General features: G+C 41.8%; 2 protein-coding genes across 5 annotated transcripts in view; one reads left to right on the top strand and one right to left on the bottom strand.

Annotated features, from left to right (window-relative positions):
• The window catches only part of lef1 (lymphoid enhancer-binding factor 1), a 66534-nt gene extending 56038 nt beyond the window's left edge, over nt 1–10496 (top strand). For all 3 annotated transcript variants that reach the window (XM_060926479.1, XM_060926477.1, XM_060926478.1), the window contains one exon: nt 9161–10496. In XM_060926479.1, the coding sequence (XP_060782462.1) occupies nt 9161–9243 (83 nt within the window). In that variant the 3' untranslated portion in view covers nt 9244–10496. The remainder of the gene's footprint in view (nt 1–9160) is intronic.
• Nucleotides 10497–26468: 15972 nt separating this feature from the next.
• On the bottom strand, nt 26469–65972 carry hadh (hydroxyacyl-CoA dehydrogenase). 2 transcript variants are annotated; one of them, XM_060926476.1, is made up of 8 exons: nt 65892–65972; nt 52218–52346; nt 51943–52100; nt 51707–51833; nt 29213–29302; nt 26904–26976; nt 26700–26816; nt 26469–26603 (listed from the first exon to the last, which is right to left on the bottom strand). In XM_060926476.1, the coding sequence occupies exons 2-8, from the start codon at nt 52305–52307 to the stop codon at nt 26485–26487; spliced, it is 774 nt and encodes a 257-aa protein (XP_060782459.1). In that variant the 5' UTR covers nt 52308–52346; nt 65892–65972; the 3' UTR covers nt 26469–26484. The 2 variants fall into 2 exon arrangements, with proteins under 2 accessions (XP_060782459.1, XP_060782457.1); XM_060926474.1 differs by having other exon boundaries at nt 65754–65963.
• Nucleotides 65973–72089: the final 6117 nt, after the last annotated feature.

Below are 72089 nucleotides of genomic sequence, written 5' to 3'. Positions count from 1 at the left end.
TGCGAACGAGACGAAAGCCACCAGACAAAGGTTTTATGGTCGATCGATTCTCGGCCCTGTGGCTCGCTCTGAACCCAAATCGGAACGCTTTTCTCCTCGGCTTTTCTTCTTTGCGGGCTCAGGGGCCGCCGGCGAGAAAGCCGTCTATCCCTGATCCAATAATTAGCAGTGCCGAGCAGACGGGGGATGGACACCCTCGCTGATTCATTGTGACAGCCTTAAACTAATATGCATAATACCAAGAATACTGCTGCTACCCTGAAAGCCCTCAATTTATGCAGATCTCAAGAGCTGGATTGAGGTTAGCTTAGCGTCGGCTCCCAAAAACATTTTATAAATTAACTTTATTTGTCTTTTTTTTTCTGCCATCTGCCTTCCTGTTGTCTTTCAAGGAAGTAACATTACTGTTTATAACAGTGTTTATCAAGTTGCATCTTATGTAAACTTTTTTTTTTTTTTTTTTTAAAGCTTTTTACATAGACTAGAAGTGAATGACTGACTAGTTTTAGAGAAACATTGCTGTTATTGTTTTTGGACCTATTGTGAATCAAAAGTTTCTGCATAATCCTTTGAAGCTGGATACAAAGCATTTTGTTGCGGTTTTATTTATTTTTCCATCATGACCCAAAAATGATAGGCTAAGGTGTGTGTGTGTGTGTGTAAACTCTTATTAGGCTGGTCGAGAGTAATAATTTTGTTTTGCCTTTATCAATTATCCATCTTCCTCAGCCTGTCTTTGACCAGGCTGCTTTTAGGAGCCTCCAGGCTCTTACTTTTTCCCCAATGTGTGATTTTAGAGGGGTGAGGGAATGCGGTGTAAGGAATAAAAGACAACAGGACATAGTGTTATAGGAAGATAATCAATGACAGTGTGCTGGGATGTGGTCAGACACAAAGCTGATTACTTGCATACGACAGCATGTCCCGAAGTGTGCTTTATTCCTTTTATACCACAGCAGTTTGCCAGCTATTAAAAGTATACAGCCTTTCGATTTCATAAAATCGGTGAAATTTAGTTCCCTCTGAAATTTGGTCATTGTGATGTATGTTTATTTCTGTAATATCTTTAAAAAAAACATTTTTTTTTTTTTTAAATTGGCCATTCTGTGGCTGGGAAGTTTATTAATTTGAGGGGATTCCCTAGCGAATAATGTGCATGAAATCATTCGCTTCATGCAGTCAAGCAGACAGAGGAAATCTGTGTGCGCATGCACACGCTTACCTTCGTCGTCTTCTTTTTCTTCATCTTTTGGGTTTTACGGCAGCTGGCATCCAGTGTTGCATTACTGCCATCTACAGGTTTACCTTTGACCGTGCACTAACTGTTCCATCATTCTGTCCCTAAACAAACAGCTGATCACACCGAGGTGCTCGCTGACCGCCGATATTTATTAGTTTGGTCCTGCGTTTCCTTTCCTTCACAACATAATGTCTTTTCTTCTCGCGTTCACGTTTCATTTGCATCGTCCATTGTTCTCTCCTGTTTCAAATTTGTATCCCATAATGCCTTGCGTGAACGGGGAAAGCCCACCACGTGATGCATCATGTAGTATCTTGTATTGCGTCATGGTGAAGCAGGAAAAAATAATGGAGAATTCATTAATTGTTCTATTTTTTTTTTAAGTTAATAACATTTGTAAGTCTGTGATTCAAATTCAGTAGCTTTTGGTCCACTGAATAAAAATAATTTGGTGTCGGGGAAAATTCTTTTTAAGTCAAGTTTATTTGTATAGCGCTTTTAACAATAAACTTTGTCGCAAAGCAGCTTTACGGAATTTGATTGACTTAAAACATGAGCTAATTTTATCCCTAATCTATCCCCAATGAGCAAGCCTGTGGCGACGGTGGCAAGGAAAAACTCCCTCAGACGACATGAGGAAGAAACCTTGAGAGGAACCAGACTCAAAAGGGAACACATCCCCATCCGGGCAACAACAGGCAACATGACTATAACATTAACAGTCCTAACATAAAGTCTGCTTCGTTGATGCTATAAACCCCCCACCGACGGAAACCCGAGCGCAAAACTGTTCATGACAACCGTAGTCCCAAAGTCAGCAACTCAACTGCAGTCCCCAGCCACAAAAGCACCACTGCAAGAGTCCAGAGCGTCCTCCAGGCGCGACCCCCAACTGTCTACATGGAGCTGCCCTCCACAGGAGCGATGATGAGACTCCAACCAGACACAGGGCACCAGGATGGATCAGGCAGGTCCGAGGAGCAGAAGAGGTCAGCATCTCAATCCCAGGACCGACATTTTATGACCTACACTTGAAAAATCTGAAAGGCAGTCTACGTTTAAGTAAAAACGGTTATGTTTTACTTTTATCCATCTTATATTTGGGAAGGCAAAAAGTGCAGATACCAAGAAACTGCAAAGCTCTTTCTCATGGTGGAAAGCTTGGTTAAATAGTGCTGACACTGGAGACTCCTTCAATAAATGCCCCCATATCAACCATGACAGATTTTCAACCACCAGCACGTTTTTAATCCATTTATTATGAGTCATGGATTACATTACGAGGTACGGCCATAGAAGTCCCTGTGAAATTAGCCGTTACCGTAGAAGCAATTGCATATTAAAACAAGTACATTAATACAAACCTGTGATTTTGCCAGAGCTGCTGTTCTAGAAAGTTATTCAGCATCTACCGACCAATCAGGTTTGAGAATTCAGCAGTGCTGTGATGATGGTATTAATGAGCAGTTTACTGGGGCTGTGCTTCAAGGCATTAATACGAGTCCCCAAAAGTCGTACTTTTTGTAGCCACCTGGAATCTCATCCCAGGTCTTGGTTGTAGTACCAGAATCAGTACATGGAGTCATTTTATGGAGCTGCAAGGGGGGGGAAGCATAGCTCCAGAGTAGTTTGTTGCTGCTGGCAGACTGCTGGGTAAGGTTTGCCCTGAATCTGGGTATGGCTGTTGAGGGATTTCAAAGGTGTGTGTGTGTGTGTGTGTGTCTGGGGGAAGTGTGGGAAAATTATAGAGGTAGGGGTGCTATGGAGTACAGGGTGGCTCTGAGAAATGAAAAGAAGAGCTGTTTCAGTGCGAGCCTCAGCCTCTCTCTCTCTCACCACCGTCTGATGTGAGGGCAGGAGTCAGCTGTCAGTCTTTGATGAGGGAGAGAGAGCGAGGGGGTGTGTGGTGGGGGGTTGCTCTGTGTCTGACAGTCTCCTTCTTTCTTTCTCTCTCTAGCTCATATATCGTTGTCATTCTCCCCATCACCTCAGTGCCAAAAGGTGTTTAGCTCTCTCTCTCTCTCGGAGCTGTACATAATTCAGCGGTACCTCTTTCTCGTTCCCTGTCCTGGTTATGAAGGACTTTGCTCAGGCAGTCCTGACTTTACAAACCATTTTCTCCACCCAAGTCTTCACCATAACCACTAAGTAAAAATGGGAGCTCTGAGAATTCAGCAGTACCGTTCCCGGTTCTAATACTGCCCATGTTACTGTTAGGGACGCACCAATTGCATTTTGTTCAGACTTGATCATATGAGGTATTGGATGATGCTGACAGTTAAAAATTGTGCTGTTGTGAGAACATGCAGTTTTCCATTTATGTTACTCATCTCATCTCATTATCTCTAGCCGCTTTATCCTGTTCTACAGGGTCGCAGGCAAGCTGGAGCCTATCCCAGCTGACTACGGGCGAAAGGCGGGGTACACCCTGGACAAGTCGCCAGGTCATCACAGGGCTGACACATAGACACAGACAACCATTCACACTCACATTCACACCTACGCTCAATTTATATCAGACCTGGGCATTTTCCGGCCCGCGGGCCGCATCCGGCCCTTTGGTTCATTCTGACCGGCCCGCGTAAGGTTAATTAGAAATTACAAAATAAACGTATTTTCTAATTTTACCTCATGCATGGACTGAATGTGCATTGCTTTTTATATTGAAGTTGTGTTCAGCAAAAACGCAATGCGTGCGACATGAACATGACATGAAATCCCACGAAACCTAATCCCGCGATAACTACTTCCGTAATTTGTCCAGACCAACCACAAACTTGTACGTCATCCTTCAAACGGTCCAGCCAATCACATAGTGTGACGTCACCAGCAGGCGCCGGAGCCCGAGCCGATCTGTAGATCTGATTCCTACACCGAATCGACTGATGATCATCTGTCAGCTGTGCTTCGCATCTCCACCTCAGACATTCAACCTGACTCTGATGCACTCGTTAAAGACCAACAGAGACTAGATTTCTCTCACTGAACAAATAAAAAACACCAAATGAGGTGATTAGACTACAAATGTGGGCATCATTATTATAATATGATGTATCTTGCTTGATATTTGGAGTAGAAAGACAATACTGTGATGTCTTTATTGTGTTTTGGGGTGAATGTGACTGAAAAAAAAGGTACAAACGTTCACATTTTGTTAACCATTGTTTTGGGAAATTTGACTGAATAAATGACTTTTTTTTTTTTTTTTTTTTTGTAAGGCAACCTCGTTTTTTCCATACTCTTACCAGTCTTAGCAGCTTGTAAAAACAATGTTATTTACTGCTTTATATAAAGAAATACAATTAATATTATGCAGAATTTAGTTCAGCCTTTTGGTCCGGCCCTCCACAAAATTTTCTGTTTCTCATGTGGCCCCATGGAAAAAATAATTGCCCACCCCTGTTTTAGAGTCACCAGTTAACCTAACCTGCATGTCTTTGGACTGTGGGGGAAACCAGAGCACCCGGAGGAAACCCACGGGGAGAACATGCAAACTCCACACAGAAAGGCCCTCGCCGGCCACGGGGCTCGAACCCGGACCTTCTTGCTGTGAGGCGACAGCGCTAACCACTACACCACCGTGCCACCCCTACACAAACTATTTAAAACAAAAAAAAAAAACACTATATGTTTAAAATTTGCATAATGATTTCAAGACTGCATGCAAAGAGCAACATTGCCAGTCAAATAACACGCATATAAAATCAGATTTCTCAAATCCAATTCAGTCACGATTCACTCTGATGATTGGTCCTGTGTAAGTACATGACTCAAGAACAGCTGCACCGTAAACAGAGGTGGAGGCCAGAGACTTTTCTTCAGACGCTGAGTCTGCTATCGGCACATCAGAGGAGTCGAGACATCCCGGTGTGTTGTGATGTCTTCTCCATTTCCTCTTTCTCTCATTGTTTCTCTCTCGCTTGCTCACTCACTCTCGCGAGCGCGCGCACACGTGCACGCAGATCAGCGATGGAGTTTCTCTAAATCTGGCTCCTATTGTGAATGCAGGCGGAACCTCCCCCCTCCCCCCCTTTTCCTCCCCCCTATGAGCAGCTCTTTGAAGCTTGCCGCTGGTGGAGGCAAGCAGTCACTGTGCCGCTCTTTGATAGTGCCGCTCTGGCCCTCAGTTCTGACAGCGCAGGGCCACGTCGGCCCCAGGGCCCCCAGCCACCACAACCTCAGATGTGGGTAGATACTCTATACCACGCACCCCCTCACACCCATCCTCCTTATTTCTGCTGACCTCCATCCTCCCCCACCAGCACATGCTTGAGGTTTGGGGAAGCGGCCGTCTTCCTGCCTCACTCCAGTGCATGCAGGCTCTACCTTCATTCACAGGCTTCTTATTCTTTCCCTTTCAACTGAATCCTCATTGCAAATGTGTAAAGAGGGAGACCCCTGCCTCACGTGTGTACACACATGCATACACATTTCTAGTTTTGGTGGTTGCAGTGGAGTTATAAAGGGGTAATTGTGCCGGGGCTTTTCCTTTTAATGTTACTGTCTCTGTGCCAGATGAACTGCTGACAGAACAAAGTACTTTGTTCAAAATCTCGTTTTCTTCCAGGTGCTGTTTTATTACTGGGCCCCAGTGTTTTGCGGCTTCCCCCGAGCGCTGGCCCACTCGTAGCGGCCGTTTGATTTTATGGACTCGCTGCTTTACAGGGCATTGCCAAACCAAATGCCTAGCTGAGCATTGCAAGGCCAGGCTGTTGGCACAGCGTCAGGAGAGAAGGAGAGAGACAGGAAGCGGGAGGGAAGAAGGGGGTGGGGGAGGGGGCTTTCCATTTGGCTGGACTTAACACAACCCAGATTATGCTCACACACACACACACACTCATACGCTCAGCCTGTAGTACTTTATTCAGGCCGCTGCTGCCTGCCTGCCTGCCTGCCTGCCAGAGTTGAACCAAAGTGTGATGTCATGCACACTTTGATCTGTTTTATTTCCTCTCGTTGTTTCGGTGATTTTTATCTTTTATTATTTTGTGCGTGAGTATGTAAGTAGTGCTTGAGCAGGTATTCTGCTCTGCTGTGGCCTCGTAAGCTCATGGGATCTTCTCTTTCCAAAAAGCCCGCACGCTGCATGTGGGATTCTTTTGGTCAGCTTATTTTCAGAGTCGCCTTTTTTTTTTCGGAAAGAAACCCAAACCCACAGTGTGGGAGAGCAGAGCAGAGAGGGAGGTGTGTCGGCTCCAGCTGCAGGCTCTTTGATTTGGCCCGGGAGGTGAACGGGCCGATTGAGGGACCCAAGGCCGTGCCAGTTATCTTAACCTCCCACACTTCAAAGCCTACCTCGGTTTGCCTTGCCTTTCCTCACTGCCAAGAAAAGAAAGAGCAGATGAGTGAGTGAGTGAGAGAGAGAGAGTGTGTGAGAGGTGGCTGGCTCTCAAACAGAGGAGCATTTCATTTCCTGCGACTTGGTATTGGGTATTCTGCTGCGCTAAAGCTTGAATCCTAGCACTTGTATTGAGGTGGGCTGTACGAAGCCGTCTCAACCGCCCTCCTTCCCTCCCTTGCTCCCTCTACCCCAGGCAGGAAGGGCAGCCAGACCTTTTCATGTGTGGCCTGGAAGGAAAGTGCGCTCCAGGAAGGGGGCATGGGCTGCTTGGGAGCTTTGAGGTGCAGGGATGAAAAGAGGGGACGGAGGAGGTAAATAGAAGCACCAGGAAGCTTTGGTCTCTGCCGCCCATCTCTCTCTCTCGCGCGCGCTCTCTCTCTCTCTCTCTCCGAAAAGAGCCTGCCCATCTTCCATACGCAGTAAAGAACTGTGTGCATGCGTGACACTTTCAAACAACAGACTTGTATCTGTTACTCTTACCTTAGCTCATGGGAGCGCTGCTCCTCCATTATCTTCCTTTGATCAGGAATTCCGTTTGATGCAATTCTCAAATAGTCCAAAAAGCCTGTCGATATGTGCAGTTGAGTCCATGGGTCCCATTGAATTCTTTTCTTTACAGTGCATGGGAGTCCAATCTGGCTAATGCTCCACTGATTTTTTTTTTTTTTTTTTTTTTCAGCATGACAAACGATTTTTCTGATGCTTTTCAAGGTTCGAGGACATCAATAGGAGTGCTGGATACTCTTTCCCCACCTGTCCATAAATATGTAAACATGAATATTTGAAGCAGTATTGAATTGGTTGAAAAATTATATTTTAATTAACCTGGAAAAAAAACTTTTGCAGTCCTTTTGATTCGACTTGTACATCACAGTTGGGAGCATTGTCTATAAATAAGGCATCACTGGACGTCTCTCTGCTGATTTATTGAAGATCATAATCGATCACACACTCGGAGTTTGATTTCCTTCATGCTTCACATGGTCAGTCCCAGCTGCTGTGCAATGCATATGAATTAAATGATTTAAAGATGCAAAGGTTTGCATAATCTTTGAGCAAAACTGTAGTGGTGACTTGAGTTGCAATTTCATTTGATTCACAGATTTATCCGTTTCAAAGGCTTTTATTTTATAAAAAGAGAAAAGTCTTGCTTTTTGCTGCCTTTTTTTTTTTTTAAAAGATTGTATCTGTAGCCCAGGAGTAATAGGGTTATACCCGGAACAAATTAGTAACAAGCTGAAAATTTCAGAATATGTTCAGAATACCTTTAGGAATAACATACTAAAAGTCCCCGGAAATCCCCCTTGTGCCCGCTGAGAAATTCAAGATGGCGTCCAAAATGGCCGCCAAATGGAGATCTGCTCATATCTCAGGCCCAAAACAAAATATTAATGCAATTAAAAGGTCAGAATATATGTTTTGTAGGGTAGGAGAGTAAATTCCAACATGTGTGTATTAATTACATTGTGTATTAACATTATATAATAATGTACACATTATTATAACAGTATATTTGTGTATAGTGTGGATCCATTGGTTACTCGTTCACTCTGTATCATCCTATTCTGTTCACAAAACAACAAACACAATTACTAGGGGTTGGAGCACTTATTTTCATTAATATTAATTAAAGTAAATTGAGGGTGTAAAATGAAAAATGGCATGTTAAAAGGGCATGCCGAGTTCAGAAATTTTTAAAAGGTCATGCTGAGTTCAGTCATTTTTAAAAGGTCATGCTGAGTTTAGTCATTTTTTGTCCGAACACACTGGCATTGCTAGTAGTAAAGACTGGCGCTAGAAACTCAAAGATTCATTTTTTTCCACCCTTAAACAAGCTTGAATAAATTCCCGACTTCATTGATGGTACAACAAAGGTCCAAGCATTCCAACTGAGGCACTGAGAAGTGTTTAAGTCTACTCATTGTTTATAAGCAAGAGCTTTTATCGAGGCAGACCTTTTTGTCATGAAAGTCGCCGGAATGTTGAAGAAGTGTACTGAAACAGCTTGCCATTGTAGTTTTAGAAGATAGAGTTCTCAAATTTAATTTCCCTTTAATATTTTATCAAAGCTTAAAGATGCATTAAATATTAAGGAAATTGATGTCTAATTGTTGTCTTACATTATGTTCATGTATGTAGGTAGCCTACTAAGCTAATCTGTCAATCATGTCAACCATCAAATTCCATGTAATTTCCACATTAATGACCTTGTAATCTTGGTTAATTTTAATTTTAACAGTGTGACAATGGTGAATTTGCATTGCTTGTATGAGAGAACATATAATTTAACATTTTAATTGCATTTATATTATGTTTTATCCCTGGCCGAGATATTGAAAAATCTCCAATCGGTGGCCATTTTGGACGCCATCTTGAATTTCTCAGAGAGCACAAGGTGGATTCCCGGGGACTTTTAGTATGTTATTCCTAAGGGTATTCTGAACATATTCTGAAAAATTCAGCTCGTTACTAATTTGTCCCGGGTCGGACTCAATTTTGAGCTAATGCTCTCGGGCTACCGTCTGACATTTGCGACGCTCGCAACGAATTCATTCAGTGCATGTTTTTGTGTCAAACAGGAGGAAAACGAACTGCTTTCTCCTCTACATGCAAAGCGAAGCCAGCAGCTGCGGGGGCCCTTTTGGAGATGGAAGCCTGTTAGATGACCTCTGACCCCTTCTGCGACCTCTTGACTCCCCCCGCTGACCTCTTGGAGGGTTCCAGCTCTCGAGTGCACTCCTCTGCTGTAGAGACACTGAACTGAAACCACAGACAATCGCTTCCTGCCTAGTCCCGCTACTATACATACACACAGATACACACTTAGCCCTTCATAGATATGTACACACACACACACAGTTTGTTTGGGGTTTACATTCATTTTTAGCTTGTTGTCCCCAAAGTCAATTTATTGCACTGATCATGATGTCTTTTATCCAGAAGCACAAAATCCCCCCCCCCACACACACACACGTACGCGTGCAGAGATGGAAGAAATCAATCACACACCTTTTCACAAGCGTCCCTAAGTTATTTTAAGTTATTTGGCGCCCCTGTTTTCTGTATGTACAGTTCATCTCGAGCACCGTCTCACTTTACACCTGATGTAGAATTTCAGGGTCCAGTTTTCAGGAGCATTGACGTCAGACGGATCGTTTTTCAACTTGCAAACATTCTCTCAAGACTTTTTCATATTTCAACCAGTGGGTGCAAAAAAAAAAAAAAGGATCAAAGTTTTGACTTTTATGGGTTCATGTTAAATTTTGAATGCTTTCTTTTCTTTTTAAATTTAAAATATTCATTGCATCTCTCGGTGTATATTTTAAGTCTTTTTTTTCTTTTTTTTTTATATATATATACTGGTATATGTATACAAGAATAAGCTTTGCGACAGGAAAGCTGTTCTGTTTTTCTTGCAGAAATGACCTACCTTTCATTTGAGAACTGTAACTAATGACCTCCCAGTGCTCGGATGTAAAATAATGCTCAGTACGTGTACTTTTTAATGAAAAATGTCTGTCTCTTTTCTTGGTATTTTTGCAGGCAGCGTTAGGACATGTGTTTGAGCGGGTACGCGGAGGCCTATATTTTATTGTTCTAAACAGACAAATGAAGCAGATATATTATATATATTTACCCCAGCACTTGCCGGTCTCTCTTATTGCAATGTTCCTCTGTTTCCGCTCTATCTGCTAGATAAATAGGATGGTCTTTTTGCCATGTTTATTACATGCAAGCATTTCTGTAACATTTTGATTTTACATTCTATTTTTTAGTATTATTGTTTTTGTTTTTTTTTTTGTCATTTTGAATCACTGTCATCTTGGTTTAGCACGTCGCTTCCAAGTGGTCACATTTGAACTGTTTCTCTACATGCCTTTTTTTTAAAAAAGACAAAAAAAGACAAAAAAATAAATCAGCATATTTGACTGACCCTTTTTTCTACATTCATGATCCTCACACCTGCAAACCACTATGGCTACTCGAAAATTCAGTATTTTCAGTCTTGAATATGACTGAGAATGAAGTCTTTAAAGGAGATGAGGAACTGCAAAGGTGCATTATGATGTCTCATCTCATCTCATTATCTCTAGCCGCTTTATCCTGTTCTACAGGGTCACAGGCAAGCTGGAGCCTATCCCAGCTGACTACGGGCGAAAGGCGGGGTACACCCTGGACAAGTCGCCAGGTCATCGCAGGGCTGACACATAGACACAGACAACCATTCACACTCTCATTCACACCTACGCTCAATTTAGAGTCACCAGTTAACCTAACCTGCATGTCTTTGGACTGTGGGGGAAACCAGAGCACCCGGAGGAAACCCACGCGGACACGGGGAGAACATGCAAACTCCGTACAGAAAGGCCCTCGCCGGCCACGGGGCTCGAACCCAGACCTTCTTGCTGTGAGGCGACAGTGCTAACCACTACACCACCGTGCCGCCCTGCATTATGATGTGCTGGTTGAAATATTTCTGAAGATTAACTGACGGTTATTAAAACCAGCTCATGTCACACTGTTAGTACAGGATGAATAAAAAGGAAATAGTTTGCCCTGTGATAACCCAACCTTAAATCATGCTTAATGAGTGATCCTTTTATTTTACTTCATGATGGCACTGAAGTTAAGCATCCCGTCATATAACTGCAAGTAGTTTTGTACAATGACGTTTATTTGTAGTGCAGTGTCTTTATATTTCATTACTTCTCACTAAAATAGGCTAGTATTTTAGGAATTATACGATGGGGCTGTTATTTGTGTTCCATTAATATTATATTTGTGCGTGTGTAAAGTAAAAAGGCATTTTAAACTCTAGTGAAGTATTCTTGGCAGCAAAAACAACAAATGCGTATGTTTCAGATTTATAAAAATCTATAGCGCTTGGGAAGCAGCATTTTGCTCCCCAGCCCATTATAACGACGCTTTAGCCTGAAATATAATCAATAAAATTCCCAAATCTAATTTATTTTTTGCATTAATGTGCAAATCCAACTCTCATCTCATGCTTAAAACATGCTTTTTCCACAAGTTATCCATTATAGATGAAAACATTTACATATTAAGTTCACGTCCTACAACATTCACTCAACCCTGTTACCTGAACATGTGTTCAACAGGAAGTTGCATCATCTGAATTTCATCAAGATCATGGGAAGAAGAGAAGTCTTCCCATTCTTTCGTTCTTGTTTCTTTATTTTAATGATATTTTTCAAAGATACTTTGAAAGTACAACCCACTTACCCGTATTCCCTGAAGATTATGGGATGATGAAAAGTACATTTTCTCTCTGTTTTTTTTCCCCTTTATTTTCACTGATCTTGAGACACTGACTGATGAGGTCACTTTCGAAAATTTGGATGCTTTTACCCAATTTTGACCCTGTTACCCGAATTATAGATTAAAAGTAAAGATAAAATTTTAAGTAAACAAATATATGAAAGCCCTTCTAATGTCATGATGCTATTACTAAGGATGCTAGTTAAACTTTTTTTGTGTATTTGCTAATTCTATACCAAAACCATGTGGTTTTCAACTTTTGGTACTCATTTAAGTACGTTTTCTTACACTACCGTTCAAAAGTTTGGGGTCACTTTGAAATGTCCTTATTTTTGAAAGAAAAGCACTGTTCTTTTCAATGAAGATCACTTTAAACTAATCAGAAATCCACTCTATACATTGCTAATGTGGTAAATGACTATTCTAGCTGCAAATGTCTGGTTTTTGGTGCAATATCTCCATAGGTGTATAGAGGCCCATTTCCAGCAACTCTCACTCCAGTGTTCTAATGGTACAATGTGTTTGCTCATTGCCTCAGAAGGCTAATGGATGATTAGAAAACCCTTGTACAATCATGTTAGCACAGCTGAAAACAGTTGAGCTCTTTAGAGAAGCTATAAAACTGACCTTCCTTTGAGCAGATTGAGTTTCTGGAGCATCACATTTGTGGGGTCGATTAAATGCTCAAAATGGCCAGAAAAATGTCTTGACTATATTTTCTATTCATTTTACAACTTATGGTGGGAAATAAAAGTGTGACTTTTCATGGAAAACACAAAATTGTCTGGGTGACCCCGAACTTTTGAACGGTAGTGTATGCGTTTTCCTCCATAAATGGCACCACGATGTTGGATTAATCCACATGCGTTAATTCCAAAAACTCTAAGGAGGAAATAAAATCAGTGATTTGTAGTGTAGCTCCATCTTGTGTTTCTAGTCATGAATCCATGTCTCCAGCCCTGCACTGGGAAACAGGAACATTTCATAAAGTAAATATCCTATTTGCAGATGCACAAGTTTATTTTACTTCAGATTTATTTATTATTAAAGCATTTATGATTTTTGACCCTCTGTTATGGTAATATGGGAAAAAGTAAACTCCAGCTAAATTCAGTCTTCAGCCCAAACACTAATAAACTTTACCCAGGAGGAAATCAGTTCACTGAAGGGAAAAGGACGTGGGACGTGAAGGACGTGCGTTGGTTTCTGGTAGCAGTTCCTTTCGCCTCACACTGACTTTATCGAGGTGAACTTTGACCTGTGAATTTACGAACCCTGGTTTTGGGAGCCAACAGAAAACAAATATGTGGAACTGTGGTCTCTTTGGTCAGGGAAAAAAGAGAGAAGCTGCTTATTATTAAGAAGAATTCACACCAGACTTTTGCCTCGCTGTTTTCATACTATTGCTTGGCACACATTTAGTAGGGGGACAGGGACTTTTCTTTCTGTCTGCCTGCTAGGACTTTCTTATTAATTGTTGGCGCCTCTGTGTTTTGTATATTAAAATTATCTATTTCTCATTTGGGTGCAGTGTTTCGTATTAGCCTCTGGCCACATTTACATGATTTAGGATTATATTTCTGCTTAAAACTGTACCAGTCATGTTTGTTTTTCATTACTATTTAAATTAATAAGCTTTAATTGCTGAAGACTTTCCAAGACGGATGACCTTTCATGGAAGTGAAATAAATCCGTCAACGAGATCAGACTTGGCACATGAGCCATTTGGATGTGCTTTATAAATGGGGAGGAAAAAAAAAAGAGGACTTTGGTAATGAGGACTGTCATGCATCCGTTTTATTTAAGCTGGAGTGAAATGTTGCAGATGGATAGAGACACTTGCATGTAGGATGATGATTACTCTAAACTGACATCCTGTCAGAAACCGTACTGTTCATTTTTATCACCAGTCTTGTCAGCTGCCAAGAGTTTTGATTATTCAGTTTGCCAACAAGCAAATTTTTGTGCTCGCTTAACAAATCAACTTACTTGTGTGGCATATGTTTGGCTTAAGCTAGTTGGGCGATTACAAATTTGGGGCGCCATTTGTGTCCAAAAGTATGTGGACACCTAAACGCCACACATGAGGTTCTTCCCCAAACTGTTGCCACAAAGCGAGAAACACAAAGTGAGCTCCGGAAAGACGCGGTTTGCCAAGGCTGGAGTGGAAAAACTTTAATCTCAAAAAAGAACCCTGACCTCAACCCCAATGAACACCTTTGGGATGAATTGGAGTGGTCAGCACTGTTGCCTCACAGCAAGAAGGTCCGGGTTCGAGCCCAGCGGCTGACGAGGGCCTTTCTATGCGGAGTTTGCATGTTCTCCCCGTGGGTTTTCTCCGGGTGCTCCGGTTTCCCCCACAGTCCAAAGACATGCAGGTTAGGTTAACTGGTGACTCTAAATTGACCGTAGGTGTGAATGTGAGTGTGAATGGTTGTCTGTGTCTATGTGTCAGCCCTGTGATGACCTGGCGACTTGTCCAGGGTGTACCCCGCCTTTCGCCCGTAGTCAGCTGGGATAGGCTCCAGCTTGCCTGCAACCCTGGAGAACAGGATAAAGTGGCTACAGCTAATGGATGGATGGAGCGCCGACGACACCACAGACCTCCTCACTTGACCTGATCTCACAAATGCTATTGTAGCGGAATGAACACAAATCCACACAGCCACGCTCCAAATCTAATGGAAAGCCTTCCCAGAAGAGTGCAGCAAAGGGAACTTGATCTGGAACGGGTGTGTGGTGGTGGTCAGGTATCCGCAAACCTTTGGCCAAAAAAAATTAAACATAGGCAAAGTGTCCTTCACAACAACCTAGGTGACATATCTTCAAAAATAAAAATAAAAAAACTCTACTATAGGATCTTTGCCTATCTGAGGTCCCTATATCTTGAACTATAATTGTTAAAATACGTCAAAAATCATATTTTTGCATTAATGTGTGACTCTTTTTGAAAGGTTCTGACTGCAAGTTGAATTCTGGCTAAAATGTTCTATTTCTGTTGGAGTTTTGAGATGTTTCGCTGCTGCACGCACCGTGTACCCCGTGTGTAAATGTTTTGCCGAGATAAAAAGCGTCCTGCAGTTTACGATTCCGGAGATCGTGAAGCAAGTGAGCAACAATATCACGTGACCTCCGTGGGGCGTACTTGACCTACTTTTAACCAGAACAAGTCAGTGTGGGCAAACATGGAGGACTCTGCTCTCTCGCCAGCGGAAAAGAAAAGGAAAGCCTGCCTAGTGAGTGCAACTGCAAGATAGAGCAAGGTTCGAGAGATGACATCATTTTTCTGGACGGATAACAATCATTCTAGCTAGCGCTTAGCTATCTTAGCCTTAGAATGCATGGGCTCGACTCCACGGTAGCGAGTATGGAGTTACACACAATGTTTTGATCTTACAGAGAAAGAAACGAGAACACAAAAGCAGCAACAGAGAAAAAAAATCTATTCGCAAACGTCAACCACAAATTACATCCCTGCGACTCTGAGGTCGATGCAGAGTCACGATGTTTTCCGCACATCGCCATCTTGGTGCGACGCAGTTCCATGATTATGCTAATGAGTTAAAGCTCCTCACGTTCGGCTGTTTCCTGTTTCCGTAGGGCCGTACTGTTTACCTCAAGAGGGAGGAAAACGATCCCAAAAACAGAGGAAAGCAACCCTCAGGACATCAAAATGATCAGATCTCGTCCACATGATATTGTTCTTGTGAGACAGAGGAAAACGCCAAACACAATAAAAAATAAATAAAACTTGAGATGACTTTGCAGTCAGTACCTTTAACATCTCATGCTTGTACACTGCACATTTTATTTCAGTTCACTCAACCCTGTTGCCTGAACGCATTCACTCCGAAGAAAGGGTTGCAAATACTCCCAAAGAATCACATGTTCAACAGGAAGTTGCAGCGCACACATTCCCAAATCATCATGGGAAAAAGAAAAATAAGTTCTCATTCTTTTCTCCTTTATTTTCAATGATAGTGTGATCCTGAATGATGATAGAAAGTAAATGATGCATTAAGCGTGATAGATTTTTACAAATACTATAAAACAAAAACTAATAAATAAATAATTGAACAAACGAACAAAAAAACACCCCTCAACCCTGTTACTTATCCATCCATCCATTATCTCTAGCCGCTTTATCCTTCTACAGGGTCGCAGGCAAGCTGGAGCCTATCCCAGCTGACTACGGGCGAAAGGCGGGGTACACCCTGGACAAGTCGCCAGATCATCACAGGGCTGACACATAGACACAGACAACCATTCACACTCACATTCACACCTACGCTCAATTTAGAGTCACCAGTTAACCTAACCTGCATGTCTTTGGACTGTGGGGGAAACTGGGTTCGAGCCCCGTGGCCGACGAGGGCCTTTCTGTGCGGAGTTTGCATGTTCTCCCCGTGCCCGCGTGGGTTTCCTCCAGGCGCTCCGGTTTCCCCCACAGTCCAAAGACATGCAGGTTAGGTTAACTGGTGACTCTAAATTGACCGTAGGTGTGAATGTGAGTGTGAATGGTTGTCTGTGTCTATGTGTCAGCCCTGTGATGACCTGGCGACTTGTCCAGGGTGTACCCCGCCTTTCGCCCGTAGTCAGCTGGGATAGGCTCCAGCTTGCCTGCGACCCTGTAGAACAGGATAAAGCGGCTACAGATAATGAGATGAGACGGGGCTGAAGTCTTCAGTTTTGTAACTGAGGCTCGACGCTAATGTGGCTAATTCGCTGTATGTTTAACCCTTGTAAGGTCTTCGGGTCGGTGTTGACCCGTTTTCAGTTTTCATCTTAAGAAAATGATACAAATAAATATTTTTTCAAACTGAGATTCATTGGCCTTGGCTCATTTTCTGTGAGGAACATAAATCAGGAAAAAAAATAATTGACCCCCCCCCCACATCCCCCCCTACACATTTGTATTACATACAGGGTCTTCGGGTCCACTGGACCCAGGGCTAGTTAAAGTGTGGAAATCATAGGTCCTGTGTACCCTCATTTCCCCTACCTCCTTTCTGGGCCTTTCTGTGTGTGTGTGTGTGTGTGTGTGTGTGTGTGAGAGAGAGTGTGTGTGAGAGAGGGGGAGGGAGAGAGTGTGTGTGAGAGAGGGGGAGGGAGAGAGTAAAGCAGGTGAATGATGAGCTTAGTGTGAGCCACCAGTGCTGTTCCCACACTAGGTTGCAACATTTCTTGCAACATTTCACCCTCTGCCCTGCGGGAAAGAATCTTGGGGAGACAGTATAAATATCTCGGTCAGTGTGGTTCCATACCACACAAGATGGCAAAGCGATTTTCAGTTCAAACTGCTTTGGAATTGATACTGGAAGAGACAGAAGGATTTGAAGATGATGCAGAGGAAGAAGTTTCAGAAAATGAGGATCATATTTCTGAAAATTCAGAGTCTGACACTGAGTTTGAAGAAGAGGATGAGCATCAGCCAGGTCCAAAAAGTAAAATAGCCTCAGGACCAGACCTTCAGCAGCCTGGACGATATGAGCGGCGAGGACAAGCCTCTGAACAGTTGGCGCCAGGACCAGCCTGTGTGGAGCCAGCCGTAGGACCAGCCCGTCAGCCTGCATCAAAACGAAAGAGAACTTCAGGACCAGCCCGCCAGCAGGAAGTCACAAGATCAGCCACTGAGCAGCCAGGCATAGGATCAGACTGTCAGCAGCTTGAAAATGACAACATATGGATGTCAAAATATGCACACAGTGAAACTCTGCTCCTCATGTGTGGTATAGCCTGGCATGAAAATGGCCGTGTTCAAAGGGCCTAGCAGTCCCAGCATTTTTCTGTCTACCTAGAAGACCCACATAGGGGCCATTTGGCCCGACCGCTTTTCCCCAATAGACTAATCACTCATTTTGTTATGGTAATGAGGCTGTTAGTGGCAGTGTGTGGGGTGAGGGGGTCACATTTCACACACTTCACACTTCAGTGGTGAAGTCATGTTGGCTACTTCTGTGTGAATGTGAGAATGAGGAATAAAAACGCATTCTATTCTAAAATGTGAACATGTGAATGTCCCATGTGACCATAACGACTCATGTGACTGCAACCAGACAATTGTTTGATGGATAAATACCTCAGTGCACATGGACTATCGCTTCAGTTCCCTCAAGAATTTTGTGGTGAAAGAAGCTCCTCTCCAAGGAACGAAGATGCAGAGATTCAACATTCAACAGGCATTGTAAGATTTCATTTCTAAGCTGTAAGGTAACTAACAGCCACATTTCCAAAACAAAATGAATGTCTACAGGGAGGACTTGGGGCCAATTGGCCCTCTTGTGGGTTTTCTAGGTAAAAAGGCCAAATGGCCCCTCTCTGGGACTTCTAGTGTTAAATGTTGTTCAGGCAGATATAGTGTAAACTGACCTGATAAGGTTAAATTTCTGATGAAATAGTTCTGGGCAAACTTGCTTAATTTGTCAATTTGTTGATAATTGTCAGTTGTGGCTGTTTTATGATGCAATTCCTTATGTTTTTACATTTTAATAAAAAAATAAACAAAAACGAGTAGCATTTCTATTCATAATCATATGATTTAACACAGGTGAAGGGAACAAATGTAACAAGTTTTGTTTATATTACTTGCAAATGGGATGAAGTAAACATCTGCTGAGTATTTTAACAAAAAAAGGTTTCAATAGGTTGAATTAAGGACCCAAAAATGCCATGGGTCAACCCGACCCAGCAGCTACCCCTGTGTAACACAAAAACGAAGACCCTACAAGGGTTAATCTACTTTTTTTTAATCAAAATGAGCAGAGCTGAAAGCTCTTTAGAAACTAAACATACAAGAAAAGTGAAATATATCATCAGAAATGCTTTCACTGTCCAACTACAAGGGAAAAACTGTGGAAATTTGATTTTCACTTTAGATATCGTGTCAGTGCTAGTTTTTAGCGGCCTACCGTTGCTACTAAATGAAGGCCGATGACTGAGGGAATCTTTCATGTCGGCATCGTTATACTGTTTCAAACGACTCCGATGCTGCTAAAAGTCATTTAATGCACTGTGTGCGCGATTAACGTTTTTAGTGAATCTTAAAAATACTGCTGAATGTTCAGAAAAGGGATAGAACCCCTTTGTAGATTTACAAATTTGCTTTTATAACCTCCACTTAAAGGAGTCGGTTCAAAGAATCGATTGTGGAACTGGAAGTTGGTGTTCAAATGCAATGAACTAATTTAATAGGATTATTAATATTAATGTGTTCACAGGATTTCATTCTCTGACAGGAAACACGAGTGTAAATGTATGTGGTTAAAAACTTATCAGGAAAAATAATCAAGACATAAGAAGTGTCCAAGTGTAAAAGAGCATCTCTGAGAGGATATTCATCATCAGATATTGATATTTTAAGACGTCTAACACCATCAGTGTCCAGATCATTAACACAATGTAGGTGTTATTGAACGGAAATAACTTCTTGTGGTCGTGTGGCATCTTTTAAAGGAAATGTCATGCTGCCATCTAGTGGAGACGGTAGGTCAGTACTCCTGTAAATGTTCCGATGATGGAAAATAAACTGCACAAAATCAAATCCATCCATTATCTCTAGCCGCTTTATCCTGTTCTACAGGGTCGCAGGCAAGCTGGAGCCTATCCCAGCTGACTACGGGCGAAAGGCGGGGTACACCCTGGACAAGTCGCCAGGTCATCACAGGGCTGACACATAGACAACCATTCACAACTACGGTCAATTTAGAGTCACCAGTTAACCTAACCTGCATGTCTTTGGACTGTGGGGGAAACCGGAGCACCCGGAGGAAACCCACGCGGACACGGGGAGAACATGCAAACTCCGCACAGAAAGGCCCTCGCTGGCCGCTGGGCTCGAACCCAGGACCTTCTTGCTGTGAGGCGACAGTGCTAATCACTACATCACTGTGCCGCCCCAAATCAAATCCAGTCAGGTGTAATAGCTGCATTTCACAGGAGCTTGTGGCAAGTAGAATTAAATATACATTACCAAAACTTAAAGCAGAATATGCACAACATGACCTAAAGTTTGAGGACCAGACCGTCACACCAACATGTAGGATTTCCCCAAACTGTTACCACAAACCTGGAAATGTAAAGTGAGCTCCATGAAAACATGGTTTGCCAAGTTTGGAGTGGAAGAACTCATGACCTGCGCAGAACCCTAACCTCAAGTCAAAGTCCTTCCCGCACCATTCATGGTGCATTTGGCGGCACTGAGCTCCGTTTCATAGCCCTCGGCCTCTCACCTATATTACATAGCTGGGGTTACAGTGGGGGGCTAGTCCTCTGGTAACCACGAGAGTTTGACTCCCCACTCACATCTGTATTGCAGCGTGCCTTGCCAGATGGCAGTAGGCACCATTTTTATGATGGTCTTTGGTATGACCCGACTGTGAGTAGAACTCACGATCTCACAATTGAGAGGCAGACACGCTAACCACTAGGCCACTTGCTCTAATCTCAACCCCAGTGATAAACTGGGACGTAAACTACACCACAGACTTCCTCATCTGACCTCACTAACACTCTCCTAGCTGATTGAACACAAATCCCCAGAGCCACATTCCAAAATCTAGTGGAAAGCCTTCTCAGAAGAGTCATATCCTTCACCCATCCAGTGTGTTACATCCCTTTTCTAGGGTTTCTTGGCTAAGCAAATACAGCCAGCTAGCCACTCCTCTGCTGCATTGCTTTGGGTTATGAACAATTTAAAGTAGCCAGTTATCTTAACTGCATGTTACATCCATGCACCCACGGGAAAGGGTATTGGAGGCGAGATTGAGAAGAGAGGTAGCAATCTGTGAACAGCAGTACGGGTTTATGCCAAGGAAGAGCACGTCGGATGCAATTTTTGCTTTAAGAATGTTAATGGAGAAGTACAGAGAAGGCCAGAGAAAGCTACATTGTGTGTTTGTAGACCTGGAGAAGGCATACGATAGAGTGCCGAGAGATGAGTTATGGTATTGTATGAGAAACAGTGGAGTGAATGAGAAGTAGATCAGAGTGGTGCAAGACATGTATGAGAACAGTGAAACAGCAGTGAGGTGTGCAGTCGGAACAACTGAATGGTTCAAGGTGAAGGTGGGACTCCATCAAGGATCTGCTTTGAGTCCTTTTTCGTTTGCCATAGTGATGGATAGCTTGATGGACGAAGTGAAGCAAGAGTCACCATGGAACATGATGTTTGCGGATGATATTGCGATATGTGGTGAAAGTAGAAAGGAGGTTGAGCTGGGTTTGGAGAGATGGAGGTATGCATTGGAACGAAGAGGAATGAAGGTGAACAGGAGCAAAACAGAATACATGTGCATCAATGAGAATGGGGATGATGAGAGTGTACCGTAGTGAAGATGCAAGGAGTAGACGTAAAGAAAGTTGGTGAATTCAAGTACCTGGGGTCAACTGTGCAGGAAAATGGGGGCTGCGATAGTGAGGTGAGAAAGAGAGTGCAGGCAGGGTGGAGCAGTTGAAGGATTTCGGGAGTCATTTGTGATCGGAAAGTCCCAGCAAAAGTGAAAGGTAAGATGTATAAGACAGTAGTGAGACCAGCTGTGATGTACGGATGGGAGACCGTACCCTTAACGAAGAGACAGGAGGCAGAGTTGGAGGTGGCGGAGTTGAGGATGTTAAGGTTGGACAGGATAAGGAACGAGCACATCAGAGGGACAGCACATGTAGAGAGCTTGGGAATGAAGCTAAGAGAGATGAGACTGAGATGGTACGGGCACATCCTGAGAAGAGATGCAGAGCATGTTGGAAGGAGAATGTTGAGGATGGAGCTGCCAGGCAAACGAAAACGAGGAAGGCCAAAGAGGAGACACATGGATGTGGTGAGAGAGGACATGAAAGTGGCAGGTGTGGTAGAGAAGGATGCGGAAGACGGGGAGCAATGGAAACGAAAGATCCGCTGTGGCGACCCCTAATCGGGAGCAGCCAGAAGAAGATATCTTAACTACATGTCTTTGGACATGCTGTGGGGGAAACCGGAGCACTGAGAAGAAACCCACGCAGACAACATGCAAACTCTACACAGAAAGGCCCCTATCGGACACTGGGTTCGAACCCGGAACCTTCTTGCTGTGAGGTGACAGTGCTAACCACTACACCACCATGCTGATTTACAACAGTAAAGGGAATTAAATCTGGAATGGGATGTTCAACAAGTGTCCACAAACTATTGGCCATATTTTGTGTGAGAGAGATATTTAGAAATTTGTTTCTAATATACAGTGGTGTGAAAAAGTGTTTGCCCCCTTCCGGATTTGATTTTTTTTTTTTTTTTGCACGTTAGATAAACACAAGATAACACAAGTAAACATAAAATGCAGTTTTTAAATGTTTTTTATTATTAAGGCAAAACAAATCCAAACCTACATGACCCTGTGTGAAAAAGTGATTGCCCCCTAAACCTAATAACTGGTTGGGCCACCCTTAGCAGCAATAACCATAATCAAGCATTTGCGATAACCGGCAATGAGTCTTTTACAGCGCTGTGGAGGAATTTTGGCCTGCTCATCTTTGCAGAATTGTTGTAATTCAGCCACATTGAAGGGTTTTCGAGCATGAACCGCCTTTTTAAGGTCATGCCACAGCATCTCAATCGGATTCAGGTCAGGACTTTGACTAGGCCACTCCAAAGTCTTCATTTTGTTTTTCTTAAGTCATTCAGAGGTGGACTTGCTGGTGTGTTCTGGATCTTTGTCCTGCTGCAGAACCCAAGTGCGCTTCAGCTTGAGGTCACGAACAGATGGCCGGACATTCTCCTTTAGGATTTTTTGGTAGACGGCAAGAATTCTTGGTTCCATTTACCACAGCAAGTCTTCCAGGTCCTGAAGCAGCAAAACAGCCCCAGCCCATCACACTATCACCACCATATTTTACTGTTGGTATGATGTTCCTTTTCTGAAATGCTGTTACTTTTACGCCAGATGTAATGGGACATACACCTTCCAAAAAGTTCAACTTTTGTCTCGTCAGTCCACAGGAGTATTTTCCCAAAAGTCTTGGGGATCCATCAAGATGTTTTCTGGCAAAACAGAGACGAGCCTTTATGTTCTTTTTGCTCAGCAGTGGTTTTCATCTTGGAACTCTGCCATGCAGGCCATTTTTGCCCAGTCTCTTTCTTATGATGGAGTCATGAACACGGACCTTAACTGAGGCAAGTGAGGCCTGCAGTTCTTTGGATGATGTTGTGGGATCTTTTGTAACTTCTTGGATGAGTCATCACTGCGCTCTTGGGGTAATTTTGGTCGGCCTGCCACTCCTGGGAAGGTTCACCACTGTTCCATGTTGTCGCCATTAGTGGATAATGGCTCTCACTGTGGTTCACTGGAGTCCCAAAGCTTTAGAAATGGCTTTATAACCTTTTCCAGACTGATGGATCTCAATTACTTTGTTTCTCATTTGTTCCTGAATTTCTTTGGATCGCAGCGGAATGTCTAGCTTTTGAGGATCTTTTGGTCTACTTCACTTTGTCAGGCAGGTCCTATTTAAGTGATTTCTTGATTGAGAACAGGTGTGGCAGTAATCAGGCCTGGGTGTGGCTAGAGAAATTGAACTCAGCTTTCCAAAGATGTAATAAACCACAGTTAATTTATGTTTGGGGGGGGGGGCAATCACTTTTTCACACAGGGTCATGTAGGTTTGGATTTTTTTCCCCCCTTAATAATAATAACCTTCATTTAAAAACTGCATTTTGCGTTTACTTGTTATCTTTGTCTAATATTTAAATTTGTTTGATCTGAAACGTTTAAGTGTGACAAACATGCAAAAAAAAAAAAATCAGGAAGGGGGCAAACACTTTCAGGCCACTGTAAATGTATAAAAAGTGCCATTTTGGGGTCTAAACATTTTATTTTAAAGTAGTTTTTTTTTTTTTAAACTTAAAGTCGAAATTTCAACTTTAGGAAAAGCAGTGAGGAGCTCTGCGTAACTGGGAAATTTAAGATCTATTTTTGATGGAGACTCGAAAACAAGGTGTCCGACAAATGCTATAAATATCAAATCTCAATCAGAGGACTTAGGACTTGAACTTTTAAACTCAGTCTAACCTAAGGCCAAGTTTACATTAGACCGTATCTGTCTCGTTTTCTTCGCGGATGCACTGTCCGTTTACATTAAAACGCCTGGAAACGCCGGGAAACGGGAATCTGCCAGGGTCCACGTATTCAATCCAGATCGTGTCTGGTCCGGTGCTGTGTAAACACTGAGAATACGCGGATACGCTGTGCTGAGCTCTAGCTGGCGTCGTCATTGGACAACGTCACTGTGACATCCTTCCTGATTCGCTGGCGTTGGTCATGTGACGCGACTGCTGAAAAACGGCGCGGACTTCCGCCTTGTATCACCTTTCATTAAAGAGTATAAAAGTATGAAAATACTGCAAATACTGATGCAAATACTGCCCATTGTGTAGTTATGATGGTCTTTAGGCTTGCCATCCTTCCACTTGCAAGTGGTAAGTGACTTGCGCACAGCGGCTCAGTCCCGAATTACTGCTCGTGCACTATACTCGCGTGCTCTGTGAGCTGCGCAGGGCCGGAGTGCGCACCCTCCAGAGGGCACTCGCTGTTCAGGGCGGAGTGATTTGGAGCGCAGCCGCTGAGGAGGAAGCGATGAGCCGCACTGACATTTCAACTTACGTGCCGAATTAGTCATGTGATTAGCGTATCCGTGTATTGGCGTTGCTGTGTGCACGCTAATCGTTTTTAAAAACGTTAATCTGATGATCGGCTGATACGGTCTAATGTAAACCCCACCTCAAGCACTCGTGGCAACAGTTGCTACTGGACAACTTACTGGGTGCTTGTCAGACCATCACAGAGCTTCAACGAGTCTAAATCAAGCAGAACGTGACATCCTGCAGATATCAGACACGCCTCGGTCCCTGGTGATCATCGGCCCAGCATTGCTTATTTTGGGTGCATTTTAAATGATTAACCAGGATCAGGCGGGTATGTTTTAGGTCGTTGTCCTCATGCGGGGTTTCCTCTGAAGGGTTTGCTTGTATTGCAGAGATCAGCATTAGGAACCATGTAAGGTGCCAAGAGAAATAAATCACACAGCATGCTCACATTCAGTATCTACAGAGGATCTTGCAGGACACTCACCAGTGTTTTATTTCTTCCAAATGACACGAGTGTCTTAATGGATGTGTAATGCAGATTAATGTATAAAAAGATACACAAGCTGCTGTCTGTGAGTACTTTTTTTTTCTTTAAGTGACATTTTCAAACGAATCACTTTTTAAAAATTTTAAAACCCTGGCATACAAACGTGAAAGAACAAAGTGCAGAAATCAGATTAATCCGCTTTCAGCACGTCATTACAGCAAGGCACTAGTGTTTGTTTTCTTTAATTATTACACTGCTGTTTAATGATCCAACAGCACTCTGGACTTTCTACAACCCCGATTCCAAAAAAGTTGGGACAAAGTACAAATTGTAAATAAAAACGGAATGCAATGATGTGGAAGTTTCAAAATTCCATATTTTATTCAGAATAGAACATAGATGACATATCAAATGTTTAAACTGAGAAAATGTATCATTTAAAGAGAAAAATTAGGTGATTTTTAAATTTCATCTCAAAAAAGTTGGGACAAGGCCATGTTTACCACTGTGAGACATCCCCTTTTCTCTTTACAACAGTCTGTAAACGTCTGGGGACTGAGGAGACAAGTTGCTCAAGTTTAGGGATAGGAATGTTAACCCATTCTTGTCTAATGTAGGATTCTAGTTGCTCAACTGTCTTAGGTCTTTTTTGTCGTATCTTCCGTTTTACGATGCGCCAAATGTTTTCTATGGGTGAAAGATCTGGACTGCAGGCTGGCCAGTTCAGTACCCGGACCCTTCTTCTACGCAGCCATGACGCTGTAATTGATGCAGTATGTGGTTTGGCATTGTCATGTTGGAAAATGCAAGGTCTTCCCTGAAAGAGACGTCGTCTGGATGGGAGCATATGTTGCTCTAGAACCTGGATATACCTTTCAGCATTGATGGTGTCTTTCCAGATGTGTAAGCTGCCCATGCCACACGCACTAATGCGACCCCATACCATCAGAGATGCAGGCTTCTGAACTGAGCGCTGATAACAACTTGGGTCGTCCTTCTCCTCTTTAGTCCGAATGACACGGCGTCCCTGATTTCCATAAAGAACTTCACATTTTGATTCGTCTGACCACAGAACAGTTTTCCACTTTGCCACAGTCCATTTTAAATGAGCCTTGGCCCAGAGAAGACGTCTGCGCTTCTGGATCATGTTTAGATACGGCTTCTTCTTTGAACTATAGAGTTTTAGCTGGCAACGGCGGATGGCACGGTGAATTGTGTTCACAGATAATGTTCTCTGGAAATATTCCTGAGCCCATTTTGTGATTTCCAATACAGAAGCATGCCTGTATGTGATGCAGTGCCGTCTAAGGGCCCGAAGAAATCTGAAATTTCAAAATGTCTCACTTTCGACATTTGATATGTTGTCTATGTTCTAGCGTGAATACAGTATCAGTTTTTGAGATATTGTAAATAAAAATGGAATACAATTTGTACTTTGTCCCAACTTTTTTGGAATCGGGGTTGTATATGCGTTCATGATTTGTATTCTCTAACCACACATTCAAAGTTCAGGTTCAGCCCAGTTCTGTTTATTTGTACTTGTAGAAACCCTCTCCGGTTTTCTTGCCCAGTTTGCCCTCAGACACTAGCTTGTTGAGAAGCGGACTTGGAGAAAACAGTGGGTTTTCTGGTTCCATCTCACTCCAACCTAAAAACAATGCGATCAAAATGAATTAAGACATGACAGTTAAGACACGATTAAGTTAAAGGATTAAATCAACAACTCAATCGTGTGAATCCTGACCGTCGATGATAAATTTGACTGTGTCCAATCCTACGTAGTCTAAAAGCTCAAAAGGACCCAAGGGATAACCGGCTCCGAGTTTCATGGCCAAGTCGATGTCCTCTTTGGAACCGTGACCTGAAGAGACAAAAATGAACGCAACCATTTTTAACTAATACTCACAGGTTTAAGTGTAAACTGGAACATGGGCAGCGGCAAGTGTACCTCGTTCATGTAGTCGCACAGCCTCCGTGAGGTAAGGGACGAGCAGCCGGTTTACAATAAAGCCTGGCGCGTCCTTACACAAGAACAACACTGCGTTAAAGAGTCATCACCGCTAGCAATACTTACAGCGTCTCTGATTTCAAACTGACTCCATACACAAAATGTCTGGATTCGCATGCAAGATATCCTCAGAGTACATTTATTTTCCTCAGAACTATGTTTCTCTCTCTCACACACTTTTTCTTTCTCCCACTCCCTCTCACTTTCCCTCTCTCTTGCTCACACACTGTCGCTTTCTCTCTCCCTCTTGCTTTCTCTTCCTTCCTCTCACCTACTCTTGCTCTCCCTCTCTCATACCTTCAGTCGCTTTCTCTCTCACACTTGCTCAGCCTCACATACACACAGTCTCACACTCTTGCGCTCACTCCCTCTGACTTTCTCTCTTGCTCTCCCACTTTCTCTCCCCCCTCACTTGCTTTCTCTTCCTTTCTCTCTCGCTCTTCCTCTCACACTGTCACTTTCTCTCTCACTTTCTCTTATACGCTCACACTTTCTCTTTCTCCGTCACCTTCTCTTCATCTCTCCCTTCCTCTCTTTCTTTCTCTTCGTTCCTCTCACTTTCTCTCTTGCTCTCGCACTCTACTTTCTCTCTCGCTTGCTTGCTTTCTCTTCCTTCCCCTCACTTTCTCTCTCGCTCTTCCTCTCGCACTGTCACTTCCCATCTCGCTCTCACACTCTTGTACTCTCACACTATCTCGCTCACACTTTCTCTGTCGCCTTCTCTTCATCTCTCCCTTTCTTTCTCTTCCTTCCTCTCACTTTCTCTCTTCCTCTCTCACTTTCTGTCGCTCTCACACTTTGTCGCCTTCTCTTCATCTCTCCCTTCCTTACTCTCACTTTCTCTCTCGCACTTCCTCACACTTTCTCTGTCGCTTTCTCACTTTCTCTTGTACGCTCACACTTTGTCGCCTTCTCTTCATCTCTCCCTTTCTCTCTTCCTTCCTCTCACCTTTCTCTCTTGCTTGCTTTCTCTTCCTTCCCCTCACTTTCTCTCTCTCGCTCTTCCTCTTGCACTTTGTCACTTCCTCTCTCGCTCTCACACTCTTGTACTCTCACACTATCCCGCTCACACTTTGTCGCCTTCTCTTCATCTCTCCCTTTCTTACTCTTCCTTCCTCTCACTTTCTCTCTCGCTCTTCCTCTCACACTTTGTCGCTTTCTCTCACTTTCTCTTGTACGCTCACACTTTCTTTGTCACCTTCTCTTCATCTCTCCCTTCCTTTCTCCCTTTCTTTCTCTTCCTTCCTCTCACTTTCTCTCTTCCTCTCACATTTTCTCTGTCGCTTTCTCTCTTGCTCTCACACACTTTCTCTGTCGCCTTCTCTTCATCTCTCCCTTCCTCTCACACTCTGCTTTCTCTTCCTTCCTCTCACTTTCTCTCTTCCTCTCGCTTCCTCTCTCGCTCTCACACTCTTGTACTCAAACTTTCTCGCTCACACTCTGTTGCCTTCTCTTCATCTCTCCCTTACTCTTCCTTCCTCTCACTTTCTCTCTCGCGCTTCCTCTCACACTTTCTCTGTTGCTTTCTCTCTCTCACTTTCTCTTGTATGCTCACACTTTGTCGCCTTCTCTTCATCTCTCCCTTTCTTTCTCTTCCTTCCTCTCACTTTCTCTCTTGCACTTTCTCTGTCGCTTCCTCTCTCGCTCTCACACTCTTGTACTCACACTTTCTCGCTCACACTCTGTCGCCTTCTCTTCATCTCTCCCTTTCTTACTCTTCCTTCCTCTCACTTTCTCTCACTTTCTCTTGTATGCTCACACTTTCTCTTTGTCGCCTTCTCTTCATCTCTCCCTTTCTTTCTCTTCCTTCCTCTCACTTTCTCTCTTGCTCTCGCACTCTCAACTTTCTCTCTCGCTTGCTTGCTTTCTCTTCCTTCCTCTCACTTTCTCTGTCGCTCTTCCTCTCGCATTTTGTCGCTTCCTCTCTCGCTCTCACACTATCTCGCTCACACTCTCTCTGTCGCCTTCTCTTCATCTCTCCCTTACTCTTCCTTCCTCTCATTTTCTCCCTCACTCTTCGTCGCTTTCTCTCTTGCTCTCACACTGTGACCTTCTCTTCATCTCTCCCTTCCTCCCTCTCTGTTGCTTTCTCATTCTCACACTTCTGTCGCTTTCTCTCCCCCCTTCCTCTAACTCTTTCTCTGTCGCTTTCTCTCGCTCGCTCACACTTTCTCCTTCCCTCCCAGTGGAAAAACCACAATATATTGCACCATATTAAACTGCTTCATAAATGTTGTTTTCAAACTTACTATGCATGACACTGGATGCTTTCCTAATGCTTTGCTGAACTCGAGGAGTGTGTTAAATGTTTCTTGGCTTGTTCCTTGAGCCTGGATGACCTAAAAGTAGAAAACACATTCAGTGAACTCGAAGAGTAAAGTTCTTTCACGCGTCCTACTCCTTCAGAGTTTCATGTCTAATCTAACATACTGCATGTTTCAGATAATCAGAGACCTGCACACGAATCAGTAAAGCCCGACTGTATGAAACCTCGTTTCTTTGAAATTAAGAGTTCCATGTTGTATGTAAACAGTGTGGCAAGTTTCAAATTTGTTTTCTCCTAAGAACAGAAAGTCCATGCATCTTAGCATTATGCAGACATTCCTGAAATTTCCAGTCCAATCTGTTCAGTTCAGATTGCTTTGTGAACGAGACGTGATACAGTGCTGGCAAAAAGACTGTCGAAAAGTCGCAACTGTTGATCAGTCAGGTTTACACTGGACAAACATGCAAGCCTGAGTCAGGCCTATTAATACCTGTTTACTAAGAACTGGTGTTGAAAGTGATGAGGGAGGGAGGGAGGAAGGAAGGAAAGGCGCTACGTTCACACTGCAAGGCTTAATGCTCAATTCCGATTTTTTTGTGAAATCCGATTTTTTGTGAGGTCGTTCACATTAAAAAATATATGCGACTTGTATGTGATCCTCAGTATGAACGAAAAGCGACCTAAAAGTGTTCCGCATGCGCATTGCAGGATACGACAACGTCACACGCAGTGAGCATGGCCAGTGTTTACGGAAGTAAAACCGCCCCGGTTGCGGTATGACCCATCCAATCTAGCTTGAATAGCTGCATCCCCCCAAATGGAAATCAGCTCCCTAACCTCTGCGTCCTTCCATTGAGAACATTCAGAACCTTCACAGTCCGAAGCGTCCCTCGCATTGATGTCATGCGCAGGGGCGCAGATACGTTTTTTGAACTGGGAGGGACAAAAAACTGGGGGGACAAAGCTGCCAGCAAACCAACCCCAACCCCGATATGCCTGTCAAACTTGTTGTTAGTAACCATAGCAACCAAGCTCAAGCTCGCAACCTGTGCAGTCTGCGCAGCTCAACCAACCGAATATCAGTCTTTGTTTTATGTGAGTTGTTGCAACTATGTATACACTGCTGTGCACCTCAATAAACCGAATGGTAATTAGTCTTTTGATTTTTCCGTGAGGTTTGCCTTATGCAAAGAAAGACAGCATAGACGTTTTTTCCTCCCTATAAGTGGGGGGGACCGAACGAGGTGAATTTAAATCGTCCCACCCAGATTTAAATTCACCTCGTTCGGTCCCCCCCACTTATAGGGAGGAAAAAACGTCTATGCTGTCTTTCTTTGCATAAGGCAAACCTCACGGAAAAATCAAAAGACTAATTACCATGTTGTTGTAACTTTTTTTGAGAGACCCGCCGCCTACTTCAGTGCAGAATAGTGACGTTTGTGGCTTGTTGATGACGTGTAAGTCGGATGAATGCGACCTGGCGGTTCAGACTGAAGTCGCATATGAAAAGAGCGGATAGGAATCGGAATTAGGACCACATATCCAAACGGCCTGGGTCGGATTTGAAAAAATCGGATCTGTGTCGTTCATATTGTCAATAAAAGATCGGATACAGGTCACATATGGGCGAAAAAATCGGATTTGAATCACTTCAGCCTGCAGTGTGAACGTAGCCAGGGAGAGAGAGAGAAAGAGAGGGAGGAAGGGAGGGAGGAAACCCCATCACCACCTGGGAATACTTGAAAGAAAAAGAAAAGAAAGCACAACTTTATTCATCTCACACTTGTGAAATTCCTCTCTGCATTTAACCCATCTGAAGCAGTGAAAAAACACACACACACACACACACACACACACACACACACACACACACACACACACACACACACAGCAGTGGGCAGCCATGCTAACAGCACCCGGGGAGCAGTTGGGAGTTCGGCGCCTCAGTCTAAGGCCGTCCCATATTAACCTAACCGCACGTCTTTGAACTGTGGGGGAAACCGGAGCACCCGTAGAACATGCAAACTCCACACAGAAAGGCCCTCGCCAGCCGCTGGGTTCAAACCCAGAACCTTCTTGCTGTAAGGTGCTAACCACTACACCACCGTGCCACCCTTGGTTTAGTTTCGCTGCCTAAAGCTGGATTAACACTTTTTTTTTTTTTTTTTGGTCCAGTTTTGCTGCCACAGGGACAAAACACACACACTGTGGATAATCAAAGGTTAATCTTTGCTCAGGAGTCGAGACAGTGGCCTTAGAACATATAATGTGACATTTTCACTGGCGGCTGATTTAGTACCGCTGTGACCAAAGGCAGGCGAAGACAAGGTTCTGGCAGTGTCGGAAAATTGACGAATTACACAAAACTCATGAGACAAACTACAAATATGGTAGAGGTGATGGAGAAACATAAATAAAGCGTGTGGGATTTAAAAGGAGAGCGGTATGTTGAGTTGTGGCAGCAGAGAGAATCCCTGTGTCGGAAATCACTCCCTATATAGTGAGTTTGTTATTTTGTAGTGCTGTCCAAATATATAGTGAGAACTATTGCACCCTATATAGTGCATTCAAAGTATCTCTCAATGCATCATGAAAAGTAGCGTACAACCGATGGTCAGTAACCAAGCAATATATCCCATCATGCACTGGCGGTGAACGGATGGAGGAAGAAACACATTATAAATGGATATTCAAGTACAATGAAAAAAATAGTAAGAGAATAGAAAATAAGCTAAAATAGAATAAGACAGATAAAATACAAGAATAAAAAGTTACAGTGCAGAGCAAGGAATTAATTAAAAGCCTCAAATTTGACTGAATAAAAGGCAGCGGCACAGAAGAAAGTATTCAGCCTTGATTCAAAAGCACTGAAAGATGCAGCGGACACAAAGTACTTTGTATTTATTAACATCGGAAATACGCTCAGTATAATACGCGTTTATTATTTTGAAAACCCACCAGCTGACTGATCTGGCACGTTTTAATTGTGAGACAGTAATGACGTAAATACCAGCGCGACGGAGTAGTGTCCGAAAGCGTTTTTTTTTTTCATTTTACCAGTGAGCTCACTATATAGTCCTCTATATAGTAAGCAGGGAGTAGTGAATGAGCGAGCAGAGTTTTTTCTAGAAAAATTTAGTATGAGGGCGCTCACCATGGCGAGGGAGCGAAGCGGGGGGGTGGGATGGTGCCAGTTGTCCGTCCCCCCGCCGTGCGAAGCCTTTGAAAAATTGAGGCTACAATGGGACATTCTGAGGCCATCTGAGAGGGAAATTGTAACAAATTGTCTGTCAACATTGAAAAAGAAAGAAGTAATCTTCTTCTGCCCCGGACAGTCTTTGGCTTTCTTCTGTTTCGTGCCGCGGGATGACATCTTTAAATGCCCAAGTGTCAACAAAAACAACTCACCAACTACTTCTGTCAAAATCTCCTGCGCCGGTGGGTGAAAGGTCATTCAGTCTCGAGAAATCTCGCTCTACAAGTCAGCTGACCTTGTATGTAACCCATGTCAAATCTCGCGAGAGCAGCTGCGACAAGTAAACAACTAAACAATATGGCGTCTCAGTCTGGAAAACGCCAATTTGGATTGTTTTTGCACCGTCTGGCGGTGTATCTACTATGATTGGAATATTTTTGCAGTAATTATAACGTATTTGGACTTCCGGTAATGGCGGGGTGCTGAGAGGCTGCGTAACACCAACCCTCCTGATAGAAAATCCTTGAAAAATTATATTTTTTACTCTAAACCGAACTTTCAGCGGTGATTTTGACAGATTTTGGGCCATGTCACAGACGAGGAGGAAAAAAACTGCTCAAAAACAGCAGAAACATGAAAAAGATACCGAAAGACTTTCAGAATCTGAACACGAGGAGATGGGGGATGAAGAGTGTGAGTCTGAACCCAGTGATAACTCCGCAACAAACCCCAGCACGTCGGATGTCATGAATGCAATTAAAGGGATGGAAAAGCGAATTGCAGATAAGATAGATGGAGTATTGGAAAGAGTGAAAGAAATAACCGAAAGAGTTGAAGAAGCTGAGGAACGTATTTCGGGTACGGAAGACGAGGTGAGCAAACTCAAAACTCGCATTAACACGTTGGAATCGCAGGTGGCATTACTGCTTGAGAAAATTGATGGGATGAACAACCACAGTCGTAGAAACAACCTGAGACTTGTAGGCTTTCCAGAAAAGGAAGAAGGAAGGGATGCGCTAAAATTCTTAGAAAGCTGGATCCCTTCAATCTTAGAGATGAAGGATACCACGCTAACACTGGAACGAGCACACCGAATAGGCCCACAACCTCAGGCGGAGAGTGACACCAACGCTACTCCGCCTACAGCCACTCCACCTCGACCAAGAACTCTGATCATGAAGTTCCTCAGCTATCGACAGAAAGAAGAGGTGCTGAGAGCAGCGAGGGATAAAGGGACACTAAAATATAAAGAGCACACAATCAGATTCTACCCTGACGTCACCGCGGAAACACACAAGAAACAGAGGGCTTACGATGGAGTGAGACAGAGATTACGACAGAAAGGAATCAAGACGCACCGTGTCGTCTTCCCAGCGAGACTGCTTCTCACCCACGAAGGAAAAACTGAACTGTATAATACTCCGGCAGAGGTGGAGCGCTACATGGAAAGCGTGGGTATCTGATGATAAGTGGTCCTTTGCAATTTAATACCATTTTCTTCTCTTTTAAATCAGCAGATGGAGTTTAAGGCAGGTCGGCTACAGATAGCCTGTAATATAATTTAATAGAGAGACTATACTTTGATCCATAACAGTTGTTAGGCAGTAAGTAGATTCTTTATTTTAACCTGCCTTCCTTTTCTTTTCTTTTTTTCCTAACTGCACCTGAAGGATAGCCCCTTAATTTTTCTGTTGTGTTTAAAGGGGGCTGAAAAGCGGACTTTTTTTTTTTCTTTTTACAAAGTGGACTTTGTTCTGAATAGGGATATGGGGTATTCTCAGCTTGAGCCAACCTATTTGGCCCCTTTTTCTGGTGTTTTTAAAGGGGGCTGAAAAGCTGACTTTTTTCTTTACAGAAAGGACTTTGTTCTGAACAAAGCTATGGGGGTATTCTCAGCTTGAGCCAAACTATCAAAAAAAATCTAAATAAGCTGGGAAATCTGAAAAGTTCATTTCTATCTGAAATATGAGTGGAAAACTAATAATTTCAAGGGTTGTGTTATAAGTAGTAGATCTAAGTAGAGAGAGCCAATCAGTAATTAGCTCCTCACGGATGTGTGGATCTAATAAACCCATACAGGAAGCGAACATGAAAGGGGGAGGGGGGATATATTGTGGAAGGATTTGGGAGAGGTTATTTGTAAGGTTCAGGTTCAGAATGTTAGTTTGTGTGATTGTTACTTTTATTTTATTATTGTGCATGTTTTTTGTTTTTATGTTTGGCTTCTCATTGGTATATCTATCTCATACTAAAGGAGTGTTTAGGGTGAGTGATGATGACAGATAAAAAGTAATGTATGAAAAGGAAAAGGTCAAATTCATAACTTGGAATTGTAGGGGAATGGGTAGCCTTAAAAAAATAAAACAAGTAATGGATAGAATCAAACTTCTGCAGGCAACTATAATATATTTGCAAGAAACGCATATGACAACTGGGGAAATAATTAAAATACAGAGGAGATGGCAGGGTCAGGTGTTTTCATGTTGTTACGCCTCCAATGCTAGAGGGGTAATGATACTGGTTCATAAGACCGTCCCTTTTCAAGTTGAAAAAATAACAAAAGATTCAGCAGGTAGGTTTATTATAGTTGAGGGATATTTATTTGGAGATAAAATCAATCTTATTAACGTGTATGGCCCAAATGATGATAGTCCTTCTTTTTTCAGCAACTTATTCCTCTCAATAGCGGCTTTAAGAGGACAGCATATTATGGCAGGAGACATAAACTGCACACTAGATCCAGGGAAAGATCGCTCAACTGGCTTGGATACAACACATGTTAAGTCTAGGAAACTTATAACTCAGTTTATGAAAGACTTGAACATGTTGGATGTGTGGCGATATTTCAACCCTAGCCTTTTAGTTTACTCATGTTATTCTGGGACACACAAAACATATTCACGCATTGATTACTTTCTGATATCAGCATCACTGCTCCCCAATATTACAGATTGCAAGTACCATACGGTGGTAATCTCTGACCATGCTGCTGTATCTCTAACCTATACAAATAAAAAGATGACCAACACTCCTCCTAAATGGAGATTGCAAGCAGGGTGGCTACAAGACCCTTCATTTAAGGAATTCTTGGGTAAACAAATAGACTTTTATTTTGAGACCAATACTTCTGAAACATCTGCTTGTGTGAGATGGGAAGCATTCAAAGCTTTTATTAGGGGTCAAATTATTGGATTTTGTAGCCATAAATCCAAACAATCTAGACAAGACATTAAACAGTTGGAGAAGCGTATCAGTGAATTAGAAAAAACAATATATCAAAACAGGGTAGCAAATAAAGATGAACACAATAAATTACTCCTTTTAAGAGCACAATATAATGAAAAGTCAGCAGCAAAAGCGGCAGCAAAAATCATGAAATTAAAACAGAATTACTACGAACAAGGAGATAAAGCAGGAAAATTACTTGCTTGGCAAATAAAAAAAATGCAAGAGCAAAGGGCTATCATTAAAATTGAAACTCCTTCAGAAAATATCACAGATCCATTAAAGATAAATGAAGCTTTTAGAGACTATTATAAAAACTTGTACAGTCCAGATATTTCTCCAAATAATGACTTACGAACGCAATTTTTAGAAGATCTTGAATTGCCTCAGATATTAGAGGAAGACCAGATGAATCTTGAAGAACAGATTACAATAGAAGAGATATCATTAGCTATTGATGCAATGACTACAGGAAAAACGCCAGGCCCAGATGGCCTTCCTATAGACATTTATAAAACATTTAAAGAAAAATTGATAAATCCTTTTCTAGATATGGTAGTAGAGGCCTTTGAATTGGGCATTCTTCCTGCATCAATGAGAAGGGCATTAATCACGCTATTACCAAAACCAGGTAAAAGTAATACAAAATGTGAAAACATGCGCCCAATAAGCCTTCTTAATTCAGACACTAAGATAATATGCAAAGTGTTAGCAAGAAGGCTGGAGACAATATTACCTAATCTAATAGGAGAGGATCAAAATGGCTTTATTCAACGCAGACAAGGGTTTCATAATGTAAGAAGGCTTCTTAACATTCTCCATAACCAGCGGAATGCGCAAGACACAGCTGTCTTGTCACTGGATGCAGAAAAGGCCTTTGACTGCGTACTGTGGCCCTATTTATTTGAAACATTGGTTAAATTTGGTTTTGGAGAAAATTTTTGTAAATGGGTTAAAATTCTTTGTAATGACCTTGTAGCTGAGGTACTGACGAACAATGTAGTATCAAATCCGTTCAATATATTGAGGGGTTGTCAGCAGGGATCACCTCTCTCTCCACTCCTTTTTGTCATTTCAATAGAGCCCTTTGCAATTGCAGTCAGAAAGCATGCAGGCATTTCTGGAATTAACGTTGATCAGATGGAACATAAAATTGCCCTGTTTGCCGATGATGTCCTCCTTTTTCTTACAAATCTTAGCCATTCTATACCAGCTCTTGTAGAACTTATAGGAACTTTTGGGAAGATCTCAGGATACAAAGTAAATCATTCAAAAAGTATGTTAATGGTACTGGATGATGAAGATAGAATGCAATTTCAGAATAATCCAATGACTTTTCAGTTAACTGATAGCTTTACATATCTGGGAATACGAATTGTACCAAAACTAGAGGATATAATCACTGTAAATTATGAACCACTGTTTGAAAATATTTCTAATTCCATTGATAGATGGACGTTACTACCCATAACCTTAATTGGTCGCATAAATGTTCTAAAAATGAACATCTTGCCCAAACTACTATACATATTTCAAAATATTCCACTACCACCCCCAAAACACCTTTTTATGAGACTAAATAAGCTGTTCACTAACTTCATCTGGAACAGCAGGCGTCCAAGACTCCGCCTTTCACTCTTATACTTGCCTTTTGATAGAGGGGGGCTCATGTGCCCCAATGTGCTATGGTATTATTGGGCTGCCCAGCTTAGAACTATGATGTTTTACTTTTCTTCAGAAGGCACCCCGTCATGGGTCAATATGGAATCAGCTGAAGTCACACATGGTCTACCTCTAAATATGTACATATATTCAGCCAATCTCAAATATCATAGGAAACACTGCTCTAACCCTATTTTGCTTAATATGATTAATGTATGGTACATGGTGAAGAAATATCTTGGTATTTCTAATGATCTCTCTTGCTTTAGCCCCATTTGGGGCAATACAGATTTCAAACCAGGAAGATTGGACGCAGGCTTTAAAAGCTGGGCTGATAAAGGGATAAGGGCCATACATAATTTGTACTCTTCAAACAAACTCATGTCCTTTGAAGAAATTGTTAATAAATTTAATATACCTAAAAATCACTTCTTTAAATACTTACAAATAAGAAATTTTATATTTGTAGCTCAAAATAATACTTTAGACATGCCAACAATAAACAACCTAGAGAAAGAAATGTTAAGTGATTGTTATGCGAGAGGCTTAATTTCACATTTATACAGAATTATGATAGCAGGGTCACAAGAATCGTCAATTACTAAATTAGAAGCCTGGAAAAAGGACCTAAAAGAAGATTTGTGCACAGCAGACTGGACAGAGGCATGTAAGGAAGCTCAAACTCAAACAATAAGTGTAAGATTGAAACTACTACAATATAAGTGGTTGATGCGGACTTACATAACTCCATCTATTCTACACAAGTACAATGACGATATACCTGATACTTGTACAAAATGCAACAAATTTAAAGGTGATTTCTATCATTGTATATGGGAATGTGAACACATAATGTCATTCTGGGAGGGGCTGAGAGATATGATAAATAAGATAACAGGTATAAATTTAACATTATCAGCAAAAGTGTTTGTCATGCACTTATATCCTCTCGAAGTGACATTGGGAAGAAGGGAATATATTTTTCTTGACATGTGTTTGTTACAAGCAAAACGTTTAATTGCTTTATTCTGGAAAAGAATTCAAGCACCAAATGTGAATGATTGGTTGAAAGAAATGGCAAATAATATGGTCATGGAGAAAATAACATATATAGTGAAAGGTAAAGGCAGTAAATTTGAGGAGATATGGTACCCATTTTTAGCCTTTCTGGAAAAAGATGGAGGCAATGGAACACCAGATGTGAATAATACAGACACCAATTGAGAAGCTTTTTTTATTTTTTTTTTTTTATTTTTTAATTTTAATTTTAATTTATTTTATTATTATTATATATTTTTGTATTTATTTTTAATAATGTATGTATTAACGAGGTTTTTAATTAGTTATTATTTGTTTTCGGTTTAGTTCTTTCTGTCATTTGAATTTGGTTTATGTTAAACTTTAAAGGTTTTTTTTTGTATTGTCTTATATATTGTCTTTGTTCAAATGTAAGTATACCAATGTTAAAACTCAATAAAAATATTTGGAAAAAAAATTATAACGTATTTGATGAACAGACACATTGTCACGTGGTGTTGCTGGGGTGTTTTCACGGAGAAAAGATCGTTTTGAGAAAGATTGCATGTTGTGCTGTAGCATATAAGTGCATGGCCTAAGTGTGACTTGGGGTTCAATCTGCATTTCGGTAAGGGGGCGCATGCCGAGAGTATTGCCGCTTTTCCACTACAAACGCGGCTGAGCCGTGCTGAGTTGGGCTGAGTCGAGCTGAGCGGGGCTATTGAAGTTGCATTTCGACTACAACCGCGCTGAACCGTGCTGGCTGGAAGTGGGTGGACACATTGGGTGGAGTTAGCGAAAGTGGGTGGACGTCACGTGATGTCGTTAAGCGGCGCAAACAGTGACATCAGTGATCTTTTAAGCGGTAGTCTCACAACCCAGATAGTAAACAATAAACATGGAGGACATGGAGTCGTTAGTGTTGCTGGTCTTGGTGCTGTGGCTTGTTGTCACCGACAACACCAACAGATGCTGGCAAGAGCGTATAGATGAGGCGAGGCGCATAAGGTTTCAGAAATTCTCGTAATTCTTCTTCTTCTGGGTTTGCGGTGTTTACAGATCCCAGCGTGCTCGCGGGGCGTGTGTGGGCGTGTGAGGACACTCCTCCTCACCAATCAGTGCACAGGGGAGTGTCTGCTCACGCCCCCAGCCTCACTCAGCTCGGTTTGGCTCGCTTCAGCCCCACTCCAAAACCGTGCGAGTTTTGGGTGCTGAGTAGGGCTGAAGCGAGCCGAGTCGTGCTGTTCTTTGGTAGTCGAAACGCGAGCCGTGTCGGGCTGAAGTGAGCTGAAGCGAGCTGAAGTGAGCTGAAAAAGGGTAGTGGAAAAGGGCCATAAGAGGGCGCAGCGACCCTGTTCCCCAGTTTAGACAAAAGCCTGAGTGAGTGATTTCAGACACAGCAAATGTCTCTATAATGTCTCATTAGCAGACATGTAACAATATATCATGATGATAAATCGTGATATAAATGACAAACTGAATCACTGAAAAAAAATTAATTGTGATGATAATCAGGCTGCGTAATCTCTTTTTCTGAGCTGAAATTGCATTGTTTAGACAGCAGACAGCACAACGTACAATAGTGGGAATGCACATGGCTTCAACCGAGGAGGAAGTAACACAGCTCTAATGCTGCAAAACCACACACAAACAGATCTAAAATGGGAAAGAGCTGTTGTGTGATTGATTGTACAAGCAGATTTAACAGGAAATCAGAGCTCTCTTTTTTACTGCTGAAAGCTAAAGAAAAGAGTAGAAAAGGAGGAAGTTGTTTTCCGTTTAATCCTGACTACAGCCTTCGCAAACATTCATAAAAAGGTTTATGAAGAAAAGGCCCATTTGTTAAGGTTTTTCATTTTGAACAAAATGAATATTTTAGTTAATCGGCTATTATATTTTTCTCCAACTTTGTTTTTTACTCTACCCACAAATGTGGGTAAATAATTGTTGGATTATTAAGAAAATTAATATTTTTTTAAATATATAAATTTAAAACAAGGAATATTTGACAGTTATTACACAAAATCGAGTCGTACATGAGCTGATAGCCGACGAGGCACGTAGCACCGAGTCAGCTATAAACCATGTATGACAAGATTGAGTGGAATAACTGTTTTATTCTTTCCACATTCACTGGATTTTGAAAAACTAAGCATTTTTATTTTTTGCAAATGCGATAAATAAAAACCTTTATACAAAACGTCCGAGAAAATAAATTTCCGCTTAGTATGTAAACAAACCGGCGAAATGACAGGAGCAATTTGTGAAAAATGCAATAATAATTCTTGATGAAAATTAAAAGATACGTTCTTAACATCAAATACTTGCCATACCGTATTTTGTTGCTTTTTGTTTTTCAGGGTTTTGTTTTTGAGTAGAGTTTTTATTTCATCCTCAGTTGGTTCAGCAATTCGCTCCACCATTTTGTTTTTCTCTACTCACGGTATACGAGCTGATATCCTAGTAGTAGAGTAGCCAATCAGAGTGCGTGATTGCTCATATCCAGTGAATGTGGATAGAATAATAACCCTTTCGCCACTGTGCAAGTTTTTCCAGAAGGGGTTTCCCCGAGTCCAGTGTGACCAGAATAGCAGGCTGCAGTGTCGAAAGGGTTAAAGTTGATAAAGAATAGGAAAATAAAAATGGTGCACCTTTTTGATAAATTTTCTTGATTTAATTTTTTTAAAAATATAATGGGAAAATTGAATCATGAACCCAGTACCTTGAATTGAATCGTTACATGCCTACTCATCACATTACAGTGCATCACGACAGGACAAAACACTACAGGATGCAACACGGAAAAACACAAAGGATGAATTACAGCTTCCAGGTACGCAAACACTCTGTTCATGGAGTTTATTTACCTTTATGACACACAAACTGTTTTATGCAGCACACATTTGCTGCATCGCTATACACCTGGGTGTGGCAGCTCACAGGAGTTAACGTTATCATATAATCTGATGAAGAACACGTTATTGTGTCGTCTATTATAGAATTCTATAAAGACTTCATTGTGATCGTCTTGTATGATGTGACAAGTAATAATCATAAAAGGTTGCTGGAATCGCACTGTGTAAAGACCGCTCAAGTCAGGTTTGCAAAATGGTAGGGACTAGGTTAATCTGTTGGTCATTTTTTATTCATGTTATATTCCTGTGGTGCAGAAAAAAAGCCCTGCTTTACGGATGCATGGCGTGTCATCGTGCAGGAACGTCTGCAAAACAGCGAGTGAATGTTGTGTGCATTTAAACACGAGACGTACCGTTTCCACTGTGCTCTCACCATAAAAATGAACCTGGTACAGCGCTCCAGTATATATAAAACCACAGTTTTATAGTATCACTAGACATAACCATTTCTCAGCAGCACTAAAGTGCAAACAGGAAGTTCCCCAGTTCAAGCCCCAGCGCTGCCAAGCTGCCACTGTTCGGCTCTTAAGCAAGGCCTTTAAATCATATACACTCCAAGGAAGCTGTATCAGAGCTGATGCTATGCTCTGGCCCAAATTCCAAACAAGCTGGGGCTATGCGAAGTCAAGAATTTCACGGTGCTGTAACGAGTGTGTATATGGGTCTGTCTCAGAAACTGGGTACTGTGGGGGTACCCCACTAAATATACTCTCAGTCAATAAACTATACGGTTTTGAATGGTGATGTTGGTTTTAATTTGAAATAAAATGATGAAAGAAATAATACAGATAAAACAATCTTTGATGTGAATACTCTATTCAGAATTTGGCGAAAATTCTGCAAATTTGTGGAAAAATGGCGGCTTGATCTGGGACACGATAAATGGTTGACTCCATCGCGTTCCCTTAAAAAGGTTGTAGTCCACTGAAAAGTCTACAGTTATCACTAATTGTATTTTAAGTTGTAACTTTATACACCTAAGGATTGGTGCACTCACAGAATAATCATAACCGTAATAAAACAGCATGCAAAATATTTCATCACCGTCGTAATTCCATTTTCCGCAAACCCAAAACCAATACGATCGTGTGTTTTGATCTAAACGGAAAGCCTCAGGGTCAAGGTCACTACCTCACCAAAAGTAGTAACTTAAAATCACTACACCATATAAAAATTTAGTTAGAAATCTGCGATTTTGTTTTTTAAAACGAAAGCTGAAAGTTAGGTATAGAATATGTTACAGAATATGTTACAATGGTAGCTGGTCTTGTATGAATTTCTGAGCTATAAAATGAGTTGCGGTCTATTTTTTACCGTAGCGTGTTATTTGTGTGCGGGGAAGGACACACATTAACAGTTTGCATGTGTAGAATGGAATTTTCCACTCCAACAGTTAGAAGTTGATCGTGCTTCCATTTGCGGTCTTTCTGTTACGCGAGTGATCTGTTCGGACGTTATCACTGAAAAGGTGAGTTGACAGTTTTATTTTGTTTTAGTTTTGCAGTATAAGGCAATAGAATGTTTCTTTTTCATCTTACTTTCATATTTCGTAGTGTTTGCATATTTTTGGCCAATATTTTGTAACCATGGTCAATTTAGATCGAACTTTTGGATAGAATCTACGGCCAGTCATTTTGCCCCGCCCCCGCCTCGCGCTCCGTCCGGTGTGGTAGTGATGTCCCGTTGCTCGCGCGCCGCAGCAGAGACCCGCGCGACCTTCAGCCGGTACAGTTGCTGTTCTTTTACCACTGCCGTTATTCTCATCTTTCCGGTGTGTTCTTGATTTTTCCATTGTGTCCTATTTCGCCATATCAAATACCCAAACTGTATCATATTATTCATATTTAAGTGAATAATCAATTCAGTCATCATAACTTGGCATTTTTAACCCAAGCAATCAAAAAGAGGAAATTTATTCAATATTTCACTCATCTGTGAAGGAGGGGCTTTAATTCTTCATGATGGAGTTATTTTATATGTAAATCGATTTGACAAAAGCATTTGAATTGTAATCAAACAAATTGCACAGTGGAGGCCAGATAAGGCAAGATACTATCTTTATTCTTATTAAACATGAAAAAAGAAACATTATATAAAGAAGAAACAAGCCTTTATTTGTTAAGTTGAACCAATAAATGTTTTACTCCTGTATGTATGCGGGACAGAGTGCAAGCTGAATTGCTGATGTGAACCTCAGATCACCTTTGTCACTTGCCTGCATAAGGTAGACATGTCTGATTCTGGGTACAGTATTGGTATAAATAAATATAGAGGCGATTACAGGAAAACACGTGTGCTGATTGGTTGAGAAACTCAGACTATTCCTCAACAAGAAGACACGGTCATGACTATCCCCCGCCACAAGTATTTCATGAAAACCTCAACACTTACGACCTTATAAGCCCATTGCTTTAATATTGACTTATGTCGTAAGTGCTACGACACCTTCATAAAACGCTACCCAGTTTTTTTTTCAGTAGTATGAGCACGCAAAGTTTCATTGATGTAGATTATGTAGTTTCTGAGAAAACTTGTCCTCATTGAGTCTACTTGTACAAAGTCCAATAATGAAAATCAAGGGCCATAACTCTGAAAACAAGTGTTGCCAGGCAAAACAAACCTCCCCCAGTAGCACTTATGATGAATATGAAGGAAGAAAAAAAATACCCTATGAGTACATGCGGCTACTGCTTATAAATAAAATTGTTTTCTGATCCCATGTCCATACAGTAATTATAGCATATATATTTACTCTATGAGGCAGTAGCCACAAAAATGAAGCATAATCCAAAAATGAACAATTTAAAAATTACAGAAGTAAAATATAGCAAGTGTCTGTACTTTATATTATTCTACTCTTACCTCTTACAGTTTTCGAAACTGAAACCTCCGAACCGAGGCTGACACACACACACACGCTGTCGCCATGACCCAAACTCTTATTTCCCGGAAATGGCTCGGCGCTAGAGCTCAGTGGAACACACTTTCCCTCTGTAATAGGGCCATCCTTAAAAAAAAAATCTGTTTCCTGTCCACCGGGTGAGCAAAAAAAATTCAGTCGGGAGGGAGAGATTTTTTATTATTATTTTTTTTAATATATGGATGGATAAGAAATCGCAATGCTGTGTTTGCTTTTTCTTTCAGTACTTTTTTATTACAAAAGCAGACACATTTAATAAAATGACAGTTTAATCAACTGAAACTTGTACAAAAACTTTAAGTTAGCATTTTAAATGCTGACTGCAACATTTGCAAAACTTTTACAAAGGTACTTAAAATGTCCGACACACGGACTTTTTGTAGTTCTAAATCGAGCGTTAGGCCTAGTTCGGATGAAATTACACTATTAAAATGATCACTGAATGATTTGTTTTTCTGAATCTTTACTATTTTGTTGTTTGCTAGAATACCATTTTGCAATTTCACACTTAAGCAAAATTTAAAACTCCGGATCTGCTTCCTTCACGGTGGCTGCCATTTTTTTGTGCCGCACGGCGCATGCGCAGAGCTGATTCAGTTCAGAGTGCGCGCGCACTCGGCGGAGGCAGTAGTGTGTCGGAGGGAACAGAAGCAGAGATGACGCTTATTTTGTCTCCGGTAAACCAGTCTTCTATCGTTCAATTACGTGCTGGCATCAAAAGACACCGTTGGTTGTAAATGAACCCAAACTGAGTGGTTGGAGTGTATTTTCATACACAAATGGAGAAATGTTCGCTGAGTGTGTAATTGTGTCGCCCCACTGCAGACCGTTGTCGTTGTTAATTCATAGCATGCTCAGCTGCGTGAATGTGTCATGCACCGAAAATAAGAGATTTACAAGCCAGGAACGCCTCATGATGCAATACGCAAGAAAAGAAAGATGATTTACTGCCATTTTACTTTGTATTTGAGTAAAGTGAATAAATAAATGGTCTGTGGAAAATACATTTAATCCTGGGAACTGCGTGCACAGGAGTTTATTTTGTGTTTACTCCCCCCCGGCTGGCTACTTATTTGTCATGGCTGGCTAGTATGAGCCTTAGTGGAAAGCCCTGGGAATGCGGAAATGTCAAGTTCCATTTTAGATTTACGAACCCGAAAAAAAATGTCGAAAAACCGGCGTTAAAAAAAAAAAACTTCAACCGCACAAACGGCACTCACCCGGCCGGTGGACCGGAAACAGAACATTTAATAATGGCCTAAGCATAAACATGTCTGAAAGCGATTTCTTTAGTCCATTTATTTCGAATGGTGAACCGAATTGTATACACTTATCGGCCATTTTAATCAGAACACGTGTATGTGCATGCGCAGTGCGCAATTGTTACATTCTTATAGCATGACGTAGTGGTTAGCGCCTCTATACGAGGCAGTAGCCACAACAAAAACGGTTTTGACCTTTTTGGTGACCGGATAACATTCAAAATGTTGGAGATTCTACTTGAGACCAATGCCCATCCATCCTGAAAGCTTCATGAAGATTGATCCAGCCGTTTTCCCGTAATATTGTGAAAAAAAAAAAAAAAACCCGATTGAAAACAATACCTCGCCCCCTGGTGGACTCCGTCCCGGGGACATAATAATAATTAATCATAAAAGATTTTCAAACTCAACTTAGATCATGAATAGTAATATTAGCACGCAAAGTTTCATTGATGTAGCTTATGTAGTTTCCGAGAAAACTTGTCCAGATTGAAACGGATGGGCAGACTCCATTCCTGTATCCCCCAGCGCACTTCGTGGCGGGGGAGAATAATAATAATAATAATATCTCAAGAAAGCGGCACGGTGGTGTAGTGCTTAGCGCTGTCGTCTCACAGCAAGAAGGTCCGGGTTCAAGCCCCGTGGCCGGCGAGGGCCTTTCTGTGTGGAGTTTGCATGTTCTCCCCGTGTCCGCGTGGGTTTCCTCCGGGTGCTCCGGTTTCCCCCACAGTCCAAAGACATGCAGGTTAGGTTAACTGGTGACTCTAAATTGACCGTAGGTGTGAATGGTTGTCTGTGTCTATGTGTCAGCCCTGTGATGACCTGGCGACTTGTCCAGGGTGAACCCCGCCTTTCGCTCGTAGTCAGCTGGGATAGGCTCCAGCTTGCCTGCGACCCTGTAGAACAGGATAAAGCGGCTAGAGATAATGAGATGAGAGATCTCGAGCGACTCAGCAAAATAGCAGCCAACTGCTTCGTCACTGTAAGTGAGGAACAATTACAAGTTCTGAAAGAAAATGCTGTTCCTAAAAAGCACTAAAGATGCTCCGAAGTTTGGTCTAAAACTATTCAAAGGTGGACTGTTTCACAGTCAGGGTACTAAAGTGGATTATATGGAATGGATCAACTACAATAAGTACTTGTGAAGAAGTGAGGATTAGCTCTGCATGAAGAACTGATACCATCCCACTTGCAAATTAGCCATTCGTTTGAATACATGCACATGCCAGCCTGACATACTATTAACTAACCCCATTTTTTATGTTTCCACCTTATTTGGTCAAGTTTGAAGAGGTTGCCAATCCAAATATTAAGTGATCTTACAGCCCCTGAATTACTGGGTTTCACGTGAAGTCACGTCCGCCTCATGAGATATTCAAAACTTTAGCTGGTGGTCTACCAAAGCTCAGCTGACAAAGCGTTTGTACGGAGAAGGCACATTGCTCGCATGAAAAATGCCTTACGCTTGCGTTGTTTTAGGTTGTTCGAATCGATCAAACCGTGAAACTGATAAAAGTTTCTTCAGGGATCCCCATGAACTAATAAAAAAGGGTGAACGAACACAGGATTTCACAAAAAGACGTCGAGAAAGGTGGCTTTTGAACCTCTCACTGAAATCGAAGAGAGCCGAGTTGAAGCACGCTCGAGTTTGCAGTGATCACTTAGTGAAAGGTTTGTATTTCCCTCTCAGCTATGTCCTTAGTGTTTTCCAAGTACTTTTCTTGCCATGTGTCGTTATTTTATGGTACTTTTTTTTTAGTCACGAAGTGCTAAAGTCCCCAGCTGTTTCTTTGTTTCCTCCTCACAAAGTCCATATGCATGAAGGTCGCAACAAAATTCTTCCCCAGCCATACAGTTACAATGCGCCGTGATCACTTCTCCGTCCTGTTTAACTAAGGTCCAGGTCTTTAAAGGGGTTTCTGATGATCTTTGTGAATGATTTACCTGAGAGATAAGAGCCAACACAAGTGAGAATCAAGCAAACTGTTGTTTGTTTATACTGCAACTTGCAGCGCTTCATTGTAAAGACGTGAACGAAAAGCTTAAAAGAGACGGGCAAAAACAATACAGGATTCATTCGGCAGCGACTTGATCCCGAGGTCCTTTACCCAGCCACATACAAAAAAGTTGTAAGCCTCCATACTCTTCCACGCTTTCATCTGTTTTGCGGTGTAGAAGGACGTCTGCAACACCAGATAGTTCGAGATGTCGGGGAACTCGACTGAAGGGTAGTTTTCGAGATCGTATGACAAATCCTTCTTTCCCAGACTGTAAGGGTCGATTCCATTGCACACAGCAATCTTCTGAATATATCTAAAGCGAGCAGTGGCTTCTAGATTACGAGCAAAACTCTGATAAATTATCACTAGTTGTTTGCACTACGGCAGCCGTTGAGACCACCAGCTGCTTCGCTTCCAGTAAAACCGCTAAGAAAAGTCATGTGACTGAAACCCAGCAACAGTTTAGTTGGAGCCTCATTTCATACTTGAAGAATTCTTGCCAACAAAGTTGACCACAAATGGGTACTGATAGGATAACAAGGGTATATTTATTTAATAAGGTAACTTGTCTGTCAAAAATGTCCTTTTCCGGTAAAGTTAAAATAAAAATAAAAAAATAAAAAAAAGGTTCTTAGACAAGTAGCTTATGATTCTGAAAGTCCAGGTCCATATACGTACTGGCATATAAGGTTATAGACTCAGCTTCTTAAAATGAGCTACAATGGTTACCAACAAACAAAAACAATGCAATGTTTGTCTGTCAAAAATGGTGCTCTGTGGAAAAAGAACTACACTACCGTTCAAAAGTTTGGGGTCACTTTGAAATGTCCTTATTTTTGAAAGAAAAGCACTGTTCTTTTCAATGAAGATCACTTTAAACTAATCAGAAATCCACTCTATACATTGCTAATGTGGTAAATGACTATTCTAGCTGCAAATGTCTGGTTTTTGGTGCAATATCTCCATAGGTGTATAGAGGCCCATTTCCAGCAACTCTCACTCCAGTGTTCTAATGGTACAATGTGTTTGCTCATTGCCTCAGAAGGCTAATGGATGATTAGAAAACCCTTGTACAATCATGTTAGCACAGCTGAAAACAGTTGAGCTCTTTAGAGAAGCTATAAAACTGACCTTCCTTTGAGCAGATTGAGTTTCTGGAGCATCACATTTGTGGGGTCGATTAAATGCTCAAAATGGCCAGAAAAATGTCTTGACTATATTTTCTATTCATTTTACAACTTATGGTGGTAAATAAAAGTGTGACACTTCATGGAAAACACAAAATTGTCTGGGTGATCCCAAACTTTTGAACAGTAGTGTATGCTCTCACCATTATCCAGGTAACACCACAGTAAGTGCTGTTTGTATTCTAGCTACAAATTCTTGCCACCAACAGCATTCAGCAGAAAATAAATTTCCATCAATACGTGTTGACTGCTCGCCAAAAAATTAAACTTGATTTAGTGACACAAACTTGTGTACCCTGACTGTGAAACACCCCAGGTAAGCTGGAATTGAGATTCATTTTATCGATTTTAAAACAAAGTGTTTTGTGTGACAAGTCTGCGCCGTGCCCTTATTACATTTGCATGCTGCTTTTGAAGTTTGAAATAAATGATTTTTTAATACAAATTTTTTTTTTAATAAATCACCTGTGTATTTATACTAAAACAATTATCTGCCTCAGGCTCAATGAATATTGTTGAATAATAACCTCGACTTTCCGTGTCTGAAACCACTCACTCGTTCACTACTCCCTATACAGGGAATTACTATGAACACTTTCAGACACTAATCGGTCGCACAATTAAAACGTGTCAGATCAGTCAGCTGGTTGGTTTTCAAAATAAATCCCTGCATGTATTTTTGTGATAAATCCGTATTATACTGAGCGTATTTCCCACATTAATAAATACAAAGTACTTTGTGTCTGCTGCATCTTTCAGTGCTTTTAAATCAAGGCTGAATACTTTCTTCTTTGCCGCTGCCTTTTATTCAATCAAATTTGAGGCTTTTGATTTGATTTCTTTCAGGCGTGACCGCAATGCATGATGGGATATATTGCTTGGTTAGTGACCATCTTTGTACACTACTTTTCATGATGCATTGTGGGATACTTTGAGTGCACTATATAGGACAGGGGTGGGCAATTATTTTTTCCATGGGGCCACATGAGACACAAAATTTTGTGGAGGGCCGGACCAAAAGGCTGAACTAAATTCTGCATAATATTAATTGTATTTCTTTATATAAAGCAGTAAATAACATTGTTTTTACAAGCTGCGAAGACTGGTAAGAGTATGGAAAAAACGAGGTTGCCTTACAAAAAAAAAAAAAAAGTCATTTATTCAATCAAATTTCCCAAAACAATGGTTAACAAAATGTGAACGTTTGTACCTTTTTTTTTTCAGTCACATTCACCCCAAAACACAATAAAGACATCACAATATTGTCTTTCTACTCCAAATATCAAACAAGATACATCATATTATAATAATGATGCCTACATTTGTAGTCTAATCACCTCATTTGGTGTTTTTCAGTTTTTTATTTGTTCAGTGAGAGAAATCTAGTCTCTGTTGGTCTTTAACGAGTGCATCAGAGTCAGGTTGAATGTCTGAGGTGGAGATGTGAAGCACAGCTGACAGATGATCATTGGTGAGAGAGGATCTATACCTGGATTTGTTATTTGTTAAACTTCATCGCTGAAAGCGTCGATTCGGTGTAGGAATCAGATCTACAGATCGGCTCGGGCTCCGGCGCCTGCTGGTGACGTCACACTATGTGATTGGCTGGACCGTTTGAAGGATGACGGACAAGTTTGTGGTTGGTCTGGACAAATTACGGAAGTAGTTATCGCGGGATTAGGTTTCGTGGGATTTCATGTCATGTTCATGTCACGCGCATTGCGTTTTTGTTGAACACAACTTCAAAATAAAAGCAATGCACATTCAGTCCATGCATGAGGTAAAATTAGAAAATACGTTTATTTTGTAATTTCTAATTAACCTTACGCGGGCCGGTCAGAATGAACCAAAGGGCTGGATGTGGCCCGCGGGCCGGAAAATGCCCAGGTCTGATATAGGATGTAATAATTCTCACTATACATTCAGACAGCACTACAAAATGACAACCTCACTATTGCCTCGGTCACAACCGGCCGTACGTGCTCCTACGGCCGGTCTACGTGCAAAAAACGCAAGAAATGCACGGAGGGCGCGCGTGAAACGCACGGAGGGCGCGCATGTGACGTGCTGATTTTCAAGCCGTAGACTGGCCACAGAGGTTCTTTGTCATATCAAACAAACTCTACGGGCACTTACATTTTTTTCAGGTTGCAAAACAAACTTACGGCCAACGTGCGTCTTTCTCCACGAACAAAAAAAAAAAAAAACACGCAGCGATTTGGGAAATGCCAAAAATCGCACGGCCAAAAAAAAATCGTACGTCCGGTTGTGACCTAGGCTTATATAGTGAGTATACATAAAGAGCAATGTTCTTTTTGGAGAGCAGTGGCTTTCTCCTTGCAACCCTGCCATGCACACCATTGTTGTTCAGTGTTCTCCTGATGGTGGACTCATGAACATTAACATTAGCCAATGTGAGAGAGGCCTTCAGTTGCTTAGAAGTTACCCTGGGGTCCTTTGTAACCTCGCTGACTATTACACGCCTTGCTCTTGGAGTGACCTTTGTTGGTCGACCACTCCTGGGGAGGGTAACAATGGTCTTGCATTTCCTTCATTTGTACACAATCTGTCTGACTGTGGATTGGTGGAGTCCAAACTCTTTAGAGATGGTTTTGTAACCTTTTCCAGCCTGATGAGCATCAACAACGCTTTTTCTGAGGTCCTCAGAAATCTCCTTTGTTCGTGCCATGATACACTTCCACAAACATGTTGTGAAGATCAGACTTTGATAGATCCCTGTTCTTTAAATAAAACAGGGTGCCCACTCACACCTGATTGTCATCCCATTGATTGAAAACACCTGACTCTAATTTCACCTTCAAATTAACTGCTAATCCTAGAGGTTCACATACTTTTGCCACTCACAGGTATGTAATATCAGCTCATTTTCCTCAATAAATAAATGACCAAGTATAATATTTTTGTCTCATTTGTTTAACTGGGTTCTCTTTATCTACTTTTAGGACTCGTGTGAAAATCTGATGTTGTTTTAGGTCATATTTATGCAGAAATATAGAAAATTCTAAAGGGTTCACAAACTTTCAAGCACCACTGTATATAATGTATATAAACAGCATAATTAAATGAACATACCTCCACAAGCTTCATCAGAGGGACAGGGTTGAAGAAATGGAGCCCTCCAAACCGGTCTAGGCGAGTTGTGGAGACGGCGATGTCTGCAATAGGAATGGACGACGTGTTGCTGGCAAAGATGGTGTGTCTGATGGGGAACACAAGCACATGTCCAATAAGTTAAAATTACGAACATAAGAGAAGGGTAAGGTAGGAGATCAGGATTTGAATTCATCATCAGGGACTGAAGCTCTCACTGCGGTGCCACTTTATCCAGTGCAGAGAAGAGATCCTGCTTCACTTTGAGGTTCTCTACGATGGCCTCCACCACCAAATCGGTGCCCTTCACCACTGATGCAGCGTCTGTGCTTGTGGAAATGTTCCTCAGCACCTTCTGAACAAACTCCTCTCCAGCCTGTAGAGAAAAGACACAGAATAGACCGATTCGTCTGCACAGTTCAATGCTTCACGTGATTTTTGTCTCAAAACAGAAGATTTGAGCTGTTAATGGCAGCTCAGATTGAAAACTGACCTCGGGTTTGTCTGCAAACTTCTTCTTCACTACTCTCTTCAGGCTGCCCTCGATACCTTTGGTGGATTTCTTCAGGATGTCCTCGGACATGTCCACCAGCACTACTGAATGTCCGGTCGCTGCCGCAACCTGGATGAAGACAACAAACAGGATATTTTGGATATTTAGTTAAAGTACACATGAATATTAGTGCTGTCAAAAATGTCACGTTATTAACGCGTTGACTTGACTCAATTTTAACGGCGATAATTTTTTTATCGCGAGATTAACGCTCTGTGACATGACGCCACGCCCCGCACAGCCAGAGTCCTCTGCCCTCCCCCGAAGAGCCACGGTGCTCGGCTTAGGTTTCGTTTTCCCATCGGCGGCTCCAGCCCCACTTTGCAGTGGCTGTGACAAGACATGTTATGCTCTGCAATAAAAAAAAAAAAAAAAACACAACATTGGTACAACCAGTGTTCGAACTATGCCGATATTTTCGGGGGGTCCCTTTATTCCCTTGGGGGTGCTTGCGCTTGTCTCAGAGCGCGGCTCTCCATCGCGCGCTCACTTCGGATATGCAAATGCTTCCCGTTACACACGATTGCTATGTCAATAAACATCATTTTGACAATATTTTAGAGACCCCCCAACATTTCCCAAGTCATGTTTTCAAGGGATCTCATGTCTGTTTCAGGGGATCTCGGATCCCCCGAGTACCCCCGTAGTTCGAACGGTGAGCAAGCCCATTCACTTTTCTATGCTGATAAGAGAATTACAATGGTTTTTCATGTGACAAAAATGTGCGATTAAATTGCGATTAATCGCGAGTTAACTATGACAGTCGCGACATTAATCGCGATTAAATATTTTAATCGCTTGACAGCACTAATGAATATACAACTTTAAACCAGCAATAAGTTATTCCGTATGGTTTGATAAATGGGCGGTACAGTGGTGTGGTGGTTAGTACTGTCGCTTCACAGCAAGAAGGTTCTGGGATCGAGCCCAAAAGCCGACGAGGGCCTTTCTGTGTGGAGTTTGCATGTTCTCCCCGTGTCTGTGCGAGTTTCCTCCGGGTGCTCCGGTTTCCCCCACAGTCCAAAGACATGCAGGTTAGGCTAATTGGTGGCTCTAAATTGACCGTAGGTGTGAATGGTTGTGTTTTCGCTGTGTGTCAGCCCTGCGATGACCTGGCGACTTTTCCAGGGTGTACCCCGCCTCTCGCCCATATTCAGCTGGGATAGGCTCCAGCTTGCCCACGACCCTGCACAGGATAAGCGGCTACAGATAGCGGCTGGTGTGACAAATGGCCTAAATACGTGTCCAAATATGTTCCCTCATATAAATGTGACAATTTAAAATAAAAGCATGAATGTGCTTCTCAGTGAAAACAATATATATTTTAGAGGATATTACACAGTGGCGTGAAGATATGAAGTCGATCTTCGAGTGGTGAACATATTCACAAGTGAAATATTTTAACACGTGAATATAAACTTCATATCTTCACACCACCATGTAATATTTATATTATATAAAACATCCACAAAAAACACACAAGTTACTCAAAAGAATTTTAATTTTGAACTGGTTTACCATTTTGAAAACATGCGTCCAATCAGTGGGAAAAACACTGGGAGTGACGTCATAGGAGTGAAATATCAGGAATTATTATACATACAGGCCACTTTTTCGATGGAATAAAAACAAATGTGTTCTATTCCCTTCGAGCAGGTTTCATTCATTTGGTTTGATAGCATGCAATATTGTTATCATATCGCTAATCCTACATGTATTATGTCACTCTACCCAATGGAGAACGAGCGTCGAATATGGTTTACGATATTGCATGGTTGTCAAGACAACATGACGTCACAGCCGATGTGAATATTCAATGAGTTTTTCCTGCTGCGCATGCACATTTCTTTGTTCACCAGGAAAGAGAAAGACGCGTTGAACACCTGAAAGGCTCCTGAAACTTCATTAGATATTCTTCACGCATATTTACAACAGAAAAACATACCAACAGACACTGAAAAACTGGAAGAGAGTGTATTTATTATAATAATGGCTTTTTTTCATGGTATCTCAGATATATTCCATTCAGCTACTCGTTTTCAACTCGTTCAGCATCATGCTAGCTAGCTGAATGAAAGATATCTGATAGACCACACAAAAAAAGCCAGCCAATATTATTTAAATGTCACTCAGATCCACGATGTATTTCATATGAAAAATGTGAGCTTTTCAACACAAGATAAACTTCATATCTTCAAGCCAGCATGTGATTTTCTTTTTATTATATAGACACAAACAAAAAGGACGCAAATTTATCACAACAATTCATCGATTTCCTCACAAGGGACATATTAGAAAATGGTACTCAGTGTCTCAGATGTACTTTGTATGAAAAATAGAAGAAGTGGCGTATTTCCCATTAAAACACTCGTGTCTATACAATAAAATTGGGGAAATCCTGTTAAGCGAGTCTAAATCCAAAGTAATTTTCCCCAGATGAAAAAATCTTTGGAAAAATCTATGCATTATATACTGGAACACATTTAACACTATGTTCTAGAACACTCTACACAAGGGGTGGGCAATTATTTTTTCCATGGGGCCACATGAGAAACAGAAAATTTTGTGGAGGGCCGGACCAAAAGGCTGAACTAAATTCTGCATAATATTAATTGTATTTCTTTATATAAAGCAATAAATAACATTATTTTTACAAGCTGCTAAGACTGGTAAGAGTATGGAAAAAACGAGGTTGCCTTACAAAAAATGTCATTTATTCAATCAAATTTCCCAAAACAATGGTTAACAAAATGTGAACGTTTATGCCTTTTTTTTCAGTCACATTCACCCCAAAACACAAAGACATCACAATATTGTCTTTCTACTCCAAATATCAAACAAGATACATCATATTATAATAATGATGCCCACATTTGTAGTCTAATCACCTCATTTGGTGTTTTTTATTTGTTCAGTGAGAGAAATCTAGTCTCTGTTGCTCTTTAACGAGTGCATCAGAGTCAGGTTGAATGTCTGAGGTGGAGATGCGAAGCACAGCTGACAGATGATCATCAGTCGATTCGGTGTAGGTATCAGATCTACAGATCGGCTCGGGCTCCGGCGCCTGCTGGTGACGTCACACTATGTGATTGGCTGGACCGTTTGAAGGATGACGTACAAGTTTGTGGTTGGTCTGGACAAATTACGGAAGTAGTTATCGCGGGATTAGGTTTCGTGGGATTTCATGTCACGTTCATGTCGCGCGCATTGCGTTTTTGTTGAACACAACTTCAAAATAAAAGCAATGCACATTCAGTCCATGCATGAGGTAAAATTAGGAAAGACGTTTATTTTGTAATTTCTAATTAACCTTACGCGGGCCGGTCAGAATGAACCAAAGGGCCGGATGCGGGCCGGAAAATGCCCAGGTCTGCTCTACACTATATTCCATAACACATCTTCCACCACGGTCTATAACACTTTATAATATATTCCATACGCATTCTACACTATCTTCTATAACAGGGGTTCTCAACCTTTTATGCTTCAAGGCCCACCTATTCATACTTGTAATGAGTTGGGGCCCATTAAAAAAAAGATCCCTAATTATTTTGGCTCATCTATTCTATTAGAATCTAATAATACATTGTAAAAAGTGTATTAATGGGATGCAACATCACTCCCTCTTACGGGATGGGAGCCCAGGAGTTAAATAAAAAACAAACCGTTTTCAATTGTAGGTGTTGTATTTAAAACTGTACGGATGTACCAGAAGCCAAACCCTGCATGCAGGTCATTCTCAGTCAAAAGGGATTAATGATCCAAAAGTGGAGTCTGGTTCATTAACACAAGAACTTACTGCCATGTTTGTGTTCAGCAAACAAGCAAGTTATTAAAACCAAGAAGTCCACTCAAAAGAAGTGGATATAGAAACCACTCAACGCTAACAAAGAAGGATTTTTCCTATGAAAGAAAAATTTACTCGCTAAATTTGACATTAAAAGAATAAATTTTGATCCAATTGTAGTCGTAACTAAATACAAAGACAATAAATGCATACTATTAATTAACTTCATGTAAAGAAAATTAACAGATAATCAACAGATTTAAGGTGTTTTTTTAAGATTGTGTTTATTTTTAGTCTTTTGTATTTGTAATCATTTGTATCTGTACATGCACGACCCCACCAGCTCTGCTGCTCATCTTATGTTTAAATAAAGTTATTCATTCATTACAAGCTGGAAAATTATCTATCCGTTGAGTTCCCCGACATCTCAAACTACCTGGTGCTGCAGACATCGTTCTACACGGACAAACAGATGAAAACCTGGAAGGGCATGAAGGAGTACAACTTTTTATATGTGGCTGGGTTAAAGATCTGGGGATCAGAGCACTACAAGATAAATCCTGTATCGTTTTTGCCCGGGTAAGGAGGAATTTATGGGCTTTGGACGCATCTTTGTGATGGTTGCTAGGACGCTAGAAGTTTTAGTATCAGGTGTAAACAAACCACGGCTGTTCGATTCTCAACCCTCCCTGCACTTCTCTTCCAGCAGGCATCACAGATCCATAGAATTTACCCACAAACGGATTTATTTATTCTACCCACTACACATGCATGCTCTGTGCGCGTGTTCGGGGATTAAATGCAAAGGAGGAACATGACAATAATAAAGGCTTGTTCTTATTAAATTTACCCACAAATTTATTTATTTCACTTGAAAAGTGTATGTTAAATCAGCTACCGGATTTGGGACACTACGACATCCTGAAATATTTGGTATTTGGCTTCAAACTTGAAAAAAAAAATTCACAGCCCACTAGATGGCGCTTTGGCCGCGGCCCAGTGGTTGAGAAACTATACATATGTTCTATAACACACACTCGAATATATTCCATGACACATTCTACACTATGTTCTATAACACACTCTATACTATATTCCACACATTGTATAGGCCGACTAAGAAAAAAACCTGCCCTCTAATTAATAAGCTGACAGAAGTGCGTAGTTGCCACCTTTAAGGCTAAGATAGCTAAGCACTAGCTAGAATGATTTAGTTATCTGTCCAGAAAAATGACATAATCTAACCTTGCTCTAGCCTGCATTTGCACTCACTAGAAGAAGTCTTTATCTGTCACATGTACACTCAAGCACAGGCAGCACGGTGGTGTAGTGGCACTGTCGCCTCCCAGCAAGAAGGTTCTGGGTTTGAGCCACAGCTTTGGACTGTGGGGGAAACCGGAGCACCCGGAGGAAACCCATGCAGACACGGGGAGAACATGCAAACTCCACACAGAAAGGCCCCCATTAGCCGCTGGGCTTGAACTCAGAACCTTCTTGCTGTGAGGTGAAGTTAGGCTTTCTTTTTCTTTTCCGCTGGCTTTTACCTGGCAGGAGGGCGGAATCTGCCATGTTTGCCAATGCCAACTTGTTTTAGTTAAAAGTAGAGCTGGGCGATAAATCGATTTTATCCATTAATTAGAATTTACAGTTAAGGACGATGTGTTTGTATGAAAATCGGTTTTCCTCTCAGTTTTAACTTGAGCCACCGACGCTCCCCTCTGCGCATGTGCAGAACAGATCGGGCAGCAGGGACAGATCGGGCACTGACACTATAACCCTCCTCCCGCGCGCTTGCCATAGACGCACACAAACAACATGGCAGCGATTGGGGGAAAGCCGCAACTTGTGCCCAAGAAAGGAGTAACTTCCTCTGTGATCTGGAATTGGTTTGGTTCTGCAGCGTCGGACGCAGACCAAACAAGTCCTCGTTGTAAGGTGCGTTTGAAAACGGTTGCTTCCAAAGGAAGCGGCACGACAAATTTATTCCAACACCTTAAACAGAAACATGCAGCGGAGTGGGAGAAGTGCTGCTCCCAGCGGAATAAACACAGCCGCAGCACGAGCGCACCATCCAAAGTAAAGCCAGCAACCGTCCCGGACACATTTTCAAACTGTGTGCCTCATGATAAGAATGGGGCGAGGTGGAAGACAATCACAGATGCTATCGCGATGTTCTCTCATCTACAAGCTTTTGGTTGCACTTTAACCCCAAAGGGGAAATTTAAGTGAAAACAAAATAAAGGTAGCACTTGTTTTGAACCATTTCTTTGTCATCTGTAGTTTGATTTTTAGTAGGGGGGGGGGGGGGGGGGGGGGGATATCAATTAAAATTGAAAATCGGATTTTTTGTGAAGATTTTTTTTAGGCCATAATCGCCCAGCTCTAGTTAAAAGTAGGTCAAACATGCCCCATGGTGGCCACATGATATTGTTGCTCACTTGCTTGGCAGTGGTGTAAGTGGTTAGCACTGTCGCTTCACAGCAAGAAGGTTCCGAGTTTGAACCCAGCGGCCAACGAGGGTCTTTCTGTGTGGAGTTTGCATGTGCCTGTGTGGGTTTCCTCCCACAGTCCAAAGATACAGTATGCAGGTTAGGTTAACTGGTGGCTCTAAATTGACCGTGAGTGTGAATGGTTGTTTGTGTGTCAGCAGGGTTTCCCGCAGAAAATCCGTTAGTCAAGGTGGTGACTGGGGGGGCAGCGGTGAGAAATCTGGATCACAGGGCCAACAACTTCTTTAAGGGCAACAGCCTTCTTTTATTTACTGAACTCTTTATAAATAAAAGAAACAGTTAAAGTGCAATAACACAATAACAAGATAACATACAATCACACAACATGTGCAAGTATTCTAGTGTGATACAACTTCACATACAGGTGACAGATGCTGCTACTCAGCCTTATCGCGATGCGGCCGTTTTTTAATTGTCTACACGTGGCAGATTTTTTTTTTTCCCGGGGGGACGTAGTCAAGGCAGGGAGCAGTTGTTGTCAAGGCGGCCGCCCTAACTATAAAGCGCTGCGGGAAACCCTGGTGTCAGCCCTGCGATAACCTGGCGACTTGTCCAGGGTGTACCCCGCCTCTCACCCATCGTCAGCTGGGATAGGCTCCAGCTTGCCCACGACCCCGCACGGGATAAGCGGTTACAGATCAAACAAACTTGCTTGGCAATCTCCGGAATCGTAAAACGCGGGACTAGGGTTGGGCAGTATTACGGTAAGAAGGTATCCCGAGGTATCCAAAAGTACCAACGGTATCGGTCTCATTACCGTCATTTTAAAAAAATATATAATATCTAAATAAATATGGAGTACATGAGGTCATAATATAAAATAATAAATTGAAGATCATCCCGAATAACTGTGTGATCGTATTTTCACTAATTCTATCAATTTCCTAAAGAAGTTCTCATCGCGTGCAGGGTTGTTTATGTCGTTACCATGGCAACCCTGCGTGACATTTGGAGTCTGACAGAAAGCTTCGCAAGAGACTGAGATCGGGGGTGTCATGGCTCAGATGGCTAAGGCACCGTACCATAAATCCGGGGACCCGGGTTCGATTCCGACCCGAGGTTATTTCCCGATCCCGTCTCTCTCTCCCCCGCTCATTTCCTGTCTCTCTATACTGTCCTATCTAAAAAAAAAAAAAAAGAGACTGAGACCGCGGTTGAAAGATGGCAAGTCAAGATAACGAGTTAGTGGCAAAAAAAAAATACAACATCGGCAGTGTGGCAGTATTTTGGTTTCAAACCAAACGAAAAATCTAATATGTCCCCTAAGGCACACCATAGCCTGGGGTACTCCACTTCCACGAGATCTCTCCAATGAGTTGTGTTTTGAGTAGGTTACATGAGTAACAACAAGGTAAAATAATATAACGTATGACATTTGGGATGTGGGTAATAAACGTTTGAAATGTCATCTACTGAAGAAACGGAAGAAAACATCGTAGCGTAAACTGTTAGGTTTCTGGTGGGAATTAGCAATGCGCTTGCTATCTTTGTTGGGTGTGTTAAACCGTATGGATTTAAGTGGAATAATTGTAAGGAGTTATGTGATCAAGACAACGTTTTAAGCAAGGTAAGGCCATTTGATTATTAATTTCCCCGCCATGGCATGATGTGGGCCCATATGATTTTGCCTTGTGCAGCTATCACGCATTTGAATTAGGTTCGCCTCATTTGCGCTGAAGAATATGGTTTATCGCGCAGTCTAAACGGACTTGGGTGTTGGTTGATTCTTTTTTTTATTTCCCATGCTTGAAAGGGTATGATCCTGCTCATCGTGTACTTTTTTTTGATGGAGTAGGTGAAATAGTGCTGCAAATGGCGTTTCAACGCAGACATGTGTAAACGACAGTTGAATGCTATTTTCAAGATGAAGGAAGAGTTGCGTGATGCTTTGAAATATCTCTTAATCCATTCATCAATGCACAAAATTCGCTTTGCTGCTTAATCCATACCACAATGCACACAATTCGCTATGCTGCTTTTAAATAGTACATTTGAGGCATAGGCGCACGTTACACAGTAGGCAGAAACAAAATATAATTTTTTTTCTCGGTAATACCGTATACCCCGGGAAAACACAGAGACAGTTTAAAGGTATCAAAATTTGGATACCGCCCAACCCTACGCGGGACGCTTTTTATCACCGCAAACCATTCACACGTATGATACACAGTGTGTGCAGCAGCCAAACATCACGAAACTCCAACAGGAACAGAAATAGAACATTTTGCCCAGAATTCAACTTTGCAATCAGCACCTTTAAATTTTGTTGTTGTTCTCCAAATCATATTTAACGCAATGTCTGGATCCCAAAATCCTTAAATCACTACACCCTATCAAGTCAAGTCAACTTAACTTTGTCAAATATACTATACATGCTCGACGTACAGCACAGATGAAATATCAGTCCTCTCTGACCCACGGTGCAAACAGGCAATGCAATAAATAAAAATAGAATAATTGAAAACAAAAACAATATGAAAACAGTATAAACACTAGATAAGAACAAGACATAGACTAAACACTCGGACAATATAAAAACAGTGTATACACTAGATAAGAACTATAACCCCTGGCAAAAAGTATGGAATCACCAGTCTTGGATGAGCACTCATTCACACGTTTTATTCCGTAGAACAAACTCAGATCACAAACATGATACAATAATAAAGTCATTCCAAAGTGCACCTTCTTGGCCTTCAGAAACACTAAAAGAAATGAAGAAAAAGCATTGTGGAAGTCAGTAAATGTTACTTTTATAGACCAAGCACAGGGAAAAAAAAATATATGGAATCACTCAATTCTGAGGAAAAAAATATGGAATCATGAAAAACAGACAAACAAAAGAACATTCAAAACACATCACTAGTACTTAGTTGCACCACCTCTGGCTTTTATAACGGCTTGCAGTCTCTTAGGCACGGACTTGAGTGATAAACAGTATTCTTCATCAATCTGGTACCAACTCTCTTTGATTGCAGTTGCCAGATCAGCTTTGCAGGCCGGAGCCTTGTCGTGGACCATTTTTTCAATTTCCACCACAAGTTTTCTATTGGGTTGAAGATCTGGACTATTTGCAGGCCATGACATTGACTGGATGTGTCTTTCACCAAGGAATGCTTTCACAGTTTTTGCTCTATGGCACGATGCATTGTCATCTTTGAAAATTATTTCATCATCCCCAAACATCTTTTCAATTGAAGGGATAAGAAAACTGTCCAAAATGTCAATGTAAACCTGTGCATTTATTGAAGAAGTAACCACAGCCATCTCCCCAGTGCCTTTGCCTGACATGCAGCCCCATATCATCAAGGATTGTGGAAATTTGGATGTTTTCTTCAGGCAGTCCTCTTCATAAACCTCACCGGAACGGCACCAAACAAAAGTTCCAGCATCATCACCTTGTCCAATGCAGATTCGTGATTCATCACTGAAGATAACTTTCATCCAGTCATCAACAGTCCATGATTGCTTCTCCTTAGCCCATTGTAGTCTTGTTCTTTTCTGTTTAGGTGTCAGTGATGGTTTTCTTTTAGCTTTCCTATATATGAAAATCCCATTTCCTTTAGGCGATTTCTCACGGTTCGGTCACATACTTGTACATTGACTCCAGCTTCCTCCCATTTATGCTTCATTTGTTTTGTTGTATTTTTTCGGTTTTCAAGACATATGGCCTTAAGTTTTTTGTCTTGACGCTTTGATGTCTTCCTTGGTCTACCAGTACGCTTGGCTTTAAAAACCTTCCCATGCTGTTTGTACTTGGTCCATATCTTAGGCTACATCCACACGACAACGGCAACGAGAGGTTATTAAAAAAAATATTGCGTCCACATGGGCAACGGATCAGTAAAATATCAGGTACATATGGCAACGCAACGCTTGCTGAAAACGATGCAATACACATGCCACACCTCTAGGGGCGCTGTAAGACGGTCCCTTCGGAGACACCAGAACAATAGAAGTAAGGACGCATGCGCATAAACTATTATGCGCGAGACTTCATATTAGCCACAAAGTCAGAAAAATCTGTTCGTAAAATTACATTATAATGATCAAATACAATGAAAAGTATTTTTCCAGTCTCACCTGTGAAAAGTAATCCCATGTGATCTCGTTTGGACGGCAAACCTGTTGGTACAGTTAAACGCAGCACATGAATGAGGCATCTTTATTCTCCGCTTTGACCTATCCAATATGGCGGCGAGGATGACGTATGATTCTACGCGGAAGGCGGCGTCTTTAATGGTCCGGAATAAATTGAATGCTACACGTTGATGGATTAATTTGTTCTTCTACGCCCTTTTTGAGGAATGTATTGTAGGACTTAAACCAACATCTGAAGAGGTGAGATCGCTCCTTTTTTTCCCCTATTTTTGCTGGCGGGATTAACTCTCTCTCGCTTTGCACCATTACACAAATATTCACAGTGAAAATATTTTGTAAGCGCGTTTCATGAACCAAGTTATAGGATTTGTTGACAACTCGCATCGAGTTCGTTACACTTCTACCCGGCGTGAAGCACATGTGGTTGTGACATCATCGTAAACAAATCCGTTCTACTCATCCAGACGACTTCGCAACGGCGCCGTTGCCAGATCTTTCCACTCTGGAACCTGTTCTCAAAAGATTTCGTTTTGGGGCACCCAAAACGCCGGTGCCGTGTGGACACCAGGCCGAAACGATAAACAATTTTATCGGATTCACCTGAATCCGTTGCCGTGTGGACAGGGCCTTAGATACAGCTGACTGTGAACAGCCCACATCTTTGGCAACCATGCGTGAAGAGTTACCTTCTTTAAGAAGTTTGACAATCCTCTCTTTTGTTTCAAGAGACATCTCTTTTGTTGGAGCCATGATTCTTGCCAATCCACTTGGTCCAGCAGCCCTCCAAGGTGTGATAACTGCGCTGTTTCTAACTGCAGACTAAAGGCCAATTTATGCTGACAACCCAGTCCTCGCAGACGGCGCCGCAGACAGCGTCTGCGTAGCCCCCCCACCTTCGCAGACGCTCTGCGCGCACCTCTCAAAAATTGTGACCACCGCAGAAGCCTCGCAGACAGCGTCGCAGACAAGAGGGCTCCGATTGGTCCACTCTACATCCGCTGTACACGCACTTCCGCTTCCCTTCTTTCCCGGTTTGGTTTGTTTTCACGACCGGCATTTTTAAAAACACGAGCGAAGATGGAGCAGCACGAAGAGCGGTTGATCGAGGAAGTGAGGAAGTACGTACATCTATACGACTCCAGTTCTAGTCATTATAAGTAACCGGAGGATAAACACTCCACTAACCACACCCACCAACTACTCCTAGCGATTTCGCGACCCCTTGCGTTGTTGCGGTGAATAACATCGCGCACGCCTATTACTCCCCGCTCAACGATAAATTACAACTGTCTGCGAAAAGCTATCTGCGAAAGCCTTGTCGCAAGAGCATGCAGAGGCCCTTACGAGCAGATCTAATCTGAGGCAGGAGTCAATTTAGGGAAAGGAAATTGACTGGGTGAGTCCTTATTTTCTACCTGAAAATTGAGTGATTCCATATTTTTTTCCCTGTGCTTGGTCTATAAAAGTAACATTTGCTGACTATCACAATGTATTTTCTTCATTTATTTTAGTGTTTCTGAAGGCCAAGAAGGTGCACTTTGGAATTACTTTATTATTGCATCATGTTTGTGATCCCAGTTTGTTCTACACAATAAAACGTCTGAATGAGTGCTCATCCAAGACTGCGGAGTCCATACTTTTTGCCAGGGGTTGTACACACAGACTAAACACTCAAACAGACAATATAAACAGTATAAACACTCTAGATATGAACTAGACATAGACTAAACACTAGGGCTGTAACGATATGCGTATCGAAATCGCGATACGCAGAGCCACGATCCGTATCGCGATACAAGAAGGCAGAATCGCGGTACACCCTTTCAAACTTCTCCTCAGCCCAAAAACAGAGGCGCTTCCAAACTTCAATTTATGAATACTTATTTAAATTACATTTTAAACTTACTTAAATTACCTTTATTTTTTTATATCTATTAGTAAGTCGTTTTTTCGCCGACCTGCGACAATCTTCTGCGAGTCACGCAACGTCCACACTCGCCACTGGCAGAGCATTCATTTCTTTTAAGCGGTCGCCGTTCTGGTTGCGACGCGGGGAGCGAATCTGTAAACAAGCAGCTCATTGGCTGGCTAGGTGTGCCACAAGCCAATCACAATCACTTGACCGGAAAGGCATGCAGTGTTGCCAGATTGGGCAGGTTTAGGTGCTTTTTGGCTGGTTTTGAACATATTTTGGGGTGGAAAACGTTAGCAATATCTGGCAACACTGAAGGCGTGTCTGCTTGGGCGGAAGCCTTCTGCGGCAGTTACATTTTGACACGCGAGCAATGTTTCACCATAAAAATTCCGTAATTTCCATCTGTTTTCCGCGATCACAGAAAATCATTGGCCCTGTGAGAGTGAGACAGTGAGAGAGCCACCCCCCCCAAAAAAAAAAAAAATCTTAATGGATTTACACAATTTGGAAAAATGACTTTTTCAGAACCGAAAAAAACAGAGCTTCCGGCTCAACAGTATTATTTTGAGAAATAAAACAATCTTTGGATATACATTAGTTCATTTTTGCATACATATTACTCATTCTCTGCAGTGGTCTGAATTATTTGTTATTAAATAGTTAATGTAAGTAAGTAAGTAAGTAAATGTTAATAAGTCAAATTTACTACTTTAAAAAAACATTTTTAAAAAAAATCGTGGGCGTATCGAATCGTGGGTCAAAAATCGCGATACGAATCGAATCGTGAGTTGGGTGTATCGTTACAGCCCTACTAAACACTCATACACACACAAATTGGTTCAAATAACCAAACAGTCAAGGTCACTTGAGGTATAGCAGGTAAAAGGTATCTGGTGCACTAGGGAGCTATTTAGGATTCAGTTTTAAATCTTGAAAATACACGCATCACCCTTTCTCTAACTCATTGCAATCCTGTGCAGAAGAGGGTATGAACCTGCAAGAAGCCTGTTATCATGGGATTTAGATGGAAAGATCATGCAAATGCAACTTGCACGGACTTGCGGCTAAGCTAGGCTAGGCTAGGCTAGTTAGATGTTAGCTAGCTAGCTAGCTAACTCACTCGGCTCCTTGTTAGCCGTTAGCTTGGCCGCTAGTTAGCCTACCTGCGCGATTCCCGAGCCCATTAAACCTCCTCCGATAACAGTAACATGTTTAATGGCTGCGTTTCGGACGGTAGAAAAGCTCAGAGCCCGGGTGATGTGGTGAGTGAAGAACGCCATGACGGTGTGTGTCAAACAAACCAAAGTCGGTCAGCCTGGTCACCTCTCCTCACACATATTCCCAACCCACGTGACTACTACACTCCCCTACTAACAAGTGTGCTATAAATGTGTGAGGGAGTTCTGTTCTTGTGTACTGTTTAGTGCACTAGTATGCAAGTCAGGACGCCACCACCAGTTACACAAAACAGTACTGTCCAGCCCTGTGGAAAATAATGGATTTGTGAAACTGTGTCCAAAGCTGTATACAGTATTATTTCAAAGTAATAAATATCTGAGCATTAATCATACACTGTGAAAGTTTGTAAACAAACAGCTGTGGGGTTTGCTTCATTAAAAGCGTTAGATTTTGAGAGAATTTTTGCTGACAGGCCGCTCCATTGTGTGGAGTTGTTGATGCTGATTTTAAAAGTAACTAAACAAATTACACAAGGAAAATAATGGGGTGGTGTAGTGGTTAGCGCTGTCGCCTCACAGCAAAAAGGTCCGGGTTCGAGCCCCGTGGCCGGCGAGGGCCTTCTGTGCGGAGTTTGCATGTTCTCCCCGTGTCCGCGTGGGTTTCCTCCGGGTGCTCCGGTTTCCCCCACAGTCCAAAGACATGCAGGTTAGGTTAACTGGTGACTCTAAATTGACCGTAGGTGTGAATGAGTGTGAGAATGGTTGTCTGTGTCTATGGTGGGGTTTACATTAGACCGTATCAGCGGATCATCAGATTAACGTTTTTAAAACGATTAGTGTGCACACAGCAACACCAATACACGGATACGCTCGGCTCCGCAGGCATCCTGCGCTCCAAATCACTCCGCCCTGAACAGCGAGTGCCCTCTGGAGGGTGCGCACTCCGGCCCTGCGCAGCTCACAGAGCGCGCGAGTGAAGTGCACGAGCCACGATTCGGGACTGAGCCGCTGTGTGTGTGATCCCAGCGCATATCACTTACCACTTGCAAGTGGAAGGATGGCAAGCCTAAAGACAATCATAACTACACAATGGGCAGTATTTGCATCAGTATTTGCAGTATTTTCATACTTTTATACTCTTTAATGAAAGGTGATACAAGGCGGAAGTCCGCGCCGTTTTTCAGCAGTCACGTCACATGACCAACACCAGCGAATCAGGAAGGTGGATGTCACAGTGACGTTGTCCAATGACGACGCCAGCTAGAGCTCAGCACAGCGTATCCGCGTATTCTCAATGTTTACACAGCACCGGACCAGACACGATCTAGATTGAATACGTGGACCCTGGCGGATTCCCGTTTCCCGGCGTTTCCAGGCGGTTTAATGTAAATGGACAGTGCATCCGCGAAGAAAACGAGACAGATACGGTCTAATGTAAACTTGGCCTATGTGTCAGCCCTGTGATGACCTGGCGACTTGTCCAGGGTGTACCCCGCCTTTCGCCCGTAGTCAGCTGGGATAGGCTCCAGCTTGCCTGCGACCCTGTAGAACAGGATAAAGCGGCTAGAGATAATGAGGATGGGATCGGATGAGCTTGACTGTGCTAACACTACACCAGCTAGAAGGTAACTGGACTGCCCAGTAATCTCATGTTGGCCTTTGAGAATGCTGATATGAAGAGTATGTATGTATGTATGTATGTATAATATTAATATTGGCTGGCTTTTTTCGTGGTATATCAGATATATTCCATTCAGCTAGCATGATATTGAACAAGTCGAAGACGAGTAGCTGAATGGTATATACTAGTTGTTAGGTTTATATAAGTATTATTCTTGACCAAGAAGGCAGTAATTTATATTTGTGACAAAATTAAGGATTAATTTCAGTTCAGTTAAAATGACCTTCTGTCTCGGCTGGACATTGTTTGGGAACATTTTGCTTTGTTTTGATATGAGATGTTTTGCTTCTGACTGTCTTTGTTTAGGTTTGTTCTTATTTTTTGTTTACTTTCTTATAACATATCTTTGTTGAAAAATTCCGTATGTACGTGGGCAATGACCTTTAAAATCTGTTTGTACCTTGCTATCATGTCATATGATCAGCAATATGTCATTATGTTATGATTTACACACACATTCGACAGACACAATAGCCGTTTAGAGAGATTATAATTTGTTATAAAAGGTGTTTGTAATATTTCATCTTTGGCGAGAAGACTGTGAATAAACAGCAGTGAAACCGGTCTCTGGTTCTCTGTTTTTTTTTTCGGTGTTCCGTCCCAGACGTCTGGGTGGTACGAGGGCGGGGGTCCCGAGAAGTAAGTTGACCGATTGACCGTTTCCGACTGGGTGGACCCTTAACACTAGTGCATCTCAAAAAATTAGAATACCATGAAAAAGTTCCTTTTTTTCATAATTTAATTCAAAAAGGTAAACTTTCATATATTCTATATTCATTACATGTAAAGTGAAATATTAAAGCCTTTTTTGTTTTAATTTTAATGATTATGGCTTATAGCTCATGAAAATCAGAAATCCAATATCTCAAATTATTTGAATATTCCCTAAGATCAATCAAAAAAAGGATTTACAATAGAGAAATGTCCAACTTCTGAAAAGTATAATCATTTATACACTCAGTACTTGATTGGGGCTCCTTTACCATGAATTACTGTATCAATGCGGCATGGCATGGAGGTGATCAGTCTGTGGCACTGCTGAGGTGTTATTGAAGCCCAGGTTGCTTTGATAGTGGCCTTCAGCGTATCTGTATTTTTGGGTCGGGTGTTTCTCATCTTCCTCTTGACAATACCCCATAGATTCTCTATGGGGTTCAGGTCAGGCAAGTTGGCTGGCCAGTCAAACACAGTAATATCATGGTTAGCAAACCATTTGGTAGTAGTCTTGGCACTGTGGGTAGGTGCTAAGTCCTGTTGGAAAAGGAAATCAGCATCTCCAAAAAGCTCATCAGCAGATGGAAGCATGAAGTGCTCTAAAATCTCCTGGTAGATGGCTGTGTTGACTTTGGACTTGATAAAATACAGTGGACCAACACCAGCAGATGACATGGCACCCCAAATCATCACAAACTGTGGAAACTTCACACTGGGCTTCAAACACCTTGGATTCTGTGCCTCTCCACTCTTCCTCCAGACTCTAGAACCGTGATTTCCAAATTAAATGCAAAATGTACTTTCATCTGAAAAGAGGACTTTGGACCACTGAGCAACAGTCCATTTCTTTCTCTCCTTAGCCCAGATAAGACACTTCTGACATTGTCTCTGGCTCAGATGTAGCTTGATATTAGGAATGCGAAAGTCATATCCCCTTTCTTGAAGATGTCTGTTCGTGATGGGTCTTGATACACTGACACCAGCCTCAGTCCACTCCTTGTGAAGCTCTCCCAAGTTCTTGAATCAACTTTTCTTGACAATCCTCTCAAGACTGCGGCCATCCCTGTTGCTTGTGCACCTTTTCCAGCCACCCTTTTCAGCAATGACCTTTTGTGGCTTACCCTCCTTGTGGAGGGCATCAGTGATCATCTTCTGGACAACAGTCAAGTCAGCAGTCTTCCCCATGATTGTGGTTGTGTGTACTGAACTAGACTGAGAGATACACTGTGTTCATACTGGTTAGGCATACCTAACCACCTGTGTTTTCTTTCCCTCCCCCCCACCCCAAATCTGTCCCTCTGAGTTACATGGAGTCAACAGGAAATCTTTTGGTGGAGAGGGTGGAGACCTCGACTGGCTATCGTAGCCTGCAGGGAATCGGCCGTCAGACATTCTGTCGCATGTCCCAGACACGGTGAAATGTAACTGAATTGTCCCAGCGCTAAGGGTCCCATCTGCATCTCATCATTGCTGAGGAGTGTGCTCCCATCACCCAATCAAGCATCCAGCCAGAGCAGGTCATGATATATTTTACCATATTAACATGCCATTGTTGTGTGTTATGCCTGATGTAAAGACTCTCGTCTCTGCGAGTCTACCACACAGATTTAATACTTGTCATTTTTAGGGCATACCTAACAACGTGTTTTCTTTCTCTCTCTCTTCCCCCCTCCATCTGTCCCTCCGAGTTACATGTTGATCCTGGGATTGAGATGCTGGCCTCTTCTGCCCCTCGGACCTGCTTGATCCATCCTGGTGCCCTGTGTCTGGTCGGAGTTTTATCGCCCCACTCCTGTGAAGGACGGCCCCATGAGGACAGTTGAGGGTTATACCTGTTAAAACTGTTAATATTATAGTCAGGCTGTCTGTTGTTGCCCAAATGAGGATGGGTTCCCTTTTGAGTCTGGTTCCTCTCGAGGTTTCTTCCTCATGTCGTCTGAGGGAGTTTTTCCTTGCCACCGTCGCCACAGGCTTGCTCATTGGGGATAAAATTAGCTCATGTTTTAAGTCGTTCAAATTCTGTAAAGCTGCTTTGCGACAATGTTTAATGTTAAAAGCGCTGTACAAATAAACTTGATTTGATTTTTACTCAAACTCGAAATGAAATATTCTAATATTTTGAGATTTTTTTTTATGTTTTTGTACTGTATGCCATACTGATTAAAATTAAAATAGAAAAATGCTTGAAACATTTTAGTTTATGTGTAATGAGTCTATAATATATAACATTTTCACTTTCTTAAATAACTGATGGAAAATATTGAACTTTTTCACAATATTCTGTGATTTCCAATACAGAAGCATGCCTGTATGTGATGCAGTGCCGTCTAAGGGCCCGAAGATCACGGGCACCCAGTATGGTTTTCTGGCCTTGACCCTTACGCACAGAGATTCTTCCAGATTCTCTGAATCTTTTGATGATATTATGCACTGTAGATGATGACATGTTCAAACTCTTTGCAATTTTACACTGTCAAACTCCTTTCTGATATTGCTCCACTATTTGTCGGCGCAGAATTAGGGGGGGATTGGTGATCCTCTTCCCATCTTTACTTCTGAGGGCCGCTGCCACTCCAAGATGCTCTTTTTATACCCAGTCATGTTAATGACCTATTGCCAATTGACCTAATGAGTTGCAATTTGGTCCTCCAGCTGTTCCTTTTTTGTACCTTTAACTTTTCCAGCCTCTTATTGCCCCTGTCCCAACTTTTTTGAGATGTGTTGCTGTCATGAAATTTCAAATGAGCCAATATTTGGCATGAAATTTCAAAATGTCTCACTTTCGACATTTGATATGTTGTCTATGTTCTATTGTGAATACAATATCAGTTTTTGAGATTTGTAAATTATTGCATTTCGTTTTTATTTACAATTTGTACTTTGTCCCAACTTTTTTGGAATCAGGGTTGTATTTCGTATGAAAAATGTAAGTTTTTCAACACGCAAAGATAAACTTCATATCTTCAAGCCAACGTGTGATTTTCTTTTTATTATATACACACACACATTCACAAACAAAAAGTACCTAAATTTATCAAAATGATTCATTCATCGATTTCCTCATGAGTGAAGATACTGGAAAATGTGTGTCAATCAATGTCCTGAATTTGTTTCATGTATAATAAATGATATGATAAGGAACCGTACCAGGAAGCTTTTATAAGTGTTTGAATACTGTAGAATTTATGCAGTGATCTGCATCTAGAACACATTAGTGTCTGTAAATATTAATTTCACTTGCATTCTACACAAACCTAAGATCTGTAAATTAATTTCGAATGCTGTTCAGGCCGTTTGCACCTCAAAATTAACTTACAGCAGTACACAGAGGTGATCAGACAACATTTATCAAACTATAATTAATTTTATTCGAGTGTGATGGATTGTTCAGTGACATAAATCAAAAGGATAAATTATGTTGTATTGCTACATCATTGTCAGTTCCCTCATTTTACAGGAATCTGCTTTTAATACAATTAATAAAATACAATATTCTGGTCACAGACCACAAGGAACTGCTAAAGCTGAAAAATAAAATGTAAAAGGACAGAATGAAAATGAACCATTTTGGTACAATGATATTAATACCACAGTTCTGAAATAGTCAGGCACACACTTTCAAAGTAGAGCAGCAGCTACAATTATCGACGGTCCATAATTATCGACACCTTTTCAGATTTACCAATAAAAAACAAATTTTACAAAGGTGAGTTTCGCTTACAACAGTTATTATTGGTTAATTAATCCACCGGAAGACCCGCCTCACCCTTTGATCTTGTCATCTGATGACACAGCTCGTTACCTGAGATGGAATTTTTTTTTAGCAGTTTGAGGAAAACCTGGATGTTATCATCGCAGGTAAGCATGGTGGAAAGATCATGGACATGTTTTTACTGATCAAACACTTTCACCGATATTTCATGATC

Source organism: Neoarius graeffei, chromosome 7, assembly GCF_027579695.1.
Source record: "Neoarius graeffei isolate fNeoGra1 chromosome 7, fNeoGra1.pri, whole genome shotgun sequence".
NCBI lineage: Eukaryota > Metazoa > Chordata > Actinopteri > Siluriformes > Ariidae > Neoarius > Neoarius graeffei.
The sequence above is the reverse complement of the archived record's forward strand: the minus strand, read 5'-3'. Positions and strand labels throughout refer to the sequence as shown.

What these genes read in the sequence shown, in the direction of transcription:
- hadh (XM_060926474.1), bottom strand. Translation starts at nt 65,870, where the DNA reads ATGGCGTTCTTCACTCACCACATCACCCGGGCTCTGAGCTTTTCTACC. An exon ending in AGTTTGCAGACAAACCCGAG is followed by an intron (nt 52,101 to 52,217) that starts GTCAGTTTTCAA and finishes TTTTCTCTACAG; the next exon opens with GCTGGAGAGGAGTTTGTTCA. An exon ending in AGCATCCAGTGTCATGCATA is followed by an intron (nt 26,977 to 29,212) that starts GTAAGTTTGAAA and finishes TTCTTGTGTAAG; the next exon opens with GACGCGCCAGGCTTTATTGT.